This window comes from Grammomys surdaster, unplaced genomic scaffold, assembly GCF_004785775.1.
Source record: "Grammomys surdaster isolate TR1022 unplaced genomic scaffold, NIH_TR_1.0 125750, whole genome shotgun sequence".
NCBI classification, from domain to species: Eukaryota; Metazoa; Chordata; class Mammalia; order Rodentia; family Muridae; genus Grammomys; species Grammomys surdaster.
In genome coordinates, this window is record NW_021620582.1 from 245,853 (window position 1) to 315,231 (window position 69,379).

A 69,379-nucleotide genomic window follows, 5' to 3' on the forward strand; every position below is an offset into this window, starting at 1 on the left:
TATAGACAGAAAGGCTGAAGGATGCAGAAACAAGAGAACAAAAGGCAGATTGGGCATTTCAGTTACTTTCCTTACAGCTGCTGAGCAGGCAGCTTAACAATAGAAAAATAATTAGTTAACACCAATAATTTAGTAACTTCTTTTGTATAAGGTTGAAGCAAAGGAATCTTCCCGGTCACAGCAACTGAAACTGAGTTGTGTGAACTGTGCCCACCATCCCTGGTGTCTCAGTTCGGGTGAACAGCTCGGTGTTGCAAAGCTTTAACATCCTGGGTATATTTTTTCTTATTTGTTTAGTTGGTAGGTTGGTTTGGCTCTTTGAGAAAAAGTCTTACTTACTACAAAGTCCTGGATGGCCTGGAACTCAATATATAGACTAGGCTGGCCTTAAACTTGAAGTGATCCTCCTGCCTCTCTATTCCCAGTGCTGTGGGGTTATTGGCATACTCTACAACACCAACTTCTATCTTTAGTTCCCCCCTCCCCAATGAACCACAGTGTAGAAACTTAATCCAAAACAAAGGCTTCCTGTATTTTTTATTTAACAAGTTTAATAAGGAATACACTTTCCAGCTGGAATTATAAGCATATACAATAAAATTTGGACAGGAATAATTATATACCCATAGTCTAAGCAGATAGGCACAAAAAGCAAGAGAAGCATGTTTGAGACCAAGCTTCAAGACAGCTGGAGCTACATAATCAGATCTTATTTCAAAAACTTAAAAGCCAGGGAGCTGGAGAGATGGCTCAGTGGTTAAGTTCACTGACTGCTCTTCCAGAGGTCCTGAGTTCAATGCCTAGCAACCACATGGTGGATCACAACCATCTGTAATGGTGATCCAGTGCTCTCTTCTGATGTATCTGAAGACAGCTACTGTGTTTTCATTAAGTAAGTAATTTAAAAAGAAAAGAAATAAAGCAAAATATAAATTGGACTCAGTTTCTAGATTCAGTCACTGGCTGAATCCTAAAGCACATTTTGGGAATTCTGGGAAAGCATAAGTTTTATCTTTGCCCACAACAAAGAAAACTTTTAACTGAGAAGATGGTTACCAAGCCCAAACTCAGCTTGTCTTTGTTTTAAGATTGATTTACTCTAAGTGCTCTATCTGTATGTACACCTGTGTGCCAGATGAGGGCATCAGATCCCATTTCAGATGGTTATGAGCCACTATGTGGTTGCTGGGAATTGAACTCAGGACCTCTGAAAGCTCTTAACCACTGAGCCATCTCTCCAGCCCTCTCAGCTCGTCTTTTAATTGAATGGTGCTAAACATTCATTGTCCACATTTGCTTCCTTATGCCCTACTTCACCAAGCAACGTCTTCTTTGAATTGAAGCATTCTTTCTTAAACTGGCAATCATTGTTGCATTAGGAATTTTTGTCAAATCAAGTTGAAGAGACACTGTCGTTTTCCACCACCTTGAGTTCATTTTGTTCTCAAATCTCATAGTTTCTTTATTTTCTTTTGTTTGTTTGTTTTTCGAGACAGGGTTTCTCTGTGTAGCCTTGGCTGTCCTGGAACTCACTCTGTAGACCAGGCTGGCCTCGAACTTAGAAATCCGCCTGCCTCTGCCTCCCAAGCGCTGGGATTAAAGGTGTGCACTACCATTGCCCGGCTCTCTCCAGCCTTTAAAATTTATTGATTTTTAAGTTAGCATGCAAAGTAATGGACTTAATTATGACATTTTCTTTTGTAAATATTGTTATTAACTCTTAGATAATTTCATATGCACATGTCATTATACTTCATTCTCATTTACCCACCGCCTGACCCCAACTCCCTGTCTCCCTCTTGTTCCATTCCTTCCTCCCATAGCTCCCCCTTCTACTTTCATGTCACATGTACTCCATGCCTTTTTTTCTTTCCTTCTCCATCCTTCCCTTAAGATCGCTTCTGCCCCACCACACTTTCCTCTGTTACCCACACTCCTAACTGTTGTTGAGTGACATTGAGCTCCAGTGGCCATTGGACAATGGTAATATCTACACTGACTTGCCTCTAAGTTGGCAGTATCACTTCCCTTCAATCTTTATAAGTCTTTTAAACATTATTACATTTGTACTTGCTTTGTGTGTATGCACACATACATGCATGCCCATAGCACACATGTCAGATAATTTGCAGGAGTTGCCTTTCTCCTTCCACAAGGAAGGTTCCAGGGATCAAACTCCACTGTCAGACTTGGCTGCACACTTTTACCAGCAGAGCCATCTGGCAGGCCCAGAAGTCCTTTCGATAAGACCCTTATATCTATTAAAATTGCTTGCTGTCCTCGGTTTTATTTCCCATTCAATGCCCTTCTCCTCTTTGGTTCAACAAACCTCTGTCAAGGGCAAAGGGTGGTGATACAAAGCACAAACTGCAGGGATATATAGTGTGTCGGGTTTAGGGAGTTTCCAGCAATATCCTGGAGAAGATAGACTTTGAACAGGGAAGGACAAACCTCTGCTAAGGAGCTTACAAGGGAGTAAGCCAGTGAAAATATCCCTGGTTCTACAGGAATCCTTTCCCTTCATCTCCAATAACTTTCTTTAGATTTATAGTGTATATTTCTCCTGTATAACAACCATCAACATTACTTCTGTCCTGGAACTCACTCTGTAGACCAGGCTGGCCTCGAACTCAGAAATCAGTCTGCCTCTGCCTCCCAAGTGCTGGGATTAAAGGCGTGTGCCACCACCGCCCGGCTGACATTACTTTTTTTTTTTTAAACCACTTTGCACATGGTTCTGTCACTTATATTTACAAAAAATATTAGGCTCACATATAATCTTAAAGCCTTTACCTGGAAGAAACAGTAATTAAATTATAATCTTGTTCATGTAATGACTATTTTAAAGCTATGCTTATGCTTTATCTGATTTTAACAGTGAAGATATTGAAAACTTGAGTTTACAATAAGCTTTCATTCTTTCAACTATGGTTGCCTGTACCATCCATCCCCTGATATTTATGAGGATTTTTCTATTTCTACCACATGCCTATTGATGTCACTTAAATTTTTAGAAACGTAGGTGTTGCTACATTCCGTTAATTTGCACTATTTTTCTCTAGTAACAAGTTCCTTGCATATATTAAAATCTGAGTGCTCAGAGGGTAAAGTCACTTGCTGCCAAGACTGATACCCTGAGTTTTAACCTGTATTGTTATGTGTGGACTAAGGAAAAGAGGAAGCTGGTTAGAGAATCAGCTGGGTTTGTTCTGTGGGATGACAAAGGATTGGTTGGACCTCTGTTATACAGAACTGTTAAAGGAAGAACAACAGCAGACACCACGGAAATGCAGGTGACAGGTGGGAGATGTTGGGGAGCAAACAAAAAGACAAAAAGGACAAACTATTAAAACAGACAGACATAACACTTTACTAAATCATCATGATCCCTGTCTTCATTAGGGTTTGTATTACTGCGATGAAACACCATGACCAAAATCAAGTCGAGGAGGAAAAGGATTGTTCAATTTATGCTTCTACTACACTGCTCACAGTCAACGGAAGTCAGGACAGGAACTCAAGCAGGAGAGGGATCTGGAGGCAGGAGCTGATGCTGAGGCCTTCGAGGGGTGCTGCTTGCTTACTGGCTTGCTCCTTGTGACTTGCTCAGCCTGCTTTTTTATATAACCTAGGACTATCACCCCAGAAAAGGCACCACTCACAATGAGCTAGGCCCTTGAGCATCAATCATGAATTTAAAAAATGCTCTACAAGTTTGCCTACAGCTCAATACTATGGAGGTATTTTCTTAACTGAGGATCCCGCTCTCAGATGACTTTAGGTTGTGTCAAGTTGACATAAACTATCCAGCATAATCCTTAGCTACAATCTAAATATTTTCTCTCACACCCAGTGGTAAGTGTAGTCCTCACCCCTCATCAAGGAAACATCCCTTGGCAACTGACATAGATCGTTACAGAAAACTACAACCAAGAAAATTGCAGTTGTGGAGCCCAATCCCAGCAGATACATCTACAGAACAACTCCTTCAACTAAGGCTCAGGGGTCGTTGTGGAGGACAGAATGGGAAGATTGTAAGAGCCAAGGGATCAAGGAGTTTGCTATGAGATTGTGTCTCCTAGAAATGTCAGAGCTACACCCAGGAAGTCTCACCTATATGGCTGCCCAAACATGACCTGAACAATGACACCAATAAGCATGTTAACATGGATCAAGGAAAGCCAAGGAGGCTTCGCCCCTTCACAAAGAACTACAGCCAACTAAGGAATGTTGGGATTGGGAAAAATAGTCTTCCCCAGGGAAGAGCACAGCAGTTTGTTATCCCATACCAAATGGTCAGCACTGAAATATATGCATATATATAACATTATACAGACTGAGCCAATTGAATTTACACATTTAGGAATATACATATACACATATATGTGTGTAATAACAACTGAGTTTTTAAAAAAAAGGCCATGAATTTGAAAGAGAGCAATAGGAGGGGTATATGAGTGGGTTTGGAGGGAGGAAAGGGAAAGGGGAAATGATGGAATTATAATCTCAAGTAAAAAGTAACATAAAATAAGAGATACAGCTCCCATCAAGAAGATGGGAAGGGCCTCAAAGCTGAGAGTCCACCCAGAAATTCTGGGTGGGAATTGTTTTTATTTACTTACATACATATTTTTTATAATCCAGCCATTGCTCCCCATCCTGTTCCCCATTCCCACAATTCCTCATTTCATTCCTCCTCCCCCCTGTCTCCAAGAAGGTGTTCCCCACCTCAGACCTCCCCCTTCCTGGGGCCTCAAGTCTCTCAAGGATTAAGTGCATCTTCTCCCACTGAGGCCAGTCCAGGCAGTCCCCTGCTACATATGTGCCTGGGGCCTCGGACCAGCCCATGTATGCTGCCTGGTTAGTAGCTCAGGTTCTGGGATCTCTTAGGGGTCTGGGTTAGTTGAGACTGCTGGTCTTCCTATGGGGCTGCCATTCCCTTCAGCTTCTTCAATCCTTCCCCTAATTCAACTATAGGGGTCCCTGACTTCAGTCCAATGGTTGGGTGTAAGTATCTCCTTCTGTCTCAGTCAGAAGTCTCTCAGAGGACAGCCATGCTAAGCTCCTGTTTGTAGGCACAACATAGCATCAGTTATAGTGTTAGGCCTGGGTTGCCCTGCCCCCATGAGATGGATTCCCAAGTTGGGTTGGTCACTGGACCACCTTTCCTTCAGACTCTTCTCCATTTTTGTTCCTGCAGTTCTTTTAGACAGGAACAGTTCTAGGTCAGAAATTTTGACTGTGGGCTAGTAATCCCATCCCCCTACTTAAGGCCCTGTATATCTTCTGCAGGTGAAATTTTCGAGTTCCCTCTCCCCACTGTTCAGCATTTCAGCTATGGTCACCCACATTGAGTCTTGAAAGTCTCTCACTTCACACATCTCTGGTACTCTCTAGAGGATCCCCAACCTCCCAGCCCACAAAGCTGCATATCTCCAGCCATCCTGCTGGCCCTCTGAGTCCCTTCCCCCCCACCCCCAGTGGCTGCCATACCTGATCCTGTCCCCCCTTTACCATGCCCCTCCCCTTTCCTATCCAGGTCCCTCCCTCTCTCTGCCTTATATGATTTTTTCTTCTCTCCTTCTAAGTGGGATTGAAGCCTCCTCACTTGGGCCCTTCTGTCTTCCTGCAGTCGGTGGGTTGTGTCCTAGGTGTTCAGTACTTTTGGGCTAATATCCACTTATCAGTGAGTACCTACCATATATGTCCTTTTGGGTCTGGGTTACCTCACTCAGGATGATATTTTCTAGTTCCATCCATTTGCCTGCAAAAGTATTGATGTCCTCATTCTTAATAGCTGAATAGTATTCCATTGTGTAAATGAACCACATTTTCTGTATCTATTCTTCAGTTGAGGGACATCTGGGTTGTTCACAGCTTCTGGCTATTACAAATAAGGCTGCTACGAACATAGAGGAACAAGTGTCTTTGTGGTATGTGACACATCTTTTGAGTATATGCCCAAGAGTGGTATAGCTGGATCTTCAGGTAGAACTATTTCCAACTTTCTGAGGAACCTCCAGACTGATTTCTAGAGTGGTTGTACCAGTTTGCAATCCCATCAGCAATGGAGGAATGTTCCTCTTTCTCCACATCTTCCCCAGTATCTGCTGTCACCTAAATTTTTGATCTTAGTCATTCTGGTTGATGAAAGGTGAAATCTCAGATTTGATTTGCATTTCCCTGATGACTAAGGACTTTGATCATTTCTTTAAGTGCTTCTCAGCCATTTGAGATCCTTCTATTGTGAATTCTCTGTTTAGCTCTGTGCCCCATTTTTAAATTGGGTTTTTTTTTTTTGGAAGTTAATTTCTTTTCTTTTCCTTTTTTTGTTTGTTTTTGTTTTTTGTTTTTTGTTTTTTTTGTTTGTTTGTTTGTTTTTGAGACAGACAGGGTTTCTCTGTGTAGCCCTGGCTGTCCTGGAACTCACTCTGTAGACCAGGCTTGCCTCGAACTCAGAAATCTGCCTGCCTCTGCCTCCCAAGTGCTGGGATTAAAGGCATGCACAACCACTGCCCAGCTGTTAATTTCTTGAATTCTTTATATATTTTGGATATTAACCCTCTATCAGATATGGGGTTAGTGAAGATTTTTTTCCCTAATTTTTAGGTTACCAATTTATCTTATTGACTGTGTCTTTTGCCTTACAGAAGCTTTTCAGTTTCATGAGGTCCCTTTTATCAATTGTTGATCTAGAGCCCGAGCCTTTGGAGTTCTGTTTAGGAATTTCCCCCCTGTGCCAATGAGTTTGAGGCTCTTCCCCACTTCCTCTTCTATTAGATTCAGTGTGTCTGGTTTTATGTTGAGATCCTTGATCAACTTGGACTTGAGCTTTGTGCAAGATGATAGATATGGTTCTGGTTTTTGTTTGTTTGTTTTTGTTTGTTTTTAAGATTTATTTAATGTGAGTACACTGCCTTCAGACACACCAGAAGAGAGCATTACAGATGGTTGTGAGCCACCATGTGGATGCTGGGAGTTGAACTCAGAACATCTGGAAGACCAGCCAGTGCTCTTACTCACTGAGCCATCTCTCTAGCCCCAGGGGTAGGTTTCTTAGTAGGCTTCCTGCCCCTATCCCTTCCCAACTCCCTCTCTTTCTCCCTGATTTGTCCCACCCACAGTATCCTCCCATAAGTAAGCTCTTTTTCTCTAGCTATTAGCAGTTTGTAACAGTTGGGATCATGGCAGGGACCAAACCCAGAAGCAAGAGGCAGTCTCTCTTGATAGGGCCTTTTCCTGCTTTTCATGATGGGCCTAAGTTCTCCCGACCCTCCTTTAACATGGCTGAAGGAGAGAACTGTCTCCTGCAGGCTGTCATCTAGTCTCCACCTGTGGATCACCATGTTCCGCTCAAGTTCTTGTTCAATTATCCTAGGAACGTAGCTCTATCAAACCCATCACACACTTCAGGTTGTGCAAGCTCTGTCTTAAGAAGGGATGGATACTTGTTTTACTCAGTTTTTCCACTTTCTCAGCCCTCGAACTGGTCCAATCTGGTCCCAGGTCTCACAGCCTCAGGAACCTCTCCCCCTCAATAAACAAACAAACGAATAGATACATTCCAATTCAAGCAGTTCAGATTGGAAGTGCTCCCTGATTACCATGGTTTCTTGTAGTGGGAAACTACAAAAGAAGTAGTTAAAAGAGGGTCGGGAGAACTTAGGCCCCCTCATGAAAAGCAGGAAAAGGCCCTATCAAGAGAGACTGCCTCTTGCTTCTGGGTTTGGTCCCTGCCATGATCCCAACTGTTACAAACTGCTAATAGCTAGAACTTATCAAAGCCTCTGTATTCTGAGCCATGGATTTGGTTTTTTGGTTTTTGGTTTTTCTTTTATTTTCTATTAAAGGTCAGGCTTGGGTAGTATCTTCTGTTCTACAATGTTCTTTTTCCTCCTCACTGTGGTGCTTGGATGAGAAATAGCTCCCACAGGCTCATAGGCATCTGAACTTCATCCCCAGTTGTCACTGTTTAGGGAGGTTTAGGAAGTCTAGCCTTGTTGAAGAGGTATGTCACAGGGACCAGGCTTTGAGAGTTCACAGTCTCACCCTACTTCCACTCTTCTCTCTGTCTTAGAGTTTCATTTCATTCAGGCACCATGATCAAGGAAACTTTTATAAAGGAAAGCATTTAATTGGGGCTGGCTTACACTGTTAGAGGTTTAGTCCATTATCATTATGGTGGGACCCATGGCAGCATGCAGGCAGACATGGTGCCAGAGGAGCTGAGAGTTCTACATTTGATCAGGAGGCAGCAGGATTCCACAATGGGAGATGCTTAAGCATAGAAGAGCTCAAAGCCCACCCCCACAGTGACATACTTTCTCCAACAAGGTCACACCTATCCCAACAAGGCTGCACCTCCTAATTTTGCCACTCACCGTGGGCCAAACTTTTAAACACAGGACCCTACAGGGGCCAAACCTACTCAAACCACCATAGTTGGTGAACCCTTACTCCCTAAATACTTCAGACCCAGTTGTAGTCCATATGAACTTACAGCCCTATCTCAGAGAATCATTAAACTGGAATATGATGCTTACTCTCAGCGCTCTGCCACAACATACTGATCACTGTGCTTGGTATTGGTGATCTAAAAGGACATGGCCTGAGAACTTGATTTGTGGCCTATAGAGGCCACTTTTTCAAATATGCCTCCATATTTGGAACTGTGATAACACTGTGGTGTTTATAGTATATGCAATTATAGTGTAAGCCAGTATTATGGATTAGGACATTGGCATAGAAACTGACTGAATGACTAATTCATAGATACCAAAGCAGCAACTAAACTGGAACTCTTGTCAGTTTTGTGATTCTAGCTCAGTAGGCTTTTAAGGCTCCATCTGCTTCATTATTCTAGGAGGGAACACGGGTCCCTATATTCTGAGTCGGCAACAGTAACTGTACGTGAACATCCTTCAGAGACGGACCCACATGTGTATATATGTGTATATATGTGTACATACAAACACAAACATTTTCAGGAGTTATCAGGAACTGTAATAAATTCACACTGTTTATCTACAACCCTTTGATCACAGAGATTAGCCAGGATTTAGAACACAGTCAATGTTCACCAGAAAGTAATTAGGATTGTCCTGTCTTCCAGCCTTACCTGTGACTGTGAGCCAGGTTTTCAGTCCTCCCATAGTTATATTGCCCCAAGTCTATACTCATAAAAACCATTCTTCTTTGCTTCCTAAACTCCATGGGTGTCGAACCTACCTTTATTTTCTTCCCCTTATGAAGAATGGATTGTGGGTCTGCAAGACAGATCAGCATGTAAAAAAAGCTAACTGTGAAAGCTGGAGACCTAAGTTCATTCCCTGGAACCCCCTGTGGAAAAAGAGAACTATCTCCCCAGAGTTCTTCTCTGACCTCTCATATACACTGTGCTGGCTAGATTTTGCCAACTTCACACAAATTGGAGTTACCTGAGAAGAGGGAGCCTCATTTGAGGATTTACCTCTATTACATTAGCCTATGGGCAAGTCTGTGGGAGCATTTTCTTGACTGATGACTGATGTGGAAGGGCCCTGACACTATGGGCAGAGCCACCCCTAGGCAGATGGTCCTAGGATGTATAAGACAGCAGGCTGAGCAAGCATGGAGAGCAAGCACCATTCCTCCACAGGCTTTGTCTCAGTTCCTGTCTCCCAGTTTCTGCCTCAAGCTCCTACCCTCCACTGTTAGGCTGTAACTTCTAAGATAAAACTTCCTTCCCAAGTTGATTTTGGTCAGTGTTTTATAGTAACAGACGCAATACAGAATATTCACCACGGTCGATGAGTGCCCACATTTATACAAAACACACACATTCGCGTACACACACATCTCACAATAATAAATAAAATTTAAGTAAAAAAAAAGTGGGCCAGCAAGATGGCTCAATGGATAAGGGCACTTGTCATCAAATTTGACAACCTGAGAGTGATCTCTGGGACCCACAGAGAAGGAAAGAACTGATTCTGCAAGTTGTCCCCTGACCTTCACACAAGTGCTGTAATAATTGCACTTGTACGTATACATCATATACATATCCATACACACATACATAGACAGACAGACAGACAGACAGACAGACAGACAGACAGACAGACAGACAGACAGATAGATAGATAGATAGATAGATAGATAGATAGATAGATAGACAAATAAACATCGTGGGAAAAAAGCTTCATTCTCCCATCTCCAGCATCCATCAGTTGCTGACAGCTACCCAGCTTGGGGAGTTACTTTGTGAGACCCTCCCTTCTCTTTGCTGGAGTTTTTGTCTGGCTTGACCTTGTGCAGTTCTTGTGCATACAGTCAGAGGCCACACGAGTTTATTCGTGCAGCAACTGTGTTCTGTGCATCATGCCCATACTGGCTGTGTTAGGAGCATGGTTTTCAAGCCTTTATGACAACTTCACCTGGGACAAAACCACACCCTCTTGGGGAGGATCTCTGCCCTTTAGATTAGAAAGGCTGGAAGGCTCACCTAGGAAGTTCTGCTGCCTCAGGAGCCAGGAGAAAAGACAGTTTTAAGAGGAGACTCAGTTTGCAGTCAGAACCTGAAGAAAGACGGGGAAATGAGGGTGGCCACGGTTTGCTCCTTGGTGAGAAGATCATAGAAACAATGAATGGAGGGTTGTTTCAGAGAATAATCATATAGAAGCCAAATTATAGGGACTTTTACTATGAATGCTGTTCATAGCAGAGACATTCAGACAAGAATGATTTTGTCCATGTGAAACCTTTATTTAAGCTGATCTTCATGAACAAATCACAAACAAAAATGTGCACACACACACACCCATTTCCTTCTTCCTTTTCTTTTTCAATCAAGAAAGGGAGGGCTGTTTAGTTCCCTCCAAACTCCTCCACCAATTTCCAAACTGTTCCAGCATTTTCTGGTCCCTATACTTGACTACTGAAGTTTGGAGTTGTTTGGTTGTTTGGTTGGTTTGGTTTGGTTTAACTTACTCCACTTTTAGCTCCCAACTAACTGTACTTCTTTCATTCAAAATTCCTGTTTAATCCGTGTGGAGTTCTTCCTAGTTGTCTCTCATACCTAAGTATTTACCTGCCAGTCTTTTCTCCAAGGCCTGCTTCCCATGAGTTCCAGAAGCACCCTTTTCTTAGTAGAGATCACATACAAACACAGTTTATGAGCTTCGAGGTGCAGTGTGCAGTAAAATACCATCAGGAACAAAGCCTTCTCATCTGCAGTACACAAGGAGACTGCCTCAGATCACAAGAGAAGGGGCTGGAGAGAAGGCTCAGTGGCTTGCTCTTCCCCAGGACCAAGGTCCAGTTCCCAGCACCCACATTGCTTCTCACAACCATCTGTAAGTCCTGTTCCAGAGGATCTGGTGTTCTTTCCTGGCCTCTGCAAACACTGGATACACCTGTGTTCACATACATGCAAGCAAAACACCCATATCCATAAATAAAGCCTCCTTTGTTAAGGAGAGAGGTAAGTAGGCAGAATGCCTACTTAGCATGCAAGAAGTCCTGAGTTTAATCACTAGCACAAATCAGGGGTGGTAGTATATGCCTGTGATCCCAACTCTTTCAAGGCGGAGGCAGGAGGATCAGGAGCTCAAGATCATCCTTGACTACATAAGGAGTTGTAAGCCAGCCTGGGGTACAAGAGAGCCTGTCAATCATCATCATCATCATCAACAACAACATCATCATCATCCTCATGCCTCTCAATCTAAGTGGAGTAGTACATGCAATCCTAGCACTCGGGGGACTTTGAGTTTGAAGCCAGCCCAGGCTACATGCCAAGTTCAGCCAGAGCTATAAAAGAAAGAACCTTTCTAATAATAATAATTTTAAAAAGTAAACAGGCAGTAAGACCTTCTTATCTTCTCATAATTTCTGCTCTTTTGTCATGTAGTTCTTATCCCTTCCTCCCTCACATTCTGCTGCTCCTCAGTCACCCAGCAGGTTTGTTTTGGTGCTGAGTAGGAACCAAAGCTATGTGCTGCACACTGGGCAACGTCAAGATGCAGGCAGGCATCTCAGCCCGAGGCCTTGGCAGGGTTCCCAGGCACAGCCAGCGGTCCAGACCAGGGCAGTAGGCATGAACAAGGTGGGAGATGGCATAAGTACGGTGGCTGTAGCCCCCTAGTACCAGCAGCTCCCCCTGTAGCACAGCACCTGCAGCCCCCACATGGGGGGTGGGCAAGGATGCCAGCTGAGTCCAGCAATCAGTCTTTGGTTCATAGACTTCAAAACTTAGCAGGTCCCCAGTGTCACCTACTCCACCTGCTACATACAACTTCCCACCCAACGCAGCCATCACATGGCTAGCCCGGGCTACTCCCATTGGGCTCAGAAGTGTCCCAGGCTTCTTAAGTTTGGGGTCATAGAGCATCAGCGAGTCCAAGTACTGGCCAGTCCCACTACAGCCACCGCTTACATATACTCGGTCCTCAAGGATTGCAGCTGCGTGGGCAAAGCATGGTGCTGGAAGAACAGGTGCTGGCCTAAGGGAGAACAGAACATGAGATCAGGCAACCGGGATGTTCAACTTTATTTCATTCTATTTATTTTTGAGCCAGATCTTCCTAGATAGCCTAGGCTCCCATCTTAGCACGTTAGGATTACAGGTGTGTGCCACCACGCCCAACTCCAAACCTAGCTTCTCCTTGTTGTCCCTTTGTCTGCTTACCTCCAGACATTGAGTTCAGGGTTATAGGTCTCCACAGAATTAAGGGCAACACCATTGTCTCGTCCACCTAGGGCATAAAGCTGTCCATCAAATACCACCAAAGGGAAGAAGCTCCGAGCCTGGCATAAAGGTGCCATCTCCTCCCAGTCTTCTTGACTGGAACTCCACCTGGACACAATGGGACAAGATATGAAGAGGGAGGGTGACTCTGGGAATCTATGGCTGGCTGCGTTAGCAATTTCTCTTGCTGGCCACAGATACCTGAGAGTTGAAGCCAAAGTGCTGGTGTGACTGTAGAAATCCTGTCCCCCACACACATAGAGTTCACTTCCTGTTAGGCTCACAGCTCCATGCCGAAAGCGTCCTGGGGCAGGCAAATTAGGCAGCCGGCACCACTCCACAGTTCTCACCAGACCCATGCCACAGTGAAAAGCCCGGGCCCACCACACTTTGCAAGATGGCTGTCTTCGGTCCATGTCAGGTCTAAGCCCATCCCCACCAATCACCACCAGGGCTTGGTCAGGCTCCCTACACCTCTCTTGACCTGGAACTTCAGCCTCCACCATCAGCTGGTACAGCAGATCCGGGGGCAGGGGTGGGGGGAGCCCAGCCGCCCGCACCTTTCGCAGCTCTCTGGTAGACATGCGGCCAAAGCGGACACATCGCAGCAGTGCCTTGGCCTCTGACTCCTGGGTCTCGGGGTTGGCAGCCAGCCAACACCGTGCCGCTGCGAAAGCCTCAAACTCTTCTTGTACATGGAGTTCATCACTACCCAGGAGCTCAGCCAGGCAGGTCACCGGCAATGATGGGAAGGTGGGGCACGAAGCCACGGCAGGCAGGTGACTGAGGAGGTAATGATGGGCTTTCCCCCAGACTTTCTCCAAGCCAGGGGCTTCAATCATAGGCAACAAAGCTAGGCAAAGGGCAGGGCAGAGGCTCTGTGCCAAGGCTCTCTGACACAGATCCAGGCAGGAAGAGCTTTGGTACTGCAGAGCAGCCTGGGCAGCTCTTAGCAATCCTGGCCATCTTTCTTGAATAACTCCAGTGTAGGCAAAAGAAACGAGGAGTCTCAGGTCTTGGGAAGAGATGGTACGCAGAGACACCTTTGTGCCCTGGGACTCCCTCATCCCACTCAGAAGCATGGCCCCAAAGAATTCACTGCCACAGGCCAGGGCTACTCGGTGCACTGCAGTAGAGAGGAAGCAGAGGAAACCAAGAGTGTTGCAAAACAGCTAACTACAATCCTAACTCACAGCTTGGGTCCAATCACCCAAGGCCATAGGCCAAGTCATGGTATACATTAGAATGCTTGCAGCTTTCATGCTGGAAATGTAGCCCTGTGGTGTAGCATCTGTCTAGAGTGTGGAAAGCGGTACCATCCCTGGGTACTGCTGCAACAGAGAAACAAGCAAAATGCAGCTTTCAGGACCCTCCTTGCCCTCCCTGGATTATGATTCTATAGATCTAAGTAGTGACCTAGGGACTCTTTGCTTTAACATCTTTTCTCTCTCCTTTTTTGTTTGTTTGTTTGTTTGTTTGTTTGTTTTGGAGACAGGATCTCACGATGTAGTTTTGGCTAGCCTGGAATTCACTAACATGAGTTACCATACTCAGCCTTTATTTTGACATTTGCAAATACCCTGTATTATTCTCATGTTAATGTCTTTTTTTTTTTTTTTTTGCTTTTTTGCTTTTGTTTTTCCAGACAGGGTTTCTCTGTGTAGCTCTGGCTGTCCTGGAACTCACTCTGTAGACCAGGCTGGCTTCGAACTCAGAAATCCACCTGCCTCTGCCTCCCAAGTGCTGGGATTAAAGGCGTGCGCCACCACTGCCTGGCGGGATTTCATGTCAATGTCTTGAGGACACTGGTCTTTTAGGTTCATGCCAGTTAGAAAAAGTCTTTTTTTTTTTTTAAAGATAAACAGTCTTAATGAATCAAGTTGAGAAAATCCCATAAACAGCATTTGATAACAGCAGAGGTCACAAAAGAAACTGAATAGAGCAAAGTACAACTTATAGAGGCATCAGTGCATTGTATACAAAATGAGGGCTTCCCATTCATAGATTCACGAGTCACAGCCATCAGCCATTCTGTCTGATAGCTCTACCCATGCCAGGGACACTGGTATACTTGCTGCTCTTGCAGAGAACACGGTTTTGGTTTCCAGCACTCACCTGGCAGTTTACAATCACCTGTAGGTCCAGTTCCAGGGGATTGGACAGCCTCTTCTAGCCTCTGTAGGTACCAGGCACACATGTGGTACGTAACATACATGCAGGCACTCATATATACACTCATATATACACATATATACTCATATATATACTCAAATAAAACAAATAAACCCCTAAGAAAAGAAAGAAAGAAAGAAAGAAAGAAAGAAAGAAAGAAAGAAAGAAAGAGGGGGCAGGCAAGATGGCTCAGTGGGTAAAGGAAATTGTCTCAAAGACCGATGACCTGAGTTCTAACTGTGGGGCCCACATGGTGGAAAGCAAGGGCTGTTTCCAGCAAGCTGTCCTTCGCTTCCAGCACAGGAGTACTATAATGTCCTACTGTTTCTCTCTCTCTCTCCCTTTCTCTCTCTCTCTCTCTCTCTCTCTCTCTCTCTCTCTCTCACACACACACACACACACACACACGAATAATTAAATGTAATAACTTTTAAATACAGAAGAGTTAAGAAATAGGGTTGTGCTTTGTGTCTAAGGCTTTGTAAGCCTAGTTACTTAGAGGCTAATGCAAGAGGGTAGTAAGGTCAAAGCCTGCCTGAGCTGCAGAATGCCTTCAAGGCCAACCTGGAGAATTCAGTAAGACTCTTCATCAAAATAAAAAAAATAAAACAGAGAGCAAAAGCTCAAATGTCCTTTCAAAAGATACTTTTATTATTTCAATTATATTTATGTATGTGTCTATGTGTGGGTATGTACATGGGAGTATGGATTCCCAACAAGGCCAGACAGTTGTAGTCTGTCCAGTATGGATGCTGAGAACTGAACCTGAGTCCTCTGGAAAACTAGATAGATCTTTTAACCACAGGTCATCTCTCTAGCCTCTCCTTTGTTTAAAACACATATCCCTCAGTAAGATGCCAACTAGAAAGAATGAGATAAAATGGACATGGTAGCATATTAATTGTTAAGCCGGTGTGATAAATGCTTGTTTAATTTTTGCTTTGTGTTTAAAGTGTTTCATGATAGAAAGAGGAACACTCTGCTAGAAACTATCTCAGAAAGCCTTAGACCTCCATGTTCCCTGTGATTTGTATAAATTCTCTTTTGACCAGCTGAGGAATGTGTATCTCTCAAAAGATATATATATATATAATCTGAGAAAAATCTACATTCTGGAAAGTGAGCTAAACGAACTCAGCTTTCATATCACCAATCAACATTTTTATCTGAGACTCAATTGTGGAAATCTCACAGCCACTTGGGATCTCCCCCTTACTCACATCACTGGAGTCCAGGATTTAAAGTGATGAGTTCCCACACATCAATATGAATGAATATGTATAAATTCATTCCTTAGTGAGAATGTTACAGCTATTATGACATGTTAAACCATTACCCTCTTGCTAGTGCCACAGGAAAAGTAGATAACCTTTAGGGACAGCTTTCCTCTAGAGTATACCCTCACTAAGCACTTAGTGGTGTGACTGGGCTTGTTTTGGAGTCAGCCTAGGTTGGTCTTGAACTCATGTCAGTCTTCCTTTCTCAGCCTCCTAGATGTTAACAGGTGTAGGTTACAAGGTACTACTAGATTTCTTTTTTTCTTTCCTTTTTCACTTTGGTTTGTGAGATAGGAACTCACAATGTAGTACACTGTATACTGGCCTGTGTAGCACAGGCTGGCCTCAAACTCTAGGCAGTCCTCTTGTTCAATCTCCTTAGTACTGGAATTACAGACACGAGCCACCACACTTTGCGTGGTTTCTTCATTTGAAAATTATTAGCCCCGAACTAGGTAATCACTAAACAAATCTACTGTAACTTTAAGCTTTGTTGTGTCTCAGACAGACTCCATTTCCCAGGTTAGACATATTTGGTATAACTGCATAGGGGACAACTACACAGAGGAAGTAGTCTGGAGTCTGCTGCCAGATCAAACACACCTAGGAGAAAGGACACATTGGGAAAGTTGCACCGATTGCCTCTGCTGCCCTTCATTGTGTGCTGAGTAGATGCCAGGATTCTAGCTAATTTGTTTGACTCAGTCTCTTTCTCCTTGTTTTGCTGCCACGGACTGTACTCTAAGCCCTAGCCATCTGGCTGGAAATTCTAGCTACTGGGGAGGGGAAAAAAAGTGCCTGAACCATATCAGTTCAAATCTGTCCAGGCGTCTAGGAAAACAATCCAACTGCGCATGTGCATTTCTTGACCGCTCTGGAAAAGCACCAAAAGGGACATTCTCGCTAGAGCAATGATACAAAACTATTTCGCAGGGCTGGGGGTGTGGCTCCGTGGTAGAGTGGAAGTAAGGCCTTAGGTTCCATCCCTAGCACAGCAAAACAAATAAAACCCTGCGACATGCATTCTTGGCATTTGCCTCACAGGCCCTCACCCCGCAGGCGGTAGCCTTCTGCCTCCAGCTCCAAGTCGCACCCGATGCCCTCTCGATACAGACGCTCAATGTTGTGCAGGTTCTCCCTCAGCTCCTTTGCCTGGCTGAGCTTCTTTTCATCTTCCCTGGCTTTGCCAAACCCTTCTGGCCTCAGCTGGGCCGCCTTCTTCACCCGGGGTGCTCCCAACACCTCTGCAGCAGCCAGCACTTCGTCCTGTGAGGCGGGGCCCAGCACTCCCTCGTAGGCAAAGGTCAGCATAGCCTCCCAGCCCCTCAGGGTCACATCGAGGCTGAAGCCAGGCTGCTGACCTCCACCGCCCAGCAGCCTGTCTCGGAAGAGGCTGCTAATTGCAGCCAAGATCACCCGATGCACCCCATATACCTGTCCCCCTACAGACACCTCTTCATCCAGCATCAGCTTCTGCTCCCGCAGTCTCTGTGCTTCATTGAAGAACTGGCAGGGGTGCTCCACGCTGCACAGCTTCTCAGGCTCTGCTGAGTCGTCGCTGTCATCCTGTTTCCTCCCTTTCTCCAAGGATGAAGCTGGAAAGGGAAGGTTTCCTGAAACCAAGGGGCTAGGTGGGTCAAGCTCTGGCAGAGAAAAGGAGAGCAAGCCGGGATCCTCATCGGAAGAAGGAGACCGGGAGGAGGTTCTTCGGGCAGGCCCAGGGAACTCAAGACTGTCCTTCCGGATAGGAAGGGAGACATGCTCCAAGTCTGAGGAAAGGCTTGCCATCTTCCAGAAGCTCACGACTCAGGCTTGCGAGGTTGCTGCAGGTGACCAGGCATGAAAGAAATATGCCTGAACTGCACTCAGAAAAACAGAACGGTCTTCAATTCAGCTGTCAGCCCTGCAGTCCACCCGGTGACACACTAACTTGGGAATGGTGGGCTAACTATAGGGTTCACCAAGTGCAACAGAACTACAAACACCTGGCCATCTGGCCCAGGACCAATCCCTGCTTTCCACTTGTTTTTTATTAATCCCAGGCAGGAGACACCAGGCTTCTGCTTGCCTTGCTTGAGTTCCCAGTCTGCTTAGGACTGCTGTATACAGATCCCAGCAGTGCCCCAACTTGGCTAATTATAGCTAGCCTGAGGGCTAAACCTTCACCTCTCAGTGCTGGAAGCTGATACTCAGTTCACAGGGCCAAGTCCTGGGATGACTTCCCCTCTCCCTTCCACCTGTAGATCACAAGGGTGCACTGAGTGGGGGAAATTGCAAGGCAAAGGGAATGCAAACGTTGGGTGGAGTGAGCCAGGCCAGAAGGACTGACTGTTTTCACAGCTGGTGGCTAGAGGTGACAGGAGGCTAGTCTGAGAAGTCTAGACTGTAAACACTTGATGTTTGACTCACCTTCCTCCATCATAGCTTAACGTCTGCCTGACTTTGGGTTCATGGATATAATTGCTGTTCCTGCATAACCCCAAAGGGTTAAGCAAAAGCCTCTTGTAACAGCTTTACACATCAGTGATATCCAAACTGAAAATGCGAATCAAAGATGTGTATTGTTAGGAACTGGTCTTAATAGATTATGTCTCCTATGTAGCCTCCAGTTCCCTGAAGTCCCAAACTCTGGTGGAAAGCCCCCGAGCAAAGGGATTATAGGCATGTACCACCAGGACTCCCAGAAAATTAAATTCTAATGGCTCTTGTCTGTCCCTACCCCCTGGACCATGCTCACTAGTTAGGATTTCCTCTTAAGTTTCTTCAGAAAGAGGACGTTTATACCATGTTGTCAGATATGCCTCTAAACCACAGAAGAAGAGAACAGAAGTGAGGTCTACTTGGACCAATGATTCTCAAGGATGGCTTTATCAGGGTGTCCACTAATAAAAGCTCTGAACTCTTTCTCCCCCAAGTCACACTCCCAGCACTCAGAGCTGCCTCCTGGGTACTAACTGATGTTTTCCTCATAGTCCACCTTGAAACTGAAGTCTGCCTTAGAAAGGACTAGGTCAGTAGCCATGTGGGGCCTAGAGCCTGGGTTATAGGATCCAGTTGCCTGTCAACTCTCCCGTGTCTGCCATCAAATGCTGGTAACTACAACCTGGATATATCTTTGGTCTGAACTCTTTGTCCCTTCTCTGGGGTCTGTTTAAATGCAATCAGGTAGGATTAGAAAAGTAATCTAGAGGCCCAAATTCCCACACATCATCTTCCAAATAACTTTCCCTAAACCTGAATGTTCCTAAAAGTTTAAGATTTTAAAATAAACAATTTTATGTGGTCATTTCAAGAGAATTTTAAGGTTTGGCATGTTTCACTGGCTCTGTATGTGTTGTTTTAATGATTTTAACACTAATAACCAGGGAGTTTCAATTATTGCCTCAAACATTCAGAAAACACAGACAAAGGAAGTTCAAAGGGCTTGCCAAGTGCTGTGTATGGTCTGAAGAACAAAATTCAACAGCCATGCTTCCGGTTTTTTAATGAATGAGTTAATTAAATATATAGCAAATGGCATGGCAAGTAGTAGGCAGAATCAACAGACGAACAGCAAAACACTATCAAATTGGGCACCCGTGATCATCCAGCAGAAATCAACCGGAAGCTCATTGAGGTAGCCAGTTCGAGCAAATCAGGAGTCATGGGTGCAGCAGAGTGTCTGCTGGGGGAGGTCATCAAGCCAAAGAATAAGCAGCAAACAACAGATACAAAACGTCATCAAATCAACCCAACTGGAGAAACTGAGGCAGTCAGCCACAGTTGGCAGCTGAGAGGTTTGCTATCACAGATGAGCTTCTCACGGCTGAGGTTCTGGCTTCCACTTCCCATGGATGACACTTCCACATTAAGGGATAAACAATAATCACCCTTCCCGGAAATGGCTTACCTTAACTGTTCTCAAGAACATGATGTTTTAAATACTCTTAGATGCTTGCTTTTTTTTTTTCTTTTTCTTTGTGTCACAAAGGCAAGAGAGGCCAGTTCATAGCAAGTTAAGGGTCCATGGAGGACACTTTGAGACAAATCTGTTTAGGTTTGAAATGGAGGTGGAGTTCAACCCTGTTTCCAGACCAAGCTTCTCAGTGAGATCAAAACATATGGTGGTTTTAATAAAAATGGCCCTACCCTAGTTAGGGTTTCCATTGCTATAAAGAGACACTATGACCAAGGCAACTCTTATAAAGGACAACATTTAATTGGGGCTGGCTTACTGGTTCTGAGGTTCAGTCCATTATCATCATGGCGGGAAGCATGGCAGTGTCCAGGCAGGCATGTCACTGGAGGAGCTGAGAGTTCTACATCTGGTTCCAAAGGCAAACAGAAGACTGGCTTCCAGGTAGCTAGGAGAAGGGTCTCAAAACCCACCCACACAGTGACACACTTCAACCAACAAGGCTACATATACTCCAACAAGGTCACACCTCTTAATAGTGTCACTCCCTGGGCCAAGCATATTCAAACCATCACAGTTCCCACAGTCTCATATGTTTGAATGTATGGTCTCAGTTGGTAGAACTGTTTGGAAAGGAGGTGTGGCCTTGTTGGAAAATGTGTGCCACTAGGGGTGGGCTTTGAGTTTTCAAAAGCCCATTCCATTCCAGTTAGTATTCTCCCTGTCTTGTGTTTGTTGTCTCAACATGTAAGCTTTTATCTATTACTCCAGCGCCATGCCTGACCTGCCTGCTGCCATGCTCCCCATCATGGACTCTGGTGACACTCTGAAACTATAATCAAGCTCCAAATGAAACCCAGTTCCCCTGGAAGAGCAGTAAGTGCTCTTAACCACTAAACAATTTCACAAGACCCATAATCTAACTTTTTAAAATGAAGTTTCTCTTCTTTAAAAAAAAACACATTTATTGTAAGGGAAGAGGGACATGCACATGCCATGGCTTACACAATCAGATCAGAGAACAACTTGCAGGAATCTGTCCTCTCCTTCTACATATGGGTCCCAGGGATCAAAGTCAGGTTGTTAAGCTTGGCCAAAACTGCCCTTTTCCACTGTCTTAGTTAGGGTTTTACTGCTGTGAACAGACACCATGACCAATGTAAGTCTTAAAAAAGGACAACATTTAACTGGGGCTGGCTTTGAGGTTCAGTCCTTTATCATCAAGGTGAGAACATGGCAGCATTGAGGCAGGCAGGGTACAGGAGTTGCTGAGAGTTCTACATCTTCATCTGAAGGCTGCTAGCAGAATACTGGCTTCCAGGCAGCTAGGATGAGGGTCTTAAAGCCCACACCCACAATGACACACCTACTCCAACAAGGCCACACCTCCTAATAGTGCTACTCCCTGAGCTGAACATATACAGACTATCTCACCCACTGAGCCAGGTCATTGAGGTATCCATCCAACATCATGAGGATGTCCCTATCTCAGAAGTCAGCTTCAGGCACTGGGCTGCAGGAGGGCTGTCTTGCTATGGCAGGCCTGTTTGGTGGGTGGATCAGGAGTCAGAGAGCTCAGTAGACCAATTACCAGGTACTGTTTCTGGACTGTCACTCTGCTAGGGGTTTGGAGTGGCCTGCTGCATAATAGGAAGATGGGACAAAGTCACCAGGAGAGAATCCAGTCTGGATGGCAGCTCACAGTATGTAAGGTAAGCTCACAGTATGCAAGGCCCAGTCTTGAGGTTTGGACCCAGGTCTCCAAGGAAGAGTAAGATAGGGAAGGAGGCTAAAAGAAGACCAGCTTGGACCTGACCCGCACCTCCCTCCAGGCACTGGGGCATCTAGGTCAGAAGCTTTTGTTTGCACTGTCTATCCACCGTGGATCTTCTTCCTTCTCATCTAAGAAAGTGCATCTTTGACTTCACTGAGACTCCAGGTACTCAGACATGCCTCATTAAGATTAAGTCCACAGCAGAGCCAAATGACCCATGGGCGCTTGTTTTGTTAAGCAAACCCTTTCCTCAGGCCCTGAGCTGAATTATGAAACTGTTGAATTAGATGTGGTCTGAGACTGGTAACACTCTCTGGGAGTAGAGGGGAGAAGCCGTTTAAGAAATAGCTGACAACAAAAAGAAGCCATTCTAATAAAAATCTTTTAAAAATGCTTATGAATGTGTGTGCCTTCTGTCTATATGGTAACCACATCCATGAAACACTTGAGGAGGCCAGAAGAGCACATTGGGTCTCCTGGAACTGGAGTTACAGGTAGGGGTTGTGAACTGCCACATGTGGCTTCTGGAGACCAACCTGGGCTTTCTGTAAGTGCAGTAAATACTATTAATCACTGAACCATCTCTCTAGCCCCCTAGTAAAATTTTTTAATAGGATAATAACTTAATGACTAATAGCTAATATAATTATGAATAATAGCTAATAAAAATGAATAATTTAATGAGTAATAGCTAACAATTATTACTAAACACTGTAAAATGTAATGTGCTTTCCCTGTCTAAGTTGTATTATATAGTTTAATATTTTATGTATAAAATATAGAGAACTATTTTACAGAAATAATTTATATATATACATAAAATACAGATTATGTGATAACTTCCAAATCTATATGGGTATATGGGTCCAAAATGTCTGGGATTTCAATTCTGTGCCATTGAACAAGGCCCTTACTGCATGCGCAAGTTTCTTTAGTAGTTAACTGGGAATAGTAACTTACTTGTTTGTTGTAAAATAATGTTTCAAACTTACTGCTAAAAAATTACCTTATTATCATTGAAACTATGCTGTTGAAACAAGAGTTAGAAGACACACGTCCTTCAGCTAAGCATTCACTTTTTAATTATCTTAAAATAAGGGCTGTAGCTCTCAGTTGAGATTTCAAAATAAGGCCTAAATATTTCCCCAAACTTAATTCTTTCAACTAAGGGCTTGCAACTCAAAACACATTCCCAAATCCTCAGCGACACAAAGTCATCATTGGGGTTACAGAAGGAAGACAACCTCCTAGTCCTCGTTCACACAGAGCTCACAAAGTCCACGTGTGACACAGACAGCCAGGTTTCAACAACTCCTAACCAATGTAGTTATCTGCACATCCCTCCTGTAAAAAGTACGTACGTCTGAAGACGGGCAAAGGTTAAACTAAGCTTCTGAATGGGAGTACAGCAAAGAACTAGGACTCCTTTACACAGCAGAGAAGACCTCTCCAGGACTATTTCCTTTTCCCTAGCACCCAAGAGGACCGGGGAGAAATCCCTCCCTGGTAGGTGATGGGGACCAGCAACCTCTCTGTCCCCAGCCCTCCTCCGCCCCTCCCACTGACAACAAAATGGCTGCGCAGAGCAGCTACATTCTTCTCCTCTGGCCGGCTTCAGGGACCGGACGAGGCTGTCCACGCTCTAGCCTCCGTTCAGCAAGCTGGAGACAGAAAAGCACAAACTATAGGGTTGAGGTGGCCACTGAAATCAGACCGCTGTGGTTGCACTTGGCACAAGCCAGTGGCGGGTATATAGAGGTATATAGAGGACAACACTCCATCGCTACACGCAGCGCAGCCCCTCAGTGTCCTATGCCAAGCGCCGGACACCCAGCAGTGACTCAAAGTTAGGAGCTATGGCAGCCCAGATGCGCTACCCAAGGGGAAGTGCCACGCACGTCTGAGGGAAGGGTGAGTCACGTGGGATTTTGTTCCCCTCTTGGGGCATCTAGAGCAGGGAGCAGATGCGGGGCGGAGCAGAGGCCAGGGGCGGGGCCCAGAGGCCAGGGGCTGGCGTCAGGCTGCTATGGCAGCATTTAGAGAACAGAAGCTGGGCCAGAAAGCTCAGGTGGGATCCTGAGGCAGGGGAGGGGGATGGAGATGGGAATGGTGCCTGGAAGCTGGCTGAAGTGGGACGCTGGGACCCACGGTCCTCCCCTCAGGCTGCGGGGCACTCCTGCTGAGCCAAGTAGTGAGACAGTGGTGGCAATTCTAAGAATCAGTAAATAGGGTGCCCCCAGAATTCCCCGTTAAAGGCCTGGGAACAGAACAAGAAAATTCATTTCATTTACTAAGGATACTTTCATGTTTGGCTAGAACTGCAGGAACCAAGGTGGGAAGAGAGTTAGACCTTACTAGCTTGACTTTTGGCTCATCTTCCTTTTTAATAGCTGTGGGATTTGGAAAAAAAAATTTTTTTAACCTCTACTTGATTTTGTCCTTGTTGGTGGATAGAATTCCTGAACCTCCATAACCCCTGGAGGGTTAAGCAAAAACCTCCATAGCAGCCGAACATCACACTGCAGCAAAAAACAAGCTGAAGATGCAAACCAAAGTTGTATATTTTTGAAATCTTATTAAAAATTCTCTCATATATTATACCCCAACCAGTTTCCCCTCTCCTAGTCCATCACCTCTGCTACATTAATTGGATCTCCTCCTAAGTTTCTTCAGAAAGAGGAAGCTTATACCATGTTGTCAGATATGCCCCTAAACCATAGAAGGGAACAGAAATGAGGTCCAGTTGGACCAATGATTCTCAAGGATGACTTTATCAGGGTGTCCACCAGTGAAACCTCTGAACTCTCTTTTTCCCAAGTCACACTCCCAGCACTCAGAGCTGCCTCCTGGGTACTAACTGATGTTTTCCTCATAGTCCACCTTGAAACTGAAGTCTGCCTTAGAAAGGACTAGGTCAGTAGCTATGTGGGGCCTAGAGCCTGGGTTATAGGATCCAGTTGCCTGTCAACTCTCCCGTGTCTGCCATCAAATGCTGATAACTACAACCTGGCTAGATCTTTGGTCTGAACTCTTTGTCCCTTCTCTGGGGTCTGTTTAAATGCAATCAGGTAGGATTAGAAAAGTAATCTAGAGGCCCACATTCCCACACATCATCTTCCAAATAACTTTCCCTAAACCTGAATGTTCCTGAGAGTTTAAGATTTTAAAATATAATGAGTCAAAATTTACTTTGGGACACACAGCAGACCTTCTTTCCAAAACAAGACAACTAACAAAATTAAGAACACTGTTAGCATAATAGGGAACAGGCTGCTGGCTGCTGGCGAACACTTTTATATGGCCATTTCAAACAAAGGATTTTAAGGTTTGGGATATTTTATTGGCTTTTCCTAAGGTGACTTTCATAGTATCTGTTACCAAAGGGTCAGGATCTTTTCTGTTCTGTATTTCAAAAGCCAATAAAATTAGATATGACTTTCTGTGGCTGTGATATTACCAATAGTATACAGATATACATTCACTTGAAATTTCTATGTATTACTGTCTTCAGAGAACACATTTAAATATATCACATATTTAAAAATAACACATCAACTTAATCCATCAGTCTAGCAAGGCCTGAAATGCTTCAAAATCTGAAAAAAGTTTACTTGTTCTGTATTTCTTAAATAATTAAATAACACAGGAGTCATTTTGAGCAAGATATTTTCATTTCATAAATGTGGTTATTCACACAAAATCACCTTGTAATATAAAGTGCACTTTGGGCCATACAGTAGACCCTGTTTCAAAAACAAGGCAAAAACCAAACAAAACTATAACCCAAGTAGCACAAACAGAAGATAACGGGCTGCTGGAGGACACAGGAGGCTACTTCTCGTCAAGTGAGAAGAAACCCACATTCACTGCTGTGCTTATGCACATACCTAAACCACTGTGCCATGAGAAGCCCAAGGATAGAAAGATAATACATGTTATGATAAATGCATGTCATGTGACACAGCCTACAAAGCTGGGTAAGAATCAATTTAGCTGTCTGCTCCCCTACCAACCACGTCATGACATGACTCCCAGCTTACTCTGCATATATGTACCTAATACAATTTCACTGTGTGGCTTAAATCAATTCCCTCTTACTAGATGTTTAATACAGTTTCACCAATTTTAAATGAAGCTGAAATATACAGTGCTGGATATATCTTGCAGTCGTCTAGATTTGTGAGACCAGCGATCCATAAACCATAGACTAGAAGGCCCCAAGTAGATACATACAAAGAAGTCAGTGTGAAAAATCAAGAGCATGGGGCCAGAACAGTCCTCAGTGCCATTTGAATACTTACTGGGTACATTTGGAAAAAACTTACCTTAAATTGAAACAAAATGCAAGAGTTATTTTATCCAATTTAAATACTTCCAATTCTTGATGGCCACAGTGACCAGGAACTACCCCTGGTCAGCAGAGGTACAGGACACTTCCTTTGCACAGAGCATGCTCAGGTAAATCAAAAAGCCACTATCCTTTCTCCTAATAAAATATAAAACTTAAAAAAGACCTAAAAAATATTAGAGGTTACAACATGTGCTTAGGCATGCCTTCCCAAGAAAATTCCAAACACTCAAACATAAAGGGGAAATTTCATCAACTTACTATGTGGCAACAATTTTAAATTGTATTTAAGAAAAAAAGTCCTTTAAAACATGGTAAATAGTAACCTTGGAAAATATTTACAGCATAAAATTGAAAAATAAGATACAAAAAGCTATTAAAAGAGAAATATCTAGAATATTGAGCAAATGATATAATATGTATCTTACAAGCTTATGAAGAGATGTTTAATCTCACTAATATATCAGAAAATATACATTTAGACAATGCAAGCTTCATCAATCAATTCAGCAGATATAAATAAGCATACTAACAGCAGTGTTCATAGGAAGACATGAATAATTGGTGCATCTCCAGGTGAGGAGCTCTGATGTCATCTTTCAGAAGGGACTTGCTCGCCTTCTGAAACAGGGCGAGCACCAGCTCTCCTACCAGCTTTATGATGAAAGAGCAAACATCAGCCCTGGGCTTCCTCTGCAGGAGATGCAGGAGAGAGCAATCTTTTCAGAGATGCCTCCCGAGCAAATCCAGAAATGTCCCATTTAGATTGATCTACCCTCTTATCTGCAGTGAGGAAAAGTCCACAACAATGCCCCTGGGTTTATGACATCTTGTGGTGACTGCAGAGGCTTGTTGTTTTTTTCTTTTTTAATAAAATTTAAAAACAAATCCTAATAGTTGAGTTAAGTTCCTTGAAGGCCTGAGGACTATACAGTGTGGGATATAGCTCAGTCCTGTATGCAGTCTGTAGGCTTTGAAACAGATGCTCCTTTTCTTACACAGTGAGCTGACCGTGGGGTAGTGTGCAGATTTCGTCCTCATACCTTTTGGCTCCTGTGCAGATCACTTTCCCAGAACTAAATACGAGGGCAGTTGTCATAGGCCCTTGGGTGCTCATTATAATCATGGTGCACCTCTGCACATCAAAACCAATGGGAGACTTAGTCTCTGCTGAGATTTAACACTAGCCTGGTTGGAAAACTGGACTGGATATGAAAATAATCTTAAAGAAACTGAAATAGGACGGGATAAGACAATTCACCTCAGATTCACAAAGATTATACTCTAAATGTTATTTGACAGCTGTTTTTAAAGTAACAATTCCAGCGCTAAGAGCTTTTTAGGTTTTCTCTCAATTATACCTCTCTGCCTTGTCTCTAAAACCCCCTCATGAGTACAGAAGAAACGGCTGCTCTTCACATCACACATCCTGTCCACAGGTCATAGTGGTGCTGACTGCCTCCTCCAGCCCCAAAGTAGCATCCAGCCCTGGTGGATTTCGTAGGGACCTCCACCAACATGAGGTGGACTTTGTAGGGACGTCTGCCAAGAACTTGTGATCTGTGGGTGTGAAATCAGGAAGAGAAGCAGCAATGTACAACAGCTAAGGCTGGCAAGTGGACTAGAGAAACTAAAAAAGGTTAGAAAGTCCAGTATGCTAGTACATGCCTGCAGCCCCAAAATTCAGGAGACTGAGACAGGAGGATTATAAATTTGAAGCCAGCCGAGGCTACATAATGAGGCCTGTCTCAAATAAGTTGTTAAATCAGAGAATTTGCAAAGCAGGGTGCAGTCAGGAGAGGATGCTTAAGAGAGTAGCAGTCCCAGCCTGCATTTCTGCTTCCCTCTTAGCTCCAAGCCACTCAAGATGCGAGACTCACATCAGCTGACTGAATGTTCAGAAGACTTATCATGTGGCTTCTCTCCCTGTTGGGTACTCAGTGTCCCCTTTTGGTGTTTTCCCGTGTGCCTGTTTCTTCTCAACTCTACATCTCTGTTTTCTCCCTGCTTTCCCTCAATCTGGCTGGCAAGTTTATCTATCCCATAGCTGCAGGATTCCTTTACTGGTGTTAGAACCAACTTCTTTAGGATTCCAATGTAAACTAAAGATCAACTGCTCTCTGGGAATCCTCCAGGCCTTCAGCACCAGTTTGGAAATGCCGAGACATTCAGCCTTGGTGACCAAGCAACTCCCAGATTCTTAGCATCTCCAGTGTGAGACAGCCCTTGCTGGAATACCTGGATTATATCCTGTAAATCAGATTAATAAACACCCTTTATTATATATACATTCTATCAATTATTTTCCTCTAGAGAACCCTGACTAACACATGCCCATACAGACCTGTCTGCTCATAAGCTTCATTCTGGGCTCTGAGTCTACGCAGGAATCTGCCAAACGGAAACCCTTCTTGTCACCTGCCTGTCAAACATATTACATCCCTACTCCTTCTCCATTGCCTCTCTATTCAGGTCTAGGTGCAGGCCTTCTCAAGCACAATGTTCTTGTTTGAGGATATAAGCAAAACTGGTAGTTACACGCTATCCGCTGTGGAGGACTATGTAGTGATTCTATTTGTGAGAGAATGGGGGAGGTGGGAAGAGAAGTTGTCAGGACTTAGAACAAAAAGGAAAGATAGCCAGGCAGTGGTGTCGCACGCCTTTAATCCTAGTACTTGGGAGGCAGAGGCAGGCCTGGTCTACAGAGCGAGTTCCAGGACAGCCAGGGCTACACAGAGAAACCCTGTCTCGAAAAACAAAACAAAAAACAAAAACAAAAAGAACAAAAAAAATTAAAAGGAAAGATAATTCGGATAAATCCCATTGCTTCCAGCTGTCAGCAGTACCAGTGTCCCAAGGGAGGGAATACCCTTCTTCCCTCAGCTCTTCCTCCTGTGGCTTTTTACTCTTCTCATGAAGTGATGCCTTTCCATGAAGTTGTGTCTGCCTCTTAAGGATGGCAGCAGGGCTAATTGTGACTACACAATTCCAAAGCCACGGTGAGTCAAAGAAGGAAGTCCACGAATAAGGCAAGGGAGGTCAAAACTGAACATCAAAGGCGGCTGAGCATGAAAGTGGGATAATCTGGGAAAGGAAAGTACCTAATATGGAGGCCCGTCCTGAAAACCAAAAGCTGAGGATGCAGTTAGAGTGACTGCTCAGGTAGGTAAGGAATTTCTCTTCTTTTTTGTTTAGTTTGAGACTGGGTCTCACTGTGTATCTATGCTGGCTTATTTTTTTAACTCGATACAAGATAGAGTCACTGGAGAAGGAGGACCCTAAACTGAGAAAATGCCTCTATAACATCAGGCTGTAGGCAAGCCTGTAGAACATTGTCTTAACTAATAATTGATGGAGGAGGGCCCAGCCAATTGTGGGTGGTGCCATCTCTGGACAGGTCATCCTGGGAAAAAGCAAGCTGAGCAAGCCATGTGGAACAAACTAGTGAGCAGCACCCCTCCATGGCCTGTGCATCACCTCCTGTCTTCAAGTCCCTGATTACTTTAAGCTCCTGTTCTGGCTTCCTTCAAGGGTGGACTACACTGTGGAAGTGTAAGCCAAATGAAGCCCTTGTCTCCAACTTGCTTTTGGTCATGTTTCACTGCACCAATGGAAACCCTAAGACAGTATCCCAAACTGGCTTGGAACTCAGTTATTTTGCCTCTCCCTCCCAAGTGCTGAGGTTACAGGTTTGTACCATCACAGCCACTCTGTATAATTTTTCTCTCTGGGGCAGTTACATAACACTAGCAGCCTCAAATGACACTCAGTTAAAGGAGGGCCTGCAGTCAGTGAACTTACACTGGCTCAGTGATGATGGTGGTACGAAGCCTAAAAGGCCTTCAATTCCTTTCCAAGTTTCAAAGGAAAAGAATGAGAAGCTAATGATTTCATAGGAGACAGCAGTAGTGGATTGGACTGAGGTCCCATCAGTGTGGGACACGGTGGCACATGCTTACTAGCACTTGAGAGGCTCAAGGGCAAGGGAGAGAGCTGAGAGGCAGAGTGCTTGAATGGTACAAGCAAGACCTCGGCCTCAATCTCAACATCATACATAGAAAAACATCAAACCTAAAACACAGAAAGGTACTCTGTGGGAGCCTGTGTGACTTACTGTGAACTATGGATGGGGCAGACTGCAGAATGTTCTTCCCACAGGTGTACTTCTAGAAAGAATTGCATAAGCTAAGGTGAGTGAATGAATTCAAAAGCAAGCACATGAAGAGAATGACCTGGCATGTTTGAATTATCTCTGTGGGAAAGGCGAAGACCTGAGTATTCTTGACTCCTTAGCATGACCAAAGATAGTATTTATAAAACATAAACCAGGTATATTCCCTCGCTGTATCTGAATTTGTTTAGACTGTAAACATCATCTCACCTATGTCCCACCTCAGTAATAAAAATGACAAGTAATGTCTTTGCACTGCTCCTGTGCTCAGCCACTGTGACCCACTACAAAGCATTTGTTGCCCTTCTCCCTCTTGAGAAACCTTCAGGCAGTACTCTTTCTCAGCCCCCCAAAAGGTCACCATGAAGACTGTTTGTCATCTCCCCTTGATCATTACAGGACTATGCTAATACCCTATCTACTGACATGCAAGAAAAAATGGACCCAGTGACCTTTATGACCTTTTCTGAGCAGCTCTGTCCTAAGGAGCTGGAGGAGCTGCAAAAAAGGTGAGCTAGACATAAAAACCCTAAGGTTATGGCCAGAGGCCTACAGTACAAAAAACAGCAGGGGAAGAGGAAGGAATTAGAGCATTTTGAAGATAAGCCACTAACTTGGTTCAGCTTAAAAGGAAAGAGGATTGTGGTTAAATGTTGAAAGTAAATCCAAGTGGATTTGATTAACTGGAGGTGAAAGATACACACCTATTCATAGAACTCAAAAGAATGCCAAGGTCTGTGTTTTGACATGAATCAGAGGCTATAGTTATCGCTTAGCTAAGAAATAACTAAAGGAGAAAGCTGGGGAACTGAAGTTCAGTTTTGGATTCCTTAAAATGTGTGCTGACCAGTTTTATATCAACTTAACACGAGTCTGAGTGTGGGAAGGGGAACCTCGACTGGGAAAACTGTCCACCAGACTGGCCTGTGAGAAGCTGATGGTGCATTTTCTTCAATGATGATTGATGTAGACGGGCCCAGCTCGCTGTGAGTGGTCCTGGGTGCTATAAGAAAACAGGCTGAACAAGCCAGGAGCAAGCCAGTAAGCAGAACTCCTTAGGGCTGGCTCTAGTGCCTGCTTGCACTGACTGCCTTACATAATACCCACAGACTGTAAAACGAAATAAACCTTTTCTTTCCCAAGCTGATTTTGGTCATGGTATTTTATCAATAAAAACCCTAAGACAAAGAAAGTGCTAAGTGAGAACTCAGGCAGAGATGCCAAAGGGCTGCTTGGTATTTGGGAGGGACATCCAGGCTAGAGTTATAAAACTGGAGTCACCTGTATCCTAATGAATTTCATGGTTTAAGACTGGACACAATCACCCCACATGCCTGTATCGACCATCTGAGGACTAAACTCTAAGAAGTTAGGACTGTAGAAATAGACAGGCACAGTGGCACAGGCCGGCACTCAAGAGACTGAAGGCAGGAGACAACTCATTCCAAGCTAAGACTGTGAAATGAGAAACAGCAAAGGAAACAAAGCAAGGGTCAGCAGACAACACACTCTAAAAGAGTAAGTGTCAAACACTTCAGACAGAGTTAGAAAAGAACCAGAATCCACATTAGATTTGTGACCAAGTAATTAATAATATGATAACAACAAATCTGCTGGGATAGTTTTATTTTCATTTTTTCTGAGATAGGGTATCATGTAGCCCAGGCTAGCCCTGAACTCACTACATACCTAGGGAAACCCTTTAAATTCTCATCTTCCTGTCTCTACCTGTAGAGCACCAAGATTCCAGGTGTCTATCCCTGCTGCATGGCTTTGTATCAAGAAAACATTCTACTACCTAAGCTCCACCCTCAGCAACAGAATAGATTTTCATAGAGAACTCAGAGTGAAACTGGAGGCAACTCTTTTACCCATGCTGTGAAGTTACAGCCAACCTGTCAACTCACACTCAGTGACAACAGCTGAATGGCTGCTTATCAATTAGGACATAGCTCAGAACTGTCCAAGTCAATCAGCGTATAGCTACTCCATAGAGTTCTAAAAATCCAAACCAAACCATATTGCTTTCTGCCAAAGGGCAAGGCCTACTTCATGCCTGTGGGCAGGAATATGAGCTGTATCTGGAGCAGTTTTCAATCGTGACACCAATGACACTTCTGTATAGGACTTTATCTGTGGGGCTTTATTAAACACTGTAGGGTATTTTCTAGCATCCGTGTCTTTTCTTTTTAAGATGTAGTTTGATTTCATGTGTATGGGTGTTTTGCCTCGTGTGTGAACATGTGTGCCTGGAACCCAAGGCCAGCAGCATCAGATCCCCTGGAGCTGTCACCTGAGTGCTAGGGATCAAACTTGAGTCCTCAGCCAATGCTCTTAATCACTTAGCCATCTCTGCAGCCCTCCTTGGCTTCTGTCTTCCTAGGACAAAATCAAACTTGGTTGGGGTTCGTTTGTGGGAATGGGACAGAAATCAGAGTATCTGAGTATAAATGATATAAGGTATTCAGTATGGCTCTGAGAACTTGATAAATGTGTTCTCCTTGCTTCTGTTTTACAGAACCAAGGTGTGACCCAAATGAGAATGGCTCCACAGGTTATATAGTTGAGTACTTGTTCTCTAGTTGGTGGAACTGTTTAGGAAAGATTGGGAGGTGTGGCCTGTATTGGAGGAGGTGTGTCAATGGGGGGGGGGCTTAGATGTTACAAAAGCCCATACTATTTGCTTTCTCATATTCTCTCTCTCTCTCTCTCTCTCTCTCTCTCTCTCTCTCTCTCTCTGATCTAGGCATAAAAAGTAGGTGATATGTGTGGCAGAAGTAGAACGGGGGGCTAAGGATGCAGCATTGAGTGTGGTGAAGTGTACCTGTAATCCATGCCTTGGGAGGTGGGGTGGGGGGGCATCAGGTCCTCTGGTAGTTTGTTCAAGGCCAGCCTGAACTTGATGACATCCTGGTTTTGTTTTTTTAATTATTATTAATGGTAAATGGAGATGAAACATCTGCAACAAAGCGCATATTTGCATTTAACTGAGGAAGGGAAGCATGTAGAAAGGAAGTAAGGTCAAAGGGTTGCAGGTCTTGGTGAAGGAGTGAATCTGCATACTACAGTGAATAATATGAATACCAAGGCTTTGGCAGAGGGGTGGGATGAGTCTGAGATATAGAACAATGTGCTGCAAAGGACATTAGTGATGAACAAGAAACAGAAATGGAGGGCATGGTAGTACATGCTTTTAAATCCTAGCACCCAGGAGGCAGAAGCAGAGGTGGATCTCTCTGAGTTTGAGGCAAGCCCAGTCTCCACAGCAAACTCCAGGCCAGCCAGGACTACAGAGTCTCTGTCTCAAGAAAAGACAGGAGAGGAAAAGAAAAGCAAATAGACGAGGAAAAGAGGACAAGTACACCACCTCCAGCCCCAGGGGTACAAAGGATGTGAAAGATTCACCACCAGGTATTAAGAGAAGCAGAGTCTTTCCAAGAAACCTGGTCTCAGAGCAATAAGAAGGAACCAACAGGAGACAAGGGTGAGACGGTGAGGGGATATGGATTTTATAAATGAATGGCAGAGAGAAAGGGAGGGAGGGAGGGAGGGAGGGAGGGAGGGAGGGAGGGAGGAGAGGAAGGAGAGGGAGAGACAGACTATGAAAAGACACATGACTACCAGAAGGCAAAAGAGGAGCTTGGTAGTTTAGAACACCCTGTATCTATATACAAGATAAAGGATAAAGGGCACAATGTCTGTAGCTCTGGTGCTTTTAGTGGTGGGCATTATAAATTCGAGGTGCCCCTCAAACTGGTCAGTGAAGTATTTGTTGTAGTAGTAGTACATCGATAAAGTTATGAAGGCAGCAGTTTTACTTAAGTTACAAATTAGACATCTCCAGGCCTTTTTAAGTGATGTCCTGGATGTCCACTTCAATGAACGTAAACACAGTTTGTTAAGTGCAGTGGTCAGCACAGGGCACAACACTAAAATACTATTAGTTAGGCTATTACTGCTAATAGGATGTTAGTACGACACCCAGGGCTTTCTCCAAGTAGCAGTCATCAAAACTAGCTGCACCACCTGCCAACCCTCACTAGCTTATCCACTGACATCAGTAAGAATTTACCCAGTGCCAACTGAAAAACACAACCTAATTATCAACATACAAAAACCATGTTTTATTGTAGCGTCTGTCATGTTGGGTTTCCACAGGGACCATAAGCCTTATATGCGGTCCAAACCCTTGCCAGAGAAGAGGGGAGTCCAGAGCATCACCAAGACTCACTCCCAGTTCAGCACTCCTCCTGGAAAGCTCTTCTGCTCCTGTTGATGGTGTCAGTCCCTCCATGTCACTTCTACTTCATCTGTCCTATACCTGTGGACCACGGGAAAACCCTGTAAAGGACTGGCGACCCCTTAGCAATTTGTTTTTTGAGACAGCGTCTGTAGCCCAGACTTATATCGAAACCACAATCTCCCTGCCTTGGTCTCCCACATGCTGGGATGATAGGTGCACATAACCATACCCATCGCCCACAGTACTTTCCGTTCTTCTCTACCTTTGTTCTTCAACTTTCTTACCTGTTGATTTCTATCTATCTATCTATATCTACTCTCTCAAAGGAGATGCCACTCACCTCTGAGTAATTCCAGAATCTTTGAGAGGGGTCCTATGTCCAGCCTGAAACATCTCCCAACCAGCTTGTGCTATCATGGCTCCATTGTCAATACAGAATCTGGGAAAGAAGAGATAACAGAACTTGTGGCTGAGACACAGAAAAGCCATAATAATGGAAAGAAGATAACTTAAGACAAAGAAGAGGACTTCACCTCTCATCTGTTGCAAAGAGCTGGGCTCCCCGCTCCTGGCACATTGTCGCCATCATCTCCTGCAGCCTCACATTACCTAGGAAGAGAGGACACAGGGAGCTCAGACTTAGCCGTCCCGCTATCACACCAGCTGTGCTTCCATGACAGTTTACCAGGAGACTGGGCAAAAGGACTGGGAAACAAGGAAGAGATGAAACAAATAGTCCTCCTAACGCTGGTAATTTAGAGTATCAGGAGCAGGAAGAAGGCTCACTGCCCACTGATACATACATCCAACTCCTCCGACGATGAGGGCTTCTTTGGAGCCACAGTGTGCCATGGCTCGCTCCGTGATCTCCACTAGCATTGCAAACACAGTTTCCTGTGGAGGACAGACAAGGCGGAAACCTCAGAGGAGCACCCATTTTACTTTAGCTCTGGTCTAGAACACGTTTTACATCCTAGCTTTTCACTTTTACCTGTAAGGAGAAACACAGGTCTTCAGGAGTACACTCTCCTGTGGCCAGCATTCGCTGTGCTGCATCCTGCAAGTAAAGGGGCAGCAATCCAAACATGAATACCAGTATGAGGCTTTCATAAAAACAAAAGTCCCTGTCCTTGGAAGGATCGCTGACTTCATCACAATGCGATCACACGAGTGATGCACTCCCACACTGGCTTCTCCTTTGTAAATCTTCTTCCTGTTTAAGGAGGGACTGTTTTGCACGGCATCCCTATCTTTAGAATAGTGCCTGGCTCGTAGAAGATATGCAGTATCTGCTAAATGATCTATTCAGCACCTATTACAGTGAATGCTTATGCAGGAAATAATGGTGAGCAAAGCAGACACATCATTTTTCAAAGCAGGGATGTGCTCTCTCTCCTTAACACTCACCTCAATGAAAGACAGAATCCCTGAAAACGAGACATCCATCCCCTTTACAGTGTATGGCAGCTCGACTAGCTTCTTGCCTCTATGTAGAAATGAATAAAAGCACTAAACCCAGGTCGGCTGGCTGCTCACTCTCCAGAACCCTGCCCCCACCCCATACCTCATTAACATAATAAAAAGTCTCTAAAGCTGTAGCAGCCAGGGCTCTTCACCTTCACATCCTCTTACCGCTTTGCCATCTGCTCAATGTTGTAACCTGGACTTGGGTCATTGGAAATCTATCAGCAGGAGAGAGAAGTAGAGAACCATGAATGTACAATGTAAAACACATTCTTCTCATGTCTACTCAACACTCTGGAGTTCCTCCCCAAAACAATGTCAAGACAAGCAACTGGTATCTATTTTTACAAACTATACACATGGACAAATATATTAGTAACAAGTAATAGATCTACATACACAGGAACACTTAATTTTCTACCTATGTTAAATAAAATGGCAAAGACTAGCGTTAGATATGCAAGAAGCCTAAGTTCTATTTACTTCTTGCCTTTTATTTCTTTTTGCTTCCCAGACCCACATCTTATTGCACTCTAAAGTGTCAATGGCCTACCTTCAGCACCCGAGCAAAACGATCCAGGCAATTTCCCACAGCAATATCAATAGTTTCCCCAAAGATGCGGTATCGATGTTCTGAGTAGGAAATCACCTAAGAACAGTGAGACCGCCCATGAAACTTTAAGTCTTTAAAGAGGAATGTTTAGCTATGTGGAAGAAAATAGCATAGTGCCAACATGGCCACTAGACATTCCAGTAAGAAAGAAAGGGAGCTGTCTATAGTGGCTCATACCTCTAATTCCAGCACTAGTCTGGCTGAGACAGGCAGCCATGTTGGGCTACACAGTGAAGGCTAAGGGCAGCCTAGACACATAGCAAGACCCTCTCTCAAGAAAGCCAAACCAGGAGCTAGTAAAATGGCTCTGCAGGCAGAAACACTTGCACCTGAGTCTAGACTTGAGTTTGACCCTTCTCATAACATGGACTCTGAAAGTATGTCCCCTGATGTGTACATGCACAGTAGCATGTGTGTACCCACATACCCACATCTCACACAAAATAAACCCAGATATGATCAAGATATATTTGCCAAATAATTAAAAAAAAATCTTCCAAGAACCAACAAACCAGTGCTTACTTTGCAGCACACATATCACAATTGTAATGATGCAGAGGGTGAGCATGGCCCCTGTGCAAGGATTGCACACACATTCTTGAAGCATTCCACATTATATAGCCTAAGAAACAACACACACACACACACACAAAACTAAAAATAAGAATTTAAAACAAAGGCAAAACAGAGTTTGTTGTGGTGACCACACAGACACTCCTTAAGAAACAGAAAAAGGTGAGCCGGGCATGGTGGTGCAAGTCTGTAATCACAGCACTTGGAAGGAGTTGGGAAGATCAGAATAGCACAGGGAAACCTGTCTACTGCCTCAAGGCCCTGTCACAGTAACATCACAGAGTAGGCTCGTGATCCCAGCGGCTTAGGCTGAGGAAGGAGAACCACAACTTTGGGGCGGGGTCATCTGGAGACTCATAAAGAGTACCTAGAAAAACCATTTTTTAAAAAAGGAGAGCAGGGTGGATAAATGAAGGAAAAAAATATATTTGTAGGGCTAGAAAGACGGCCCAGTAATTAAATCCCCTGGCTGCTGTTCCCAAGGACCTGGGTTTGATTCCCTGCACCCACACAGTGGCTCACAACTGTCTACAACTCCAGCTTTCAGGGATCTCATACCCTCTTCTGTCTTCCTGGCGCCCCTACACACATTCAGGGAAAACACCCACACAAGTAAAACACATTTTTTTTTAATTTAAAAAAAAAAAGAGAGAGAGAGACATATTATCTTGAAGGGTTAAATTCACATTCTTTTCTTTTTAAACAAGAAACTCTAGTTGTATGTTTAAAGTTCTAACATTCTAATTTGTCTCCAGAACTTGCAACTTCATATCTCTGTTGTATTGTCTAAAGCATTTTAGGTCTGAATGAGCCTGGTTTTGCCCTTGCAGCTCCTATAACTCAGGTAGAATACCTTAGCATTAGGATGGAATATAAAGAGACCTACTAAATACCTGCGTATTTCCTCCACTGACATACAAGACAGTTGGGTTAACAGCTCCAGTGATGAGGCGGCCCATTTCAATGTGGCCTATGCAGTGGTTCACGCCTATCAAAGGCTTATTCCACAACTGGGCCACAGTACGAGCAACAACAGCTACAGAAGCCAATGGGGCTCCCATGCCAGGACCTAATAGGTACAAACGTAGTTAGAATCCTAGAAATTAGGAAAAGCACATAAGAAAGTAGATTTGAAAATGGTGGTGGTGGCACCCACATCTGCCCTTGCTGACAACTCTCCCAGACTTACCTTTGGTATAAGCAATGCAATCAATGTCCTTGGAGGTTAATCCTGCTTCTGTTAGTGCCTCCTGCAGAAGGTCTAGGATAACAGCTCGGTGGTGCCTGGCCGTGTCACCTGGAAGGAATCCTAAGGAAAGGCATAGAGATCACGAACCATAAGGAAGGCAGGCATTAGGTTGGTGCAAAGGGAACTGTGACATGGAGCTATGAATTTTAAATCACTATAACTAGGTTCCAAGACATTTTTATTAATCAAAATACAAACCATTTTAATTAACACATTTTGCTGCCAACAAACAAGTTAGCTGGGCGGTGGAGGTGCAAACCTTTAAACCCAGCAAAACAGAAGCAGGTGGATCTCTATGAGTCTGAGGCCAACCTGGTCTACAGAGTTCTAGAATAGCCAGTGATTTGTACAAAGACCTTGTCTCAAACAAACAAACAAACAAACCAATCCTAAAAATTAGTTTACTTATTCTTGCAGCAAACCCATGTTTCAACAAACTCTTGGAAAGCACGCTCTGCATACTGCTAGTTGTGGAAATGTTTTCCCTGTGAAAAGTTGTCAAGGTACTGAACAAGCGGTAGTCAGTTGATGAGAGGTCGGATAAATGTGGGGGATAAAGCAAAACTTCATTTTGGTCATTCAGTTTTGAAGCACTGGTTATGCCACATGCAGTCAGGCATTGATCTGAATTGGGCTCTTTCTGCTTATCAATGCTGACTGCAGGAACTACAGTTTTAGTGCATCTCAATGATCTGCTGAGTACTCTTCTCAGATGCAGTGGTTTCCCTGGGTACCTTCTCAGATGCAATGGTTTTCCTGGGTACCTTCCTCTGTCTCCTTTGCAAGTTCTTGAACAACCAAGGCACTGTTTGTTAGCAGTTCCAGGGACTAAATGTTAGGTATTGCTGGTGTTCCAAAGTATCTCCACTACTTTATCTCCCATTGTAAACTCAAAGTGATTGCTTGATTCCATTTTTATTATTTATTTTGAGACAGTGTCTTACAATGTAGCCCTGGCTGGCCTGGCATTTGCTGTGTAGACCAGGCTAGCCCCAAACTCAGAGATCTGCCTGCTTCTGCCTCCTGGAGTACTGGAATTACAGGCTTAAGTTTCCATACCTGGCTTTAGTTTTTCTTTTTGTCTAACATCATTTCCATAGTATAAGATAAATAGAAATAAACAGCAAGAAATGTCATTAGCCAAAAATAAAAATAAAAGCTCATACAAACCCAAATGTGGTAAGTGCACATTAAGATGAGATATAACGACACTGAAGAATGTATTCTAAGCATAATAGCACAGGCCAGTAGCCCAGCATTTGGGAGGCAAAGGAGGGAGGGAGGGAGGGGCAGAGAATGAATGACTATAAATGCATTCCAGTATCAAACTACAAATTTCAATAATGCAAAAACTGCATTTACTTACTTTTACATTGACCTATTGTTATTAAAAAAAATCAACAAAGACATGGTTTAATGATGTAGAAAAAATATCCTTTACTGGCCTAGGTTTTAAGATATCCTCTTTTCAGCCGGGTGGTGGTGGCGCACGCCTTTAATTCCAGCACCTGGGAGGCAGAGGCAGGTGGATTTCTGAGTTGGAGGCCAGCCTGGTCTACACAGTGAGTTCCAGGACAGCCAGAGCTACAAAGAGAAACCCTGTCTCGAAAAACCAAAAAAAAAAAAAAAAAGATATCCTCTTTTCAGGCCTCAGGTTTTGAGACAAGGACAAGGACACAAAACCTGGGACAACCTTAAACTCAGATCCTGTCGCAGCCTCCCAAGTACTAGGATTACATACTGTACCACACCTTCAGCTAGCTTTCCAACCTCTACACAGGCTACTGGGGTTTCAGAGATGCGCTCGTTCACACACGTTGTGTTCAGGAGCAATCCAAGTTATGCATACCTCCTACTCTTTGGTAGTTTCCCTGTAACTCTACAGAACCCTACGAGGTCATGTTGTTGGACTTAACACATGATAACTACAGGATTACAACTGTCAGTAGCTTCCCTTTAACCACACGCATCTCAGCCTCTGTGCCTAAGAGCCTAGAAGAGTGAGTCCTAAACACACCTATGTTTCTACTCTGAAACATCTCACCTCCTTAGGGAACCTTTAGATGTACATGCAGCTTACATGCCCATGCTACCTTTGAGAGAGGGTAGGCAAGATACGACTTGTAAATATATTAATCGAGAGTTGTGCAGTGCCTGGTGCATTCACATAGTTGTCCAAACCCAATGATATCCATTTCCATTCTAAAGGTACCGAAAAACAGACACCTAAAACAGATTGAAAATACAGTAACTCCTGATATCTGTCCTGCTCTCCCTTCTCCTCATTGTAGATTACTTTGACATTTACCATGCTGTAGTGCAAAACAATCTCTATGTGTATCTACAGAGCAGTCTCAGAACACTTATTTTCGAACGCTTAACTCGTAAGAGCTGCTCAATAGAACCAGACTATAACCAGGAGTGGCTCACGCCTTTAATCCCAGCACTCAGGAGGTATAGTCCCCACACAGCAAATTCCAAGTCAGTTAAAGACTACAAAGTGAGAGCCTGTCTCAAAATATGTATTTAAAAAAACAAAAACAACAAAAAAACCTGAACGAGTCCACGTGACCTAAGCCCATGCGTCTGACTCTTCTAGTCAAAAAGTTACCAACCAAACGCGTAATGAAGTTTTTGTAAAAGGGAGTCTGGAGTGGGGTTACAAGCCTGTAATACCAACACCAGGAAAGCTGACAGGCAACAGTATGGAATATCGGCAAAGAACCCCTGACAGCAAAATGGGACAAGGCGCCGGCGAGCGCGGCCGCAGCCACTCACCGGTGCCTGGGGCCGTGACGTAAGTGCGCCGCGGGTTCGCCAGCACCGTGCCGTCGCGGACCACGCCCACGCCGATCTTGTTGGCGCTGCCTTCGAACCCCAGCACCGCGGGCATGGTGCCCCACAGCTCGGGATCCTGGGACTGAGGGACTAGCTGTAACCGGCACTACGACGAACAACCCAGAACCAAGAGAAGGGACCTTCAGGCGCCAGAAGTGACGTCACGAGGTGCCAGGCGGGCCAATCACCGCGCTCCAGAACCACGTGGGGCGGAGACCTCGAGTCACGTGACCATACCAATCGCCCACGTGGGAACAGGCAGCCTCCATTCTTTGTGCTGAGAGGGGCTCCCAGGCATCGTTGGGAAGTCAGGTACCTTGTTCCAGCACGTCTCGCGACCTTGCTTGCTGAAGGGCCTGACGCGGGCGAGCGGCTGCGTTGCTCATGTCGGGGAAGACTGAGAGAACCGCGGCCCCCGGTGTGCAAACGCCTGCGGGAAGCGGCTCGCTTCCTCTCCTTGTATTTTGATTTCACCGTTTCTTATCCGCAGGCAACGCAGAAAACACTGCTTCGCGGCTGCAGGCGCCTAAGGGCTTTCATCACAACGATGCCAAAGCGGGGGAAGAGAGCGCCGGCCGAAGACGGGGAAGAACCCAAGTCCGGTAAGGTGGTGAAATGAACCCGAGTGCCTCCCACCCCCACCCCCAGGCAAGTTTAGGGCTTTACTAGACCGCCATGCAACTACGGTAAATATGGACCAAGTTACGTTGCAGGATTCCGAGAAGTTTGGGTAACTAGAGCACCTAGTGAGATTATAGTTAACTCTGGTCTGAGCTTGGAAACTGCCAGCTCTTACTACTTTCACTCAATTTTAGAGCCCGAGACCAAGAAAAGTAAGGGAGCAGCAAAGAAAACTGAGAAGGAGGCCGCAGGAGAGGGCCCTGTCCTGTATGAGGACCCTCCAGATCAGAAAACCTCACCCAGTGGCAAATCTGCCACACTCAAGATATGCTCCTGGAATGTGGATGGGCTTCGAGCCTGGATTAAAAAGAAAGGTTTGGATGTGAGTACAATTCAGGATCCGGAGGTAGACCTCCCTTGATAAAGGATCAAGCATCTTGTTTCCTTTGAGTCCACAGGAAGATGTTCTTCTCGTCCTTAGGTTTTTTTCTTGGGGGGTGGGGGTGGCCTTAAATGTCTATTTAAACCCCAATCCTGGCATTTCGTTCTTTTTTTTTTTTTAAACTAGTCTAGAATTTGGGGGGGGGGGGCTTTAACATAACATATCCCCAGTCCCAGTAACCAGTTAACAGCACATTGCTGTGCTTCCAGAGTCTCCAAGCACCCGAGGTTTCCAGCACCCGAGTCAGGCATTCACTCACGCACACGGTTTCTATCTATATCCTGCTGCTTGAATTCCTTCATTACAGGGATTCTCTCCTGTGTATAGCATGTAGCACACAAAATTTTAATTTTCCACATGTTAATTCAGTGGGTAAAGGAAGAAGCACCAGACATCTTGTGCCTCCAAGAGACCAAATGCTCAGAGAACAAACTCCCGGCTGAACTGCAAGAGCTGCCTGGACTCACCCATCAGTACTGGTCAGCTCCATCAGACAAAGAAGGATACAGTGGTGTGGGCCTACTTTCCCGCCAGTGCCCACTCAAAGTCTCTTATGGCATTGGTGAGACCTTAATGACGTTCATGTGTGGATGTTCTTCAGTGAACTCTACTGTTTCTTAATCTTTTTAAAATATTTTACACCGATTTTCATTTTTATAGGTGAGGAAGAACATGATCAAGAAGGCCGGGTGATTGTGGCTGAATTTGAGTCCTTTGTCTTGGTAACAGCCTATGTTCCCAACGCAGGCAGGGGTCTGGTAAGACTGGAATACCGACAGCGTTGGGATGAAGCCTTTCGAAAGTTTCTAAAGGACTTGGCTTCCCGAAAGCCTCTTGTGCTATGTGGGGATCTCAATGTGGCTCATGAAGAAATTGACCTTCGTAACCCCAAAGGAAACAAAAAGAATGCTGGCTTTACTCCCCAGGAGCGCCAAGGCTTTGGGGAATTGCTACAGGCTGTGCCACTGGCTGACAGCTTCCGGCATCTCTACCCCAACACTGCCTACGCTTACACTTTCTGGACCTACATGATGAATGCCCGCTCTAAGAATGTTGGTTGGCGCCTTGATTACTTTTTGCTGTCCCACTCTCTTTTACCTGCACTGTGTGACAGCAAGATCCGGTCCAAGGCTCTTGGCAGTGACCACTGCCCCATCACCCTTTACCTAGCGCTGTGACACCCTCCAGATGTAGCTTCAGCTTCGTGCCTGGGAATAGCTTCCTTTCCCCAGAGAAGTCCAGTATGTTGTCCCATCTTCAGGCTTTTGGTTTTGTATGTGCTCCCCTCTTAAACAGTAAACCAAACTCTTGGTCTCCTTTAAACAATCCAAGTGAAATAAAAGGCCCCACTTTCAACTTCACTGATTTTGTCCCTTTGTGAATCTACATATTCCCGTTTTCATACACAAAAGTTGTTAAATGGGAAAGGTTAGAGCCAAGACATCATTTATTTACAAGCACAGATGAATCCCTAACCTCTCCCGAGCCAGTGACTCTACCTCAGCCCAGTTCAATACTCTGCAACTGGAAGTAAAGTCAGAAGGAGGGATTCAGGGAAGTACAGGGTTAGGGGAACATATCCCATATTAAATAGTTATATATATACACATCAGTTCCTGTAGTTCTGTACAGAGCAGTGGCTGACCCCACCCCACAGGACAGGAAATGTGGGGAGAAGAGACTGAGGGTACTGAGGCCGGAGCCAGCCCCTGGTGAAGTGCAATAGCAGCAGCAAGGTCCTAACGGTGCACGAGAGGGAGGGGAACATCCCCTCCCACTTCCCACCCCCACCCTGCCCTGGAATGTATTAAGGGACAGGAATGGTTCTCAGGGAGCACATACAGGAAGGACATGGCTAGAACCATCTTTAGGATCCAGGCTTAGGGACAATGTTGCCTATTTACCCTAAACAGCAACCCCTGGAAGAAAGCAGCCAGCCAGCAATGGTCTTACCTACCCTTCCAAACCTAAGTAAGGGACTGGTTCCTTCCTACCTCTCCCCAGGGAAAAGGGAGGCAGCTGTTTGGCTTCCTTGTAGAAGTCCAGAGAGCCTTTTGTAGTGTTACTGTTGGTACCAGGCAGCCGCCAGGCACAGACTGCATCAAGGGGCTCAGGAGAAGTTCTGGACAGGATGGCTGACCTTCATACAGCCCCAATAAAGGGCCCGGCCCAAACATAGAACAGCCAACAAAATGACAAATGCCCAGGCTGCGTAGATACCTCCGTATTGCTGTGCATGCCTCCATGTGCCAAACTGACAGATGAGGAAGAAGAGAAAGATGAGGTTACTTTTGTTATCTATTGTTTCAAAGTCTTAGAAACAGTAATGCAACACTAACTTCTGTCTCTGTAGCCCAATCACTTATCACACCTTCAGGGACCTTTCCAAGATCAGGTGGTTTAGCTTCCTTCCCTTAAGCAGGAAAGTACTCCGCCATCCCAGGCATCTGCCAGCATTTCTCACATCTCTGAGTGAGCTAGAATTGCCGGTAACTCATTTCTCTCCAGAGTAGGAACACTGTTTTACTTCTTAGTTTATTAATTAGTGATCTTTAACTTTAGTTCACCTCTACCTAAAAATATACCCCCCACACACCCTATCATCAGACTCACTTTAGTTTGTTTTTATGTTTTGTTTTTTTTTTTAAAAGGGTCTCATGTTGGCACCCTGAGCAGCCTCCTAGTCAATGGCCTTGAAATCCTATCCACCTGCTCCATCTCCTAGGTACTGGGACCACAGGCTAGCCCCGAAATGCTCAGTTTTGCTCAGTTTATGTGGTGCTGGAGACCATACTCAGGGCTTCATGCAAGCTAGGACAATACTTTTACCAGCTAAGCCACATTTGGAGCTGGAAACAATCTACTCTCCCGTTTTGTATTATAGATGGGGTCTTGCTATGTAGCCTGGGCTACCTTAGAACTGCCTGTATTCTCTGATTACAGGGACATAACCCAACACCCAGCTCTTCTACCACTCTTTAAGGCATCACCTTCTCAAATCTTAGCCTGTAACGAGGCTGATAAGAGGTTTACATCCAGGCTACTCACAGCAAGGCCAGTAGCAGTGACTGCCAAGAGTAAACCAAGCAAGAAGCAGCAAATACATCTCTTCCTAGGATACCTGCGCCCAATGGATGACCTGTGAGGGGGCCAATAGAAATTGGTATTTGGAATAGCCCTATTGATTTTTTGCCACACATCACCCCAAGTTACCAGTACAATTCCCTAACCACTTACACTTTCCGGCAGTGAGGGCATCGTGCCAACGTTCGGTCTGTGAATTCTGTCCACTATGGAAAAAGAAAAACAACCGCGTAGAAAGAAAGTTCTCTTCAATAAGAACCCCAAAGCAAGGGGGAGGATGAAAAATGAGAAATAGGACAGTCTTTTTCAGGATTTATTACTATTCCTAGTACTTGCCTCCTCCAGGGTTTCCCAATATCCCTCCTCACCAGAAATGTATTCTTGCAATGTCCACAGATGACCCTGACACCCATTGGCTGTGGTTCTGGACTCAGAGGTCCTGGATGCACAGGCCCTAGGTTGATGATTCTTTTGCTATACAGGGGGAAAAGTATAAAATTCTTAATTCTAATTGGATCTGATGACACACTGAATCTCAGCACTTAAGAGGTGTAGGCAGGATAACTAGGAATTCAAGGTGCTACTGCACAGGTCGTCCTGCCTCCGCCTCTCAGGCGCTGGGATTGAATATAGGCATGCACCACCTTGCCCAACTCCGGGTTTTTTGTTTTAGTATCTTTTTCTTTTTGCTTTACAACTTTCCCTAAGTATGGCCTTCTCATCTTAGGTCTCTTACCAGTAGGGCCGAGGGCAGGCAATCCGCTGAGAAGTCACTTTGCAGATAAGGAGACAATTACAGGGGCATCGGACATACTTCTTTCCTGGAGGTGCATTCTTGATGGGCTAGAGAACAATGAATAAAGGAACAATGGGTATCAGGAGAGAAGCCCATTATCCCAGTCCTCTGCAAGAACATTACTGAGAAAGAAGGAATCAGACATTTGAGATATAAAAGTGTTGCCAGCAAAGTAGAGTGTGTCTGTGAGGCTGAGGCAGGAAGGTTACAGAGTCTGAGGGGAACCTGGGTCATTGTGAGACTGTCTCAAAAAAGCAGAGAAACCCAAAATACAAAAATCAAAAGCAACTACAACTGCCAGTGAGAACTACACTTCAGGATCCAGGCAAGGTCAAAAAGTGAGAGCTAGTGAACATTATTTTTGGTGAATGGCTTCTAAAGAAATGGCTGCTGCAAGATCCAGGAACTGAAAGTAGGTTTCATGAATAGTTCTTGAACAGGGTCTAGAACCAGAAAGCGGATCCAGGAAACAAGGCCCATTTTGCATAGTTGTAACTCACTGTGGCTTCGTTGCAGACACCACATTTGACTACATGCTGATGCATCTTGCCTTCCACGTTGATCGGAGACTGACAGACTCGACAGGTAATCACGGGGGCACTCCCGCTATCCGGGCTAGTCAAGGGAGAGTAGGGGGGTGGGTCCTCTCCAGGCAACACGGCTGGATGCCCCTCAGGGAACGGGGGGAATGCTGAAGAGGAAGCAGATAAACCCAAATCATCATTCGGACACTTCCCACGGATGCTCCACGGAGGTGGGGAACCCTCTGAGTAAGCTCGACCGGCTTCTCACAAACGGCGTTCAGATCAGCTTCCTTAAACCCCGCTTTCGTGCCAGGCTTAGGCAGTGATTGCGGACCAAGGATGCCTCGCTCCGTGACAGGTGCCACGGTGCCACACCTGGGCAGCAGCAGGCTCCGCCCCCTGACCCGATCCGCCCCTAGGCCTGGGTGCACCTCAGACCTCCGGCTTACCCTGGGGCGGGGCATGTTTACCGGCTCCGTACGGAGGTGCGGAGGGCGTCAGGCCTCCACCAGGCCCAGTCACGCTCCCTCCCGGGCCAGCTAAGCCATTGCCACCAGCGCCGCCATCGCCGGCCTCGGAGAGCAGCGGGGAGCGCTCTCCGTCTGCCGCCATGGCGACTCCCGCTCGGTCAGCGACCAGCTCCCGCCGCCGCCGCCGCCGCTGCCGTCGCTACCGGGTCCCTAAGGCGCCTGCGCGCTGCGTTCAGCCGCAGCCAGTGCCGCCCCGCTCACGTGACAGGCTGGCCCCGCCCCTCTGCACTGTCATTCGTGGACGTGAAAACAGTGCCCGGTTTGTAAGGGAGCGTTTCTTCTCCATTGGAGAGAGACATGTCACGTCACTGTCACATGACCTTCCCGTAGCTGCTGAGTCCGTAAACACTGCACGTGACTAGAAGTTGTGCGAGCTATTGGAAGTGTGGCCATCGCGCTACCTCCGGCCCAGGTGGGCGGCTGCCCCACACGCGTCACGTGCCCAGCCTGTCGCGTGAGTCGTTCCTCATTGGTCCCAAGTCTCCCGTGGGACGCAACTCTATTGGCCCAAATTTAGCGCCAGAACGTGAGGGTGGCTGCAGTACCTTCTGACTGGCATGGCTGGTATCCTGGTCTGCAGTGAGCCGCGGGGGCCGCCCTAAGATATAGACGAGAATTGGAAAGCCACGGGGAGCTTGAAGGCTTAGCACGCTTGTCTGGCGCCCCCGAGTTCAGCCCGCAGCTTCGCCGAATAGTGGGGATGTGGCTGCGTATGCCTGTAAATGCAACACTTGGGGAAATGAGTTAGGAAAGGGAATACCAGGGCAGCTTCGGTAACCGAGAGATACACTGAACAACACAAGGAGAAACAGAATACAAGAGGGCGGGGCGCTGGAAAGATGCATTAGTGGTTAAGAAAACTTTCTGCCCTTTCAAAGGAGCCTGGTTCAAGTCCTAAGGCCGTTGCTACCGGTAACTCTAGCTCCGGGGGATCGTGCACCCGGCAGCCACATACACATGGCTTATGTGCGTGTGCACATACGCAAATATAAAAATTAAGCCACCCAAAGTTAAAAACCAGAAGGTCACGGTGTAGGGCTGTAATCCCAGAATATGAAAGAGGAGACACGAGGGTCAGACATTCGGATTTGGCCAGGAGTTTGAGACCAGCCTGAGCTATAGGAGACTGTCTAAAATCCTAATGCAGACGCTGAGTTTGAGGCTGGCTGAAGCAAGAGGATCGTGATTTTGAGACCAATCTGACTCAGAGACAGAAATGAGTGTTCCTGCAGGTGAAGGTGATACTATCTGGTGAGCTTAGTGTAACCATGCTGGAAGCCCTAAGTTCCCTTCCAGCACCTAAAAAGGGTAATAACAATAACTCACTTTTTTTTTTAATTCTGAAAATGTGCTGTCACTACTACATTCACAGTCTTCAGCTTTGAGACAAGGGCCTGGTTTGGAACTTGGTGATTCTGCCAAAGCCTCCTGGGTAATTGAAATTACAGGCATTTGCCTTGATGCATGGCTGTCAAATTATACTTAGTTCTACAAATGTTTCTGCCAGGGTTCAAGTTGAACCAACCTAAGAGCTCCATCTCAGAGGACTAGCTCTCAAAGCATGTGAAAGTGCCGTCTATGGAAGCTGCCAAGGGAGAGAAGCAATTAAAAACCCTACAAACCACAATGACTAGCCCAGGGAGATTGGCTTCAATATTGTGGCACTTCATCTCAAGGGTAACCAGCAGCTACCTGCTGGACTTTAGACCTGGGATGGTGTGGTTCTCTGTAAACCTTGTCAACTACTGTGGCTGGTAACGTCATGGACCCTAGAGGAACACCCACTGCTGCTGTCCTAAACAGTAAAATTCTGAACAGCATTCTAAATACCTATGCATATATCCACAAATCAAGCTCTCCCTCCCCACCCCACTCACACTCACACCATTAAAGAAGCTTCTCGGGGCTGGATAGATAGCTCAAAGGTTAAGAACACTGACTGCTCTTCCAAAGGTCCTGAGTTCAATTCCCAGCAACCATATGGTGGTTCACAACCATCTGTAATGAGATCAGGTGCCCTCTTCTGAAGTGTCTGAAGACAGCTACAGTGTACTCATATACATAAATAAATCTTCAGCAGATGGAGCCACTACAGTGATCTACATTACTGGAACAAAAATTAGTGTCTCCACTGATGAGCTTGTCATTTTACTCAATTGATGTATACTGACCCATCAGATACATACACAAGTGTTTATTGATACAGCTAGGGAATCCAAAGATATTTTAGTCATATTTGGTAGATAAAAGTCTTTAGACTTTGCTTAATTTTTGTCTTCAGCCAAGAAATTGTAAATGGAGGCTTTTTTTGTTTTGTTTTTACTTTTTATTTTATTTTTTTAGTTTTGGTCTTTGTTTTCTAAATAGGATTTTATCCTTCAAGTAGGCTGGTCTTAAATTCATGGCAAGTCTCACCTTTCCCCCAAAGGCCTGAGACACCATGCCTGACTCAAGGTTCTGATACTTATAGACTCAGTTTTTCAAGATTAGTTTCTACCATCAGGTGGGTCTTCAAATAGGAAACCCCATCACTCCCCAACACATACTTGGAAAAATAAGGAATTTCCAGACACAGAGTTAGAAAGGAGTTACAGCTCTGCAGGCAACAGGTCAGTTTGTTGCTCTTGCTGATTTTTGTTACCCATCTTCCGCCCTCTTCTTATTTCTCCTTTCCCCTCTTCCCTTTCTCTACAAGAATAGTGTGCAGATGTTTGTTCATTTGTTTTTGTATATCAGGCTGGCTTTGAACTCATTGAGATCTACCTGCTTCTGCCTCCCAAGGGCTGGAATTAAAGAGTCCTGTCCTCCTCATTATCCTCCTCCTCCTCCTTCTTGAGTATTCACTCTTTTTTAAAAATATATTTGCGTGCATGTATGTCTGTGCACCATGTGCATGGAGTACCAGAGACGGTCAGAAGAGGGCATCAAATATCCTGGAACTAGAGCTACAGACAGTGGGTCGCTGCCATGTGGGTGCTGGGAATCAAACTCAGATTCCCTACAGAATAGCCAATGCTTTTGGTTTTTTGTTTGTTTTGTTTGCTTTGTTTTATGAGGCAGGATTTTTCTATGTAGTCCTGGCTATCCTGAAGCTCAATATGTACACCAGGTTTTCTTCTAACTCACAGAGGTTTACCTGCTTCTGCCTCCTGAGTGCTGAGATTAAAGGCATGCATCACCATGCCTGGCTCAGTTTTTATTCATAAGCCATCTCTCCAGTCCCAACCTTGGTTCTTCAGACAGGTGCTCCAGGTTCTCTCTCTCTCTCTCTCTCTCTCTCTCTCTCTCTCTCTCTCTCTCTCTCTCTGACTTGGGCTTGCCTATTAGATACTGGATTATAATTAAGGACTACCATGCTTGGCTTTTCTATGTGAGTCCTGGGGATCAAATATGGGTTCTCATGCTTGAGCAGCAAGCACTTTACTGACTGAGCTGCACTCCCAACCCAATTGCTTTCATATCTCCAGATCACAAAATTCTCATACTGATGTGGAAATCCAAACTCTGCATAGTATAATCATCAGAACTGAGATTGAAGTGGGAATAAAAATCCAGATTTAATGTTTTATACTTGTAATATGGTAGCCAGATTGAAAATAGTAGAAGTACATGCCAGTAGTCAGAGGTACATTTGGTGGGTCCCAATCCAGAGAATTGAGCCTGGACAACACAGTGAGATGCTATCTTAGAAGGAAGTGGAGAAGGGAAGCAGCAAGGTGGGGTAGGGGGTCAATGGAGGCAGGTTACTGTCCTACATTTTCCTTAAAATGTCATAGACTAAACTGGATTTGGTAGATCATGCCTGTAATCCCAGCATTTGGAAGGCTGGCAGGATGATTAGGAGTTCTAGGTCATCCTCTGCTATATATAGCAAAATCAAGGCCAGCCCCAGAAACATTGTCTCAAAACAAGAAAATCCCCAAATAACAAAATACACCAGATCTTCATATTCATTTTCTTTATTGTTTTGAAGACTGAAAACCAAGGTCAATGCCGGGCAGTAGTGGGGCACACCTTTAATCCCAGCACTTGGGAGGCAGAGGCAGGCTGATTTCTGAGTTCGAGGCCAGCCTGGTCTACAGAGTGAGTTCCAGGACAGCCAGGGCTACACAGAGAAACCCTGTCTCAAAGAAAAAAGAAAGAAAGAAAGAGGGAGAGGGGGGGAGAGGGGGGGAGGGAGGGAGGGAGGGAGGGAGGGAGGGAGAGAGAGAGGGAGAGAGAGAAAGGTCAAGGGGTTAAAAGGTTTAGTTTCCTTTTTTTTCTTTTAGATTTATTTTACTTGTGTGTATGTGTCCATGTATGTGTGGATCTATGCCACCTGTGTACAGGTGCCCTCTGAGGCCAGAGGAGAGGATGGAATCCCCTGGACATAGAGTTATAGGAGGTGTGAAACTAACAGACATGGATGTAGGGGACTAAACTCAAATCCTCTGGAAAAGCATCAAGTGCTCTTTACCACCGAGCCATCTCTCCAGCCCCAGTATTACCCTGTTTTATAACAAATTTATGTTACTACGTATGAGTAACTTGAAATTGATTTATCTTCACTAAGCCACCCAGAGGAAGTTGTATGCATCCATCTTCTACTGCCAGTAAGCAGTATGGACAAGCAAGGACACTCTTTCTCACCAAGAACTGCTGTGGTGGGAAGCCTTCACCATACAGAGCCACACACTTAACTATCCTGCAGAAAGCCCCTCCATGTTCTCAGACACTTGCAGCTAAGCCAAGCCAGCGTTCCTGACCCCTTGGCCCCCAGCTCATCATAGGGCAGCGCAGCCTCCCTCCATTCCTGACTCCATGTGGTTTCCAGCTACAACTAGATGCCTAGGAGTTAGGGAACCCCAGCTTCGGCCTCAGCTTGTATTGTTTCTCACCCAGGTCGAGGTCCCCATCTTAGGCTGTGTTTTCCCAATCCCTGAGCAGTGTATCAGAGCTTCCTGCAAGCCCAGCACCTGATGGCGACATAGGATGAAGTGCAGCATAGAGCTCTGCGGTTTCATCTACTCAAGTGGAACTCAAAACCACAGCCAACCACGCTCCTAATCCAATATCTTAAAGTCCACATTCCACCAACCACAGTATGTTAGACCTATGAAAGTAATGCACCATTTCTAGTACCAACCTCTGTCTTAGTCAGGGTTCTATTGCTGTGAACAGACACCATGACCAAGGCATGTCTTATAAAAGAAAGTTTTTAATTGGAAGCTTGCTTACAGTTTCAGAAGCTTAGTTCATTATCATCAAGGCAGGGAGCCAGGCAGTATCCAGGTGTAGTGTTGGAGAGCTACATCTTGATCTTCAGACAGAGGGGTGGGGGAACACAGAGAGAGATCATGGGCTTAACATGGGCTTTTGAAACCTCAAAACCCACACCCAGTGATATGCTTCCTCCAGCAAGACCACAGCTCCTAATTCTTCTATTCCATTTAAACAGTCCACTTCTTACTGGCTAAGCATTCAGATATATGAGCCTATGGGGGCCAGTCTTATTCAAACCACCACATCAGGTGTGACTGATGGTATAAAAGCATAAAGGAAGAAGGGGGTATAGAATAGGGGATTCTAGGGAGGGAAAATGGGGAAAGGGGATGACATCTGTATTGTAAATAAATAAAATATCCAATAAAAAAAGGCATTTAAAAAAGAATAAACTGTTAAAATTTGAAAAAAATCTTACTCTGATTCATCATTTTGTCTACTCAATTAGAAGTCATTAGCAAACATGGGTGCTTCCTTCTACAAACTAACTTTACTGTCATTGTTTGAGATTAAAGGTGTTCACTATATTCCAGTCAGAGGGATTAAATGTATGTGCTAAGGCAGAACCACACCACAACTAGAAACAGCCTTTTTCAGTAAATAACCCAACCTCAGTGTGTTCACAGTGTGATAAAATATTCTGCAACATTTCCTCCTTTTCATCTAAGCTAAAATTTCCACATAGTTTTAACTTTTTATAATAGAAACAATTATCGATCCCATACTTAACAATCTGAATGTCCTTATGAAGACCCCTTGATGAGATAATGCTTCATAACTGCAGTCCTGACCATCTGTCTTCAGCAAATGTCTATTTCAGCGTCAGAGTTTTCAGTCTGCCAGTCTGACGAAGCTGTCCTCTTTCTGCTGGTTTGTTGAGCTGTCTCTGTACAGGAGGGATCTGTTTTCTGCATCATCTGCATTGCTGTCTTTCTTTGTCTCTTCTTTGAATCGTGCCTTTCACGATTCAACATACCTTTACAAGGCTGTTTATAGAAGATCCTATATATCCTTTATATATCCTTAAAGGTTAGTACTGTTCAAACTCAGCATGGAACAAGAAATGGAGTAGTTGTTTAGGGTTTTAATGTTTGGAAAACTGTGTGGTTCCAAGAAGCTCACATACCCATTAGCTGACTATTTGTAATTGTTTACAAAGAAAATGAAGCCAGGCATGGTAACGTATTCGCTTAATCACAAAGCTCAGACTAAGATTAGTTCCAACACAGAGGCAGGAGGATCTCTGTGAGTTTGAGACTAGCCTGGTCTACTTAGTGGGCTCAAGGCCAGCCAGGGCTACACAGTGAGACATTGTCTTAAAACAAACAGCAAAAATGTCCAAGCTGAGCATCGTGGTACATACCTTTAATCACTGTACTTTGGAGGTATCAGCAAGAAGACCAAAAGTTCAAAGACAGCTTAGACTACAGAAAAAAAGCCTAATCTTTTTCTCTTTCCTTTCTTTCTTTTCTTTGCTTTTTTTTCTTTCTTTTTCTTTTTTTGAAACATGGTCTTCCTAAGTTGTCTGGCTGTCCTGGAACTCTTTGCAGACCAGATTAGCCACTAATCAGACTCTTCTGTTTCTACTCCCAAATTCTGGGATTAAAGGCATGTGCTACCACGAATGGCCCTAATGTTTAAAAAAAAAAGCCTAATAGTGATGATAATAATTTAAACCAATCAAAAATAAAAAATTACTGCTGGGTGTGGTTGTGCATGCCTTTAATCCCAGCACTCAGGACGGAGTTCCAGGACACAGAGAAACCCTGTCTTTAAAACAAAACAAAACCCCACAAACAAAAACCACAAAAAATTAAAAATTAAGAGCTGAAGAGATCTCTCAGTGGTTAAGAGCACTGGCTGTTCTTCCAGAAGTCCTGAGTTCAATTCCTAGCACCCATATGGCAGCTGACACCTGTGTGTAACTTCATCTGCAGGAATTCTGACACTTCCACACAGATACACATGCAGGCAAAGCACCAATGCACATAAAAAAAAAAGTAAATAAAACAAAAAGTTAAACAAACAAACAAACATAGATATTTCCTTGAACTGATTCTTTTTTTTTTTTTCTTTTTCTTTGAGACAGCACAGACTGGCCCAGGCCAGCTTTAATCTATACAATCCTCCTGTATCCGCCTTTCCCAGTATTGGGATTACAGAAAGGAGCTACACCCAGCTGCTGTTGCTGCTGCTGCTGCTGCTGCTGCTGCTGCTGCTGCTGCTGCTGCTGCTGCTGCTACTGCTAGAGACAGGATCTCACTAAAAGCAGCCCAGGCTGGCCTGGAACTCAGAGATCCTCTGCTTTGGCCCTGAGTGTTGGAGATTAAAGGTGTGTACCACCACACTAAACTTTCCAGCAATTAATTATTTTCACTCTTATGCTCACCCCACTAAAACTGGTGCACAGTTCATGATCAATACATATTTTTTAAGAGAATAAGAAAAACAAGTTTGGCCGGGCAGTGGTGGCGCATGCCTTTAATCCCAGCACTTGGGAGGCAGAGGCAGGCGGATTTCTGAGTTCGAGAGTTCGAGGCTAGCCTGGTCTACAGAGTGAGTTCCAGAACAGCCAGGGCTACACAGAGAAACCCTGTCTCGAAAATAAATAAATAAATAAATAAATAAATAAATAAATAAATAAAAGAAAGAAAAAAGAAAAACAAGTTTGGAAAACAGTGGCTTGAGTTGTGGTATAAATCAGCAAGCAGGAGAGAAAGTTTCCAGGAGAGAAACAGTGAAAGAATTTCAAGAACTAAGCAAGGATGCTTATGTAAAGTTTAATACCAAATGCTTTCCACGGTGTACTGTTTACTTCTCGGGGTCGGGGTGGGGAGCAACATGCACTTCTGTTATGTGAATTTCCTTCTTGACAAGAGTCCTCAAAGTTACCAGAATTGCTTGGACTCAGTACTGTGCGTCCAATCAACTTGCCATCCTGCCTATGCTTACCTAGGATCCAAGCCATCTAGAACTCACTTCCATCTGGACCTCGATTTTTTTTTTTTTGTTTTGTTTGGTTTTTTTTTTCCGAGGTTTCCCCGAATCCTACTGGCTCCAAGTCAGTACTATTACCCGCCCGGCGCCACTTCTCCATTCCCGAAAGCAACTCAGACACTGTTTCATTTTATTTCAAGATTGCACAATCTATGGTTTGAATTTTTTCGCTTTTCCAATTCTTACACAATAACACAGAGGAGAATGGAGTTGCAGATAGGCGGTTCCGGGGCTCTGTACCCTGCCTCTCTTTCCCCACATGGCTCCTTTTCTGGCTGGGAAAATCATGAATGTGTGCGGGGATCACCTACTGGTTGCCATAGACGAGGAGAGGGTGTCTCTGAAACGAACTCTGGAGAGGTTTCCTGCCACACCTCTGGATGAGGGTGTGTCACCATGGAGACAAGGCTGCTGCCATTGGCTGGCGCCGGGGGGATATAAAGGCCGGTCTAGAGAACAGTGCACTGACAGTCTTGACCGGACTCGGACGGTGTCGCCGTGAAGCGGAAAGGGCTGGATTTCGGCGCGGCCGTCGGTGACACCATGGAGAACGAGTAAGTGCCGGGCCCGGGGACTCGGGCGTTCTGCCAAGGGGGATCGGCTGTCGCTTAGAACTGGGAACTTAGCAGCCCGGGCCCAGAGAAGGAGCGAGTCTGCTGGGGATGCAAAGAGGCCTGGCACTGAGCCCAGTGGCAAAGTCAGGGCTCTGGAATGGTGGGGCGGCTGGCGCGGCAGGCAGGCAAGGGAACCAGCGCTAGGGGCGCCCCGGAGCAGGAAGAAACAGGTTAGCGCAGTGTATGAAGGCACTGTCACCAGGAAACGTTGTGCCTCTATGTTGTATGTGGATATATGTAGAAAAAGACGCACAAGCCCTGGTTACTTCATAACACAAGTTTCCATTCTAGGGGTCCAGGTAACTCAGGTGATAATTCTGTTGTGCTATCCTACAATTCCTTTAGAAGGAAAATTGCTCACTTTCCACGACAGCCCCTCTCTTTCCTCCGAACTGGAGGTCGCATTAACAAATTAGAAATGGAGTCTCTTTAAGGCTGGGAAATCTGTATTCATTGACCTGCTCAGAAGAAACTTATCCACTCCTTCCTGTCCACTTTTAAAAAGAATCTCCCTTCGTTTTGCGTTGGGAATTCCTAGATTGACTCACCACCAGAGCTGTAGGGATCACAATAGCTTTAGGATGATCTCAGGTCCGACGTGTCCTCGGGGACTGTGAGCTATGGCTGCACATGGCCAGGTGGCCAAGCCTCATACTTCCGGCCCTTTAGGATGCTGTTGCGTTAAATTCTTGACTACTTAATTGCTTCTGTTTGTTACCCTGTGGCTCTCTCCGTCCCTACTCTACCTAGCGGTTTCACTGAGGATTACCTGTTGTGTTGTAGTCCTGTTTTGTTTCCTATAATATACTCCTGTGGCAGTGTGTGACAAGGTCTTGCTATACTTCCAGGCTAGGCTCAAGTTATCCTAATGTCTGGCTCTGCCATGTAGCTGAGACTTAAGGCTCTCCGGCTGGAGGAAAAAAAAATCTTGTGGAGGCTTTTTTTAGTTGTGTTCAATTCATGCACACCTCAGTTCTTCCACTCCCGAGAGCAATCTTTGATCTTTGCAGTTGGATGGGATGGAATTGGACTTGGGACTGTGAGAAGGTCCAGGCTGATTATACAGGGTTTCTCTTCATTCTGTTTTGGAACCCTCAAACCTGCAGAGATCCCCTTGCCTCTTCCCCCCACCCCCCTTAAAGGTCTGCCTCACCACACCCGGCTTCCAGTTGATTGTTTCTAGTACTTGGTTATGAGTATGTAGGTCGTTCTATGCTCTCTGAAGGACAAAATGAGAAGCAAAGATAATAGAGAGGGAGAAGGAGCAGCAGGAGATAGAAAGATTAACTGTTACACAACAGAACTTCCTAGCAAGTTTGGTTGTCCTGTTGTTTTGAGACAGTCTCTGTACATAGCCCTGGTTCTCCCTGAAACTCACACTGTAGACCATGCTGGCCTTGAACTCACAGAGGTCTGCCTGCCTTTGCCTCCTGAGTGCTAGGATTAAAGGCGTGTGCCACCCTTCCTAACTTTAACAAGTTTTTCATCTGAAGGAATGGGCCTACAAACTTCTATTTTTAACTAGTGTCTGCAACCAGTACTAGCTTGGCATTTTATAGCCAATGTTGTGAAATAAGCCTGGTTTTTGTGTTGTTTTGCAGTCATTTAGTTTTTTAGCTGTGAATCATAGCTCACACTGTTATCTCAGTACTTCGAGGTAGAGACAGGAGGATCAGGAACTCAGTCAAGTCAGCCTTGGTTATATACTGAGTTTGAGTCTGGCCTAAGTTACATGAGACTCTGTGTGAAAACAACAATGAACTCTAAAACTCCACAAAAAAGAAAGTTTAGTTTCTGGTCTTGAATAGATACACACACACACACGCACACATTTTCTTTGTTTTTGAGACAGATCTCTATGTAGCCTGAGTGGCCTGTTACTCACTATGTAGACTAGGCTGGCCTTGAACTCAGAGGTCAACTCTGCCACCCTGCCACCTGAATTCTGGGATTAAAGGTGTTTGCCAGCCACCAGGCCCAGACATTGAATAGCTTTGTTAATTCCATATAACAGAGATCTGTATCTGGGAGTCAAAGAAGTGTGTTTAGACAAATTAAGGCTTTCCTCTAGACTTCTACTAGGAATATTCTTATTACTTATTAATAAAAATTTTAAAAATTGAGGTCTGATGACATGACTCTGTAGGACTCTTGCTGCCAAGCCTGAATTGGGTTCCAGTCTTGTGGCCCACATGATAGAAGGAGATAACTGACTCACCCGTTATCCTTTAACCACCACACATGCTATGGCATGCTTTGAACACATCACACACACATACACGCCAACCAAATTAAATGTAATTAAATTTTTAAATTAAAAATTAATTAAATTTGGGCCCAGTGAGCAGAGCAAGCCCAAGACAACCGCAGACACCCAGAAGCCCCGGGCGCTGAGATGAGCGAGTGAGTGATAGAGAGGAAGAGAAAGAGAAACAGGATGGACTGTGCACAGTGAAGGAAGTAGAACTAGAAACATGAGGGGAGTGAGGAAGAGCCTGGTGTGAGGAGCCTGGGATGCCACCTGAGGCCGTGGTGAGGTCCTGGTCTGTGCTACCACTGAGAACCATGTCTGGGTCTGTGGCCCTGCAGCAGTGGGGTCTGTTACCACCAAAGGTCAAGTGGATATCCACGGTCCAGTACTGCCACCTGGGGACATGTTAATGTCTGAGGGCTGTGCAGAGCTGGCTCTGCCCCTCATTGGCTGCAGCACTCAGGAGAGCTGGCCCCAACTTTCACCCGGGCCAAGGTTGACCAAGGTGACTAGGTGTGAGAAGAGCTGTAGACTCAGCTACCACCCAGGCTCAGATCCAGAGCTTTGAGTGTACCTACCCTTACATCTACCCCATCTACGAACTGCTGGAGCAGGGAATGAGGACATGGTGGGTTGTTGATTAGTAGGCAACATAGGGAGACGCTGTCTCAAACCGAAAAAAAGAAAAAAAAAAAAAAAGACAGGAGACTTGCCTTTAGGAAGGCCACAGTTCATTCAGAATCCTCGAATTAATTTGTTCACTGCATCATAAACCTGGTTCTATTTCTGTCACAAGGAGAGGTATGAGCTTCCTAGTGCTGGGGATGAGGTGGGGCCATCAAAAGAAACGGGCTTCATTAACTTTGTCATGCTCTGGAAGGAAGGGTGTTTTATGTTAGGCCTTTAGTGGGACTGATTGAGCAGAGAGATGGGTGAGTGGCTGAATAAACGGACTGGGCTTTCATCCCCGCCCTCTGCCTTAGAATACCTGTTGGGTTTCCTGTGCTAACAGCCTGTGTACTTGTCCTTTAATCTCTAGGTTCACATACGAAGATTATGAGAGAACCGCCGAGTGGCTTCGCTCTCACACTAAGCATCGACCTCAAGTGGCAGTGATCTGTGGTTCTGGCTTAGGAGGGCTGACTTCTAAATTAACTCAGGCTCAAATCTTTGAGTACAGTGAGATACCCAACTTTCCCCAAAGCACAGGTACTGGCTGGACTGTGGGGCGTTAGTCACTGTTCTATTGCTGTGCAGAGACACCATGACTAAGGCAACTCTTATGAAAGAAAGCATTTAATTAGAGGCTTTCTTTCAATTTCAGGGTTCAGTCCATTATCATTGTGGGGAGTATGGCAGCATGCAGGACACCAGAGCAGTAGCTGAGAGCTACATCTTGATCTGAAGGCTGAAACAGACACAGGGCCTGGCATGGGCTTCTAAACCTCAAAATCCACCCCTAGTGACACACTTCTCCAACGAAAGCCACAGCTAATTCTTCTAATACTTTCAAATAGTGCCACTTCCTGGTGACTCAGTATTCAAATATATGTACGTATGGGGGCCATTCTTATTCAAACCACCACAAAGGACTAATGTGGAATCTAATCAAGGAGATGTTTCTACTCTTGTCCTAACATTTGACCAAAGACAAAAGTAAGAGGGAAAGAGACAATCACAGAATCAGAATGACTTTAGAAAGAAATCCCTATAGTGTGTGTGTTAGGGTAGGAGGGTTGGGGAAAGGTGCTAAAAAACATGTTTAGTTTCCAAGACCCATGAACTGAAAGGGAAGAACTGACTCCCACTAGTTGTCTTCATACTACAGCGCACACACACACACACACACACACACACACACCAACACACCAACACTCACACGTGTGAATGCACTCATCTTCAATAGAAGTAGCACCTGTAGCCCTGGGACAAAGACCTATTTCCAGGTCATCATTCCCGTTATCCATCTCCTTCTGCTGCCTAGACATACATAGCAACAATAAGCACCGTGGCCGCCGTGTGCTTATGGGCACACCCAGGGATTAACATAGGGGGACACTTGGTTCACAGTGGCCTTTGGAAATGTACCGTTGAGCTCTGTCATCAGTGTGGCACTGTGACCGCAAGCATGAAAACTCAGACTCAGATTTAGAAAGGACAAGAGGCTTTTTTCATTTCTCTTAACATAGCTTCTTACCTATCTTTCTTTTTATTCTTCCTAAAGAAGTTGAAACTTTTTCTTATTTTTTTTTTTTTGTTTTATTTTGTTTTTTGAGACAGGGTTTCTCTGTGTAGCCCTGGCTGTCCTGGAACTCACTCTGTAGACCAGGCTGGCCTCGAACTCAGAAATCCACCTGTTTCTACCCCCCAAGTGCTGGGATTAAAGGTGTGTGCCACCACTGCCTGGCTGAGTTGAAACTTTAATAAATATTTAAAAGCCCTTTGGGGTAAGAATGTCAGACTAAGAGCAGGGAGGTGTGGGAGTGAGGGGAGGAAAGGTAACGCTGAAGAGAAGGGAGAAGGCAGACAGTAGTGAGGTGGGCCATCTGCCACTCCTTCCCTCAGGATGAGAGCCCTGAACTAAGTGATACGCAAGTTAACTTGAAGTTTATCCACTCACTTTTTACTTTCGGCTTTTCCAGCTGCGTCTTTGTTCTATTGATTTTTTTTTTTTTGATTCTTCTTGATTCTAGTCCCTCTGACAGAGCCACTCCTTAAAGGAGTGTAGGTTGGCCATCCGTTAGAGGACACTGCCAGATAATGGGATGGCAGTAATGGCTACTCTGTGTGCTCCCATCACCCATATACCCCAGTACGGGTGTTGTTTCCCACAGGACTGTTATGGGTCAAAAAGAAAAGAGTTCTATGAGTCTCAGTTGGGCCCATCTTCCTCATTCATCTTTAGGATGCCAGCGTATACCAGGAGCTCCCTAGCTGGAATAAGGAGGCACACAGTTTAATTAGAAGAGTTCATTATCACACACATTTTAAGAATTTGGAAAATCTTAGAGGCCTGTAATTACTGAATTCACTATTTCAGGCTTTGGTTTGTACTCACCTTTGCTCCCTTGCAGGGTGAGTTTCCGTTTGGAAAAGTCTTTTGAAATTCCTTTTGTTATATGTTCACATCAGTGTTCTTATCCCGAGTCTCTAACCTCGAGGTACATTTGTATGATTATGATGCTCAGAACACCACTGTTGTCGTTAATTATATCATCACATGTTAAACACAGGGCGTGGCCTCTAGTAAGTGCTAGTGTGTGTGATATAGGGAAGTGTGATTCTTTTTGAAGCAGTCTCACATGTATCCCTGGCTGGCCTGGAACTTGCTATATAGTCTAGGCTGGCCTTGAACTGACAGACCTGCCTGCTTCTACCTCCTGAGTACTGAGAGAAAAAGCATGTACCGTTACACCTGGCATAATCACTTAGCTTTTTCCCCTTTTCTGTGTGCAGTGCAAGGTCATGCGGGTCGACTGGTGTTTGGATTTCTGAATGGCAGATCTTGTGTGATGATGCAGGGCCGGTTCCATATGTATGAAGGGTACTCTCTGTCAAAGGTAAATCAGGGGTATAAAAGCTTGGTTGGATCAGGGGAAGATGGAAGAACTTTCCTACTTTGGGCTGAAGATCAACTTTTTGATCTCGTTTCATGGTTCATATTATTCTTACCTTTGAGTTGGTTGGTGAGGTTTTGAACAATCTTTTTCTGATCATTTGCATCTAAGGTGACATTCCCAGTGAGAATTTTCCATCTTTTGGGTGTGGACACGTTGGTGGTCACCAATGCTGCTGGAGGACTCAACCCCAATTTTGAAGTTGGAGATATCATGCTGATCCGTGATCACATCAACCTGCCTGGTTTCTGTGGTCAGAACCCTCTCCGAGGCCCCAACGATGAGAGGTTTAACCCCTTGCTCTAGATGCAGAGTCTGGCCTTGGCCACAATATGGGCAAGAAAGTTCACTTGGTGCCATTTATCTGAGATAATCCCACCTGTGTTCTAGGTTCGGAGTTCGTTTTCCTGCCATGTCTGATGCTTATGACCGGGATATGAGACAGAAGGCTTTCAGTGCCTGGGGAGAAATGGGGGAGCAACGCAAACTACAAGAAGGCACCTACGTGATGTTGGCAGGCCCCACCTTTGAGACTGTGGCAGAGAGTCGTCTGCTGAAGATGCTGGGAGCGGATGCTGTTGGTGAGAAAGGGGATTTGACTGGTTTGAAGGAAGGACCTGGTAAAATAGCAAAGGGGAGGAAGAGCTTCTGGATTCGGGGAAGGATGAATTAGAATACAAGGAAAGCAGAGACCATAGGCTTGAGTTCAGCACTGTTCCAGAATGTCAGTACTGCCACCTTCTCTACCTGTGGCTGCAAGGTCAAATCAGTAACTGCCACAAAGCACAGAAGCAGATTGTGCCATTTGTGTAAGAAGCTAGTAAGCCTACCTGAAGAGACGAGCGGCAGTGAGTGCTCAGCAGTCATTTAGTTGCTTTGGATACTTTCTGAAATTCAGTGAACTTATGGGAGTGAGGGTGAGGGAAGCCACATGAGTCATCATCTCTCTCTCCCCCTCAGGCATGAGCACAGTCCCAGAAGTTATTGTCGCAAGACACTGTGGGCTCCGTGTCTTTGGTTTCTCACTCATTACTAACAAGGTTATCATGGATTACGACAACTTGGAGAAGGCCAATCACAAGGAAGTTCTGGAAGCTGGGAAAGCAGCTGCACAGACATTGGAACGGTTTGTCTCCATTCTTATGGAGAGCATCCCACTCCCTGAGCGTGACAACTGATTGGCCATGGAATGCTCCGGCGCTCCCCTGGTGGGGTCCAAGTAGCTGTCTACTTTGGTCCCTTACTTTGGGTCACTAGTCTCTGTTCTTAGATTCTAGCAGAGAGGAAAGAGGAGAATGCTTACCCTTCACCTTCCTGATGTTCTTCTACTATTCTGATGCCTTGTCTTCTTGCTTAGTTGCCTTCTCAGATTAGCTTTCATTCCTCTGGAAGAGCTGGAGTCCATTCTTACCACACTTGGGATATATGCCTTCAAACAGTACCTTCTACATCTTGGAGATGACAGACGTGCTCTGAGCTCAGTCTGCTTCCCTTAAAGCCCTAGAGACCAAAGATGAACCCAATACCTCTTGTATTTTATTTAGTATCATAATATTTTGAGAATAAAGAGATTACGTACTTTTTGTGTATGACGTGGTATGAAGCTGACTTGAAGAAAGACTTGAAAAGCTTTGGGGACCACATGTCCCAAAAGCAGCTAAGAATGGAGATGAGTTGGTGAGTGAGTAGCAAGGGATGAAGGGGAAAGAATGGTATGTGTGTGTGGAGAGGATGCAACTACTTCTTTCCTTGTTCCTAGCCTTCATTTCCCATGTTCCGTTTACTTTCTTCAGTATCTGTATCACACAGATCTTACATCTTACTTCCCTACTGCTTTTTTTTTTGCATTCTTTTTTTCCTCTGCTCTAATCTCTGTCATGTTCTTTCCAGATTCATACTGACAATGCAGCAGCAAATACCCTTTTGTCTGCTGCCATTTGTCACACTGCTGGCCACATTCATTCCAACTCCAGTCAAGCCTGTAAAGTTGGTTCACACTCTGTTTCTGCTTAAATGCCATGGAATGGCTATTGGATGTCAACTTGACCACATCTGGAATAAAACTCAGGGCATAACTGAGGGACTTTTGCTTAATTTGAAATGGGAAGATCTACTTTTACGCTGGATCTTTGAGGTAGGAAGACACATCTAGATCTTGAGTTAGGGATATTTACGTTCAATCCAGCTCTAATCTGGCCTACACCGTCTCCTGGAAGCCTGTATAAGGGAGAACATGGAAGAAGGAAACTTTGCTTTTTGTCTGCTTACTCTTGTGCTGTTAGCAAGTCCATTCCTTCACTGGCGTTAGAGCCTGCTTCAGGATTCTAGCACATACTGGACAACATCCAGTTAGACACCCAACCTCATGGACTGAAAGTTCAAATAGTTTAGAAGTGAAAATACACCCTAGAGACAACATGGCAATAGAAAGGTAGTGACTTCTGTACAATATCCTTCCAGCCTCATCTAATGATAAACCACACCACCATCCTGTACTAGGATGAGAGAGAAATGCTTGAACAAGACTGCAGCTAGTCAAGCAATGTATTCAAGTGGGCATCATCCATTTACAGCATAGGTACATCAGCAAGATTTGCCCCATGCAGTCTGTTATAGAGGGTAAGCATTGCTAGCTGGTCTGTCTCTAGGGTGATTCTGTGGCTACAGATATTTCTGACTTCTTGCAGGGACCCAAAGTTTAGGGGGGAAGTGTGGGTGAGAGGAAAGAGGAGCACTCTCAGCTAACAGTCTTTTTTATACATCAATCCCACTTTGTGATGTTCAGGTTTCACTTCCACTCCTTAACTTTCACACAAATTGATAACATTTACATGCTTCTATTTTTCCAGCATTTTAAATGTTTGAATGTTTAATAGATCAGTCAGTAAAGTGCTTACCTTGAAAGCATGAGGGACCTGGGTTTGGTCCCCAGAATACAGTAAAAAGCCAGGAATGGTAGTGGTTTCCACTTATAGTTCCAGTGCTGGAGAGATCAAGACAAGAGGATCCCTGGGGCTCAGTGGATCCAGGAAGGCCAGCTTGCTGGGTTAAAGTCTAGTAGAAGACTTAAACAAATGAGGTGAACAGTAACTGAGGAATAATATACAAGGTAATCCTCTGGCCTCCATATGAACACACAGACACCTGTTCAAACATGATCATGTCCAGATACACATGCACAAACACACACACAAATAATGTCAATGGGTTTAGGTATAGTTCAGTAGTAAAACATTTTCTTAGCCCATTTAAGGCCCTGGATTCTACTGAAGACACCAAAGTCAACAAAAATATTCAATGTCTAGCTGAATATAGTTGTGCTCACCTGGAATTTCAGTGCTCTGGAGGCTGAGGCAGGAGGGTCAAGAATTTGAGTCCAATCTGTATTACATAGTAAGTTTGAGCTCAGCCTGGGCTACGTGAAACCTCATTGGAAACAAGAATAAACACTTAGATCAACTTAGTAGTTTTCTTGTTAGTTTATCATTTTCAGTGTAGCAGGGGAGGACATTGAGATGGCTCAGTGGGTGAGGAGAGCTGTGAAGCCTGAGGAACGAAACAAGGAAACTGCACCAGGAGGGGTCTCGAACTCTTGCAATTCCAGCACATGAGAAAATGAAGCAGGAGGATCTTCGAAGGTTCAGTGAGACCATATTTCAAAGGACACACAAAGGGCAAGGTAAATGAGGTGGCTCAGTGGGTAAGGGCACATGCCAAGCCTGAGGACCAGAGTTCAAGTCCTAAAACCTGAGAGGTGAAAGAAAAGAACAGATTATTGCAAGTTGTCCCCAACTTGCACACACACACACTAAATCAATAAAATGTAATTTTGTAAACTTACTCATTGATAAATACAATCACAGACAAAAAACTAAGCACTACATGGGTATGGTGTTACATACTTTTAATTCCAGCACTCGGGAGGAGGATCTCTGAGTTCAAGGCCAGCCTTGTTGGTCTACATAGTTATTTCTAGGATATCTAGGGATATATAGAGACCTTATCTCAAAAAAGCAAAGCAAAAACACCTAAGCATTACAAAATATGTGGATGATGGAAACTCTCACTATGGCAACCAATGTTTTAGTTTTGTTTGCATTCATTCAAGATTTGTACAGGTAAGATGAATACCATTTTTTTCTCCTTTTATTATAACCGACAGAGAGGGTGTTAGATGTACTGTTCTAGGTCACGCTACTTTTAATCAACATAGTTTAGAGATGTTTTATACCAGTTCATTAGGTGTTTCCTTGATAACTTCAATCAGTACAGCTAAGAAAATATTTTATCATTTAGTGTTTTGGGGAAAGCAAAGGAAGGATGAACAAAACTCCCAGAAAGAAGCTGCTCTTCAAACTGAACCTTCTGCAAGGCTGACTGACTGTTTAGAGCAGTGGTTCTCAACCTTCCTAATGCTGAGACCTTTAATACAGTTTATGTAGTGGTGAGCCCAATGACAAAATTATTATTTCTTTGCTACTTACGAAAATTACATAACTGTAATTTGGCTACTGTTATGAATTGTCAATGTAAATATCTGATATGCAGGATGTCTGATATTCGACCCTGTGAAAGGTCATGCAACCCTCAAAGGGCTGGGACCTCAGAGGTTAAGAACCACTGGTTTAGAGCTTTAATGATTGTGAAGGGTATGGAATGTTACAAGTCCAGAGCCAAATAGCCATTCACTGGCCTCCTCTGTCGCTGACTGACAGCTCTGTGCCACTGGGTAAATCACTTGGAATGCAGAGACAGGCTTCTCTTTAGACTGTCTTAATTTAGGACACCAGCATTTTCTTCCACAGACCCCAAAGCAAAACTGTCTTCAGATAACATCTTAGACCTGTATTCTTCACTGGTTTCTTTACTTTGCTGTAGCCTGCTTCTTTGATGTCTCTACCAATGTATTTGAAAAGTGTCTTGGGGGGGGAGGAAACTTTATATTCATTTGCTGTGGGCGTGTGCACACTGTGCACTTGAATATGAGCCTGCCATCATGCACGAGGAGGTCAGATCATAGCTTGTGGGAGTTACTTCTCTTTTCCCATATGAGTCACAGGGATCAAACTCAGATTATCAGGAGTGGTGCCAAGTGTCTTTGCTGAGCTGTCATACCGCCCATGAAATGTGTCCTAGTTTATGACTTTCTTTGTTCCATTACTATAGAAACTTCACGAAATTCTTCCATGTTGGAACATGGAATTTGAAGTAACCTAAATCTGTCTTCCTGGATTATAGTCACTCATATTTGGCTCCAAGATAAACTATTTCTCATCCAATGTAAGTTCAGAGTTATAGTTTTGCAACAACGGAGGATTATGATATCGGTTTTTTTCATTTTTCCCTTCCTCCCTTCCATCCTTCCTTCCTTCCTTCTTCCTTCTTCTTCCTCCCCATCTTCTTCTTTTAAGCTGTTTCCCAACACATAGGTTGATTATCTGTGGAGACAAAAGAGCAAAGTCAGCACAGCCGAAGGGTAGATGAGAGGCAGTGCCACCCTTTCCCTGGCACAGCCAGCGAGCTCTGGACTCTGTGCCATACCTTCTACCTGACTTTGATTTCCTCTAGATCCTTTTTCCTGGTAAATTGCATATGCTTTTTGAAATAATATTTTATTTCCAAGGATTATCTTTTGAGCTAACACTGGCTGAATGCCTGTTTTTTTTTCTGCCGTTATTAATTTGTATTTCAATAAAAATGAAAGTTTTCTTTTCTGTAATCTTTCTACCTCATTTTCAGGCTTGGCCTAAATTAGATTGAATACTTTTCCACACTCATTTGCCTTCATTCTCTCAGATGAAAGAACCCCGTCTCCATTCGGCCTCCACTTCCATTCCCTTTGTCTGTTTGCCTGGTGTATTTGGCTTGCCAGCTTCTTCCTTTCCCAGCTCTGTCCTCTGGCTCTTTCCTCTAATTGTGCATCGCAGGAGGGGCTCCCTTTCATTTATGAGCTTTGGCTTTGGGTTTTAGTTTCCCCTTCCTCCCTTTCACTCAGAGTGCTGTTCTGAGCTCCTGCTGTGGCTGGAAACAAAGGGTGAATGGCTGCTGTACTGTACTGTGGCCTGTCACTCTGGTTCCTCCAAATGCTCCTTATTCACCAACGGTTGCCTAAGGCGATTTCCAGCTCAGACTATGAATCCTCATCTCCCCACTGGAATAAACAACACACACTCACTGCCACTGTCACTGTTTCCTAGCTCCAAACACGCGTGAATATCATTTAATTCCAACCAGGGAAGAAAGATGACGTATTATTTTTGTTCATTGATTTTAAATTACATTAATCTATCTATTGTGTGGTGTGGTGTACTGTGTGGTGTGTGTGTGTGTGTGTGTGTGTGTGTGTGTGTGTATTCTGCTTAAGTGTGAGTCTCCTGGGTTCTTGCCTGGTGTATTTCACTTGCCAGCTTCTTCCTTCCCCAGCTCTGTTCTCTGGCTCTTTTCTTTTGCTGTATGTTGGGGGAGGGGCAGCATTTTGCCTCTTGCTTTTGTTTTTATGAGTCAGGTTTCACATAGTCCAGGCTGGCCTTCAAGTTTTTATGTGGCTAAGGATGACCTAGAACTCCTGATCCTTCTGCCTCTACCTCCTGAGTGCTTAGATCACAGGCATATGCCATCATGCCTGGCATCAGTTGTTATTTTTAGTATAGGTGCTTTAAATATTCTCACTCTGAACATAATGGAATATTAGAGGGCCTTTGAAGCCCCTGAGATGCAAAGTCAAGTAAGAGTGTGTCTGAAAATTTAGTTATCTGGCTGTCTTAGTTTCCAATTGCTGTGACAAAACACCATGACCAAAAGCAAGTTGAAGGGGGAGGGGTTATTCGGCTTAGACTGCCACATCATAGTTTATCACCAAAGGAAATCAGGACAGGAATTCAAACAGGGCAGGACCCAAGAGGCAGGAGCTGATGGAGGAGTGCTATTTACTGGCTTGCTGCTCCTGACTTGCTCAGCCTACTTTCTTATATACCCAGAACCACCAGCCCGAGGACAGCACTGCCCATTGCTTTGGGGCCCTGCTGCTGAAGGTTGCAGTCTTCCATGTCTGGACAACTCTATTTAGTTTAGAGCAAGATGGAGAATTCTCTTTTCTTAGCAGGGCTTCCTCTTCTCTATCTGATCTGGGGAACCCAACCCCCACATCTTCTGCCTGAGGAATGGCACATAGTCCTTGGTAAGGTTCAACTTCTTTTCTCCTAATAAAGAACCTGTTCAGCAAGCACCTAGAATTCCTGGAATGCCTCTCTATGCAAATGAGGCATTTCTAGTGCCCTAAGCTTCAGTCAATGATATA

The 69,379-nt window shown here is 44.8% G+C and overlaps 5 protein-coding genes and 1 non-coding gene across 9 annotated transcripts; 3 read left to right on the top strand and 3 right to left on the bottom strand.

Annotated features, from left to right (window-relative positions):
* Positions 1 to 11,929: 11,929 nt before the first annotated feature.
* Positions 11,930 to 17,964, bottom strand: Klhl33 (kelch like family member 33). Its single transcript, XM_028788481.1, has 4 exons — positions 17,229 to 17,964; positions 12,929 to 13,853; positions 12,668 to 12,835; positions 11,930 to 12,482 (listed from the first exon to the last, which is right to left on the bottom strand). The coding sequence occupies exons 1-4, from the start codon at positions 17,962 to 17,964 to the stop codon at positions 11,930 to 11,932; spliced, it is 2,382 nt and encodes a 793-aa protein (XP_028644314.1).
* Positions 17,965 to 34,464: 16,500 nt separating this feature from the next.
* On the bottom strand, positions 34,465 to 41,514 carry Osgep (O-sialoglycoprotein endopeptidase). Its single transcript, XM_028788493.1, has 11 exons — positions 41,285 to 41,514; positions 38,447 to 38,566; positions 38,151 to 38,326; positions 36,625 to 36,720; positions 36,240 to 36,289; positions 36,015 to 36,093; positions 35,599 to 35,664; positions 35,411 to 35,501; positions 35,141 to 35,216; positions 34,948 to 35,046; positions 34,465 to 34,685 (listed from the first exon to the last, which is right to left on the bottom strand). The coding sequence occupies exons 1-11, from the start codon at positions 41,397 to 41,399 to the stop codon at positions 34,646 to 34,648; spliced, it is 1,008 nt and encodes a 335-aa protein (XP_028644326.1). The 5' UTR covers positions 41,400 to 41,514; the 3' UTR covers positions 34,465 to 34,645.
* Positions 37,199 to 37,302, top strand: LOC114639797. The gene has a single exon (XR_003714061.1). It is a non-coding gene; the product is annotated as a U6 spliceosomal RNA (small nuclear RNA).
* Positions 41,515 to 41,563: 49 nt separating the features above from the next.
* Apex1 (apurinic/apyrimidinic endodeoxyribonuclease 1) lies at positions 41,564 to 43,768 on the top strand. The gene is made up of 5 exons (XM_028788488.1): positions 41,564 to 41,656; positions 41,835 to 41,946; positions 42,160 to 42,347; positions 42,777 to 42,969; positions 43,068 to 43,768. Exons 2-5 carry the CDS (start codon positions 41,892 to 41,894, stop codon positions 43,583 to 43,585), a joined length of 954 nt encoding a protein of 317 aa, XP_028644321.1. The 5' UTR covers positions 41,564 to 41,656; positions 41,835 to 41,891; the 3' UTR covers positions 43,586 to 43,768.
* Positions 43,769 to 43,836: 68 nt separating this feature from the next.
* On the bottom strand, positions 43,837 to 47,515 carry Pip4p1 (phosphatidylinositol-4,5-bisphosphate 4-phosphatase 1). Of its 4 annotated transcripts, none has more exons than XM_028788489.1 (7): positions 47,261 to 47,515; positions 46,788 to 46,978; positions 46,228 to 46,334; positions 45,860 to 45,965; positions 45,645 to 45,697; positions 45,456 to 45,546; positions 43,837 to 44,661 (listed from the first exon to the last, which is right to left on the bottom strand). In XM_028788489.1, the coding sequence occupies exons 1-7, from the start codon at positions 47,421 to 47,423 to the stop codon at positions 44,518 to 44,520; spliced, it is 855 nt and encodes a 284-aa protein (XP_028644322.1). In that variant the 5' UTR covers positions 47,424 to 47,515; the 3' UTR covers positions 43,837 to 44,517. The 4 variants fall into 4 exon arrangements, with proteins under 4 accessions (XP_028644322.1, XP_028644323.1, XP_028644325.1 ...); XM_028788490.1 differs by having other exon boundaries at positions 47,282 to 47,491; XM_028788492.1 differs by lacking the exon at positions 45,860 to 45,965 and having other exon boundaries at positions 47,282 to 47,452.
* Positions 47,516 to 56,052: 8,537 nt separating this feature from the next.
* Positions 56,053 to 63,671, top strand: Pnp (purine nucleoside phosphorylase). The gene is made up of 6 exons (XM_028788478.1): positions 56,053 to 56,154; positions 59,505 to 59,674; positions 61,922 to 62,025; positions 62,194 to 62,369; positions 62,473 to 62,663; positions 63,043 to 63,671. Exons 1-6 carry the CDS (start codon positions 56,144 to 56,146, stop codon positions 63,258 to 63,260), a joined length of 870 nt encoding a protein of 289 aa, XP_028644311.1. The 5' UTR covers positions 56,053 to 56,143; the 3' UTR covers positions 63,261 to 63,671.
* The last annotated feature ends 5,708 nt before the right edge of the window (positions 63,672 to 69,379 follow it).

Excerpts from the sequence above, each read along its gene's own strand:
- Pnp (XM_028788478.1), top strand. Across the intron at positions 59,675-61,921 it reads CAACTTTCCCCAAAGCACAG|TGCAAGGTCATGCGGGTCGA; the intron begins GTACTGGCTGGA and ends TTCTGTGTGCAG. Across the intron at positions 62,026-62,193 it reads AAGGGTACTCTCTGTCAAAG|GTGACATTCCCAGTGAGAAT; the intron begins GTAAATCAGGGG and ends TTTGCATCTAAG.
- Klhl33 (XM_028788481.1), bottom strand. The coding sequence starts at position 17,964 with ATGGCAAGCCTTTCCTCAGACTTGGAGCATGTCTCCCTTCCTATCCGG. Across the intron at positions 13,854-17,228 it reads AGAAGGCTACCGCCTGCGGG|TGCACCGAGTAGCCCTGGCC; the intron begins GTGAGGGCCTGT and ends TCTCTACTGCAG. Across the intron at positions 12,836-12,928 it reads ACTTTGGCTTCAACTCTCAG|GTGGAGTTCCAGTCAAGAAG; the intron begins GTATCTGTGGCC and ends CATTGTGTCCAG.
- Pip4p1 (XM_028788489.1), bottom strand. The coding sequence starts at position 47,423 with ATGGCGGCAGACGGAGAGCGCTCCCCGCTGCTCTCCGAGGCCGGCGAT. Across the intron at positions 45,698-45,859 it reads ATTGCAAGAATACATTTCTG|TGGACAGAATTCACAGACCG; the intron begins GTGAGGAGGGAT and ends CTTTTTCCATAG. Across the intron at positions 45,547-45,644 it reads TGCCCTCACTGCCGGAAAGT|GTCATCCATTGGGCGCAGGT; the intron begins GTAAGTGGTTAG and ends GCCCCCTCACAG.
- Apex1 (XM_028788488.1), top strand. The coding sequence starts at position 41,892 with ATGCCAAAGCGGGGGAAGAGAGCGCCGGCCGAAGACGGGGAAGAACCC. Across the intron at positions 42,348-42,776 it reads TTAAAAAGAAAGGTTTGGAT|TGGGTAAAGGAAGAAGCACC; the intron begins GTGAGTACAATT and ends ATGTTAATTCAG. Across the intron at positions 42,970-43,067 it reads CAAAGTCTCTTATGGCATTG|GTGAGGAAGAACATGATCAA; the intron begins GTGAGACCTTAA and ends TCATTTTTATAG.
- Osgep (XM_028788493.1), bottom strand. The coding sequence starts at position 41,399 with ATGCCCGCGGTGCTGGGGTTCGAAGGCAGCGCCAACAAGATCGGCGTG. Across the intron at positions 35,665-36,014 it reads GGATTCTGTCTTTCATTGAG|GATGCAGCACAGCGAATGCT; the intron begins GTGAGTGTTAAG and ends CTTTACTTGCAG. Across the intron at positions 35,502-35,598 it reads ACCTGTGTTTCTCCTTACAG|GAAACTGTGTTTGCAATGCT; the intron begins GTAAAAGTGAAA and ends TGTCCTCCACAG.